Genomic DNA, 72,089 nt, shown 5'->3' on the forward strand with positions numbered 1-72,089 from the left:
CCAGGTATATAGAAAGTTTTATCTTATTATAATCACATCCATGAGAGGATAGTATTATCCTCTCCATATTTTTAACCAAGGAGACTAACTTTTAGGTGAAAAGGTTAAATAACTCAACTGAGATTGCCTATTAATAAATTGTGGAACCAGAAAAAAATCGTCAGCATCTACAGCACTATGATGTTTAACTTCAAAATTGTTACTGAAAATTAACTTAAAAATTGTTATCTAAATTTGTACAAGTAAATGGCCTATGAACACTTTACCAGTAGTAAACACACACACACGTAATACGCACTGATCACTGTAAGAGGAACCTAGTGGTAAGTCTGGCCCCTAGTTAAGAGAAACTAAGACCATGAAAATCTGGATTTGACCCAGCTTCTCTTCCCCTCTGTGTCTCCATTGTCTTATGTATCATGATTTGCCACATGACTTTCTGTGGCCTTGTTGCTTCATTAAAGTAGACACTGGAGCACAATGGTTAGGAACATAGCTCTAGGGTCTCACAGGCCTGCAATTCCTGAGCTGTAGGACTTTGGGCAAGGGACTTGGAATCTTTGAGTTTCATTATTCTTATTTATAAAATAAATAACAGCTATTTCATTAAATTTATTGTGAAGATTAAGTGGGGTATTATTCATATGCTCTTAGAGTTTCTGGCTTACAGGAAGCTCTCAACGTCTATTACTGCTGTACTATTTGTAGTTGTTATTTTTTATTTATAATAGTATAGGAGGCATCATTCTCTTTGGTAGCTGCTCAGAGATGAGTTCTGTTGGCAAATATTTAATCCATTTAACTTCCTGCTGTAACTGTAACTGCTGTTTTACAAACACACAAGCATACTGGAGGTGTGGCTTTTCTCCAGTCTATGTATGCTTTGAGAAGACCTCGTGGAAGATACCCACTGCTGAAGAATTCCTATGGTTGACCAAGAAAAATTCTGCAACTATAGGAAGTTTAAAAGTTATTTTGGTGTAGATCCAGTGGAGAGTATTTTTTGGCTGTGTACTATTCAGATACCTTTGCTGCACGCTGTGCTCCATAAATCTGGACTCTGGTAACTTAGGGTTGAGATTTTCTCTTCTGGACACTCCAGGTTTGGCCACCCCACAGGTGAGTTACCTATTCACAATGATAACAAGTGAAAGAGATGATTTAATCTAAACCACTCATCAATTTAAGACAAAGGAAATGGAACTCCATTTCTGACAATGGTGGAATAGTTTTTTTGTTTTGTTTTGTTTCATTTAAAAGATTTTATTTATTTATTTGACAGAGATCATAAGTAGGCAGAGAGGCAGGCAAAGAGAGAGGGGGGATGCAGGCTCCCCACTGAGCAGAGAGCCCGATGGGGGCTCGATCCCAGGACCCTGGGATCATGACCTGAGCCGAAGGCAGAGGCTTTAACCCACTGAGCCACCCAGGTGCCCCTGGAATAGATAGTTTCAAAACCAAATATTCTAGAGAATAACTAGAAAATGTGGATTGAGTGTAAATAAATTGTTTGAGGGAATTATAGAGATACTAAGATAGCAAGCATATGTTTGGATAATATCTGGAAAAGAAGAGAGAGTGTGCCACTCTTCCTTGAACTGACTACAGATGCTTAAGAGCCAAAAACTAACTAGAACTTTCTATAGATTACAGGATTAGGGGAATATAAATTGAAGTTCAGGACCTACTAAGGAAGAAGGGTACTGTTAAGGGCAATCAAAATACAGATCATTCCCCATAAGGACTGAAACTAAGCTTTGCATCTTAGTAGTTACTGGATTGAGATGATTTTCACTAGCCTAGTTGTGTATCAGAAACAAAACTGAATTCCCCTTATAGAAGATTACATTGTAGAGAGCCTTAACATAGCTCTATAATATTTCGTATATAATGCTGACTTAGTAATCAAGCATACAATTGAATGTCATCCTGGCTCTAAACTGGAAATTTTTTTTTTTAAGATTTTATTCATTTATTTGACAGAGAGAGAGAGACAGTAAGATAGAGGATACAAGCACGGGGAATGGGAGAGGGAGAAGCAGACTTCCCTCAAAGTAGGGAGCCTAATGTGGGGCTCGATCCCAGGACCCTGGGATCCGACCTGAGCTGAAGGCAGATGCTTAATGACTGAGCCACCCAGGAGCCCCTAAACTGGAAAATTTTTAAAAAGACTATAGAAACTGATTCCTACAAAGTCAGATAATGGAGGTATTTCTAGCATCTTTAAGATATTATATGATTAATATACTCAAGTAATTAAATAAGATTGAGAATTAGAATTTCATCACCTAACTGGAAACTCATAAAAAATCAAACAATCACATTGTTTGGCTAAAACTTTTACAATAGTATATATGTCATTTATGTGTCAATAAAGCTGGGAAAAAATAAAATTAAAAATCAAGAACTAAATAATGTAATAACTGAAATAACTAATGGATAGGATTAATATCACATTAGATACTTCTAAAGTGATAATTAGTGGGTCAGAAGATGGGGTAGATATATAAATACCAAAAACATGACTAGAAAAAAAAAAGAATGAATAGTTACCAAAAATAATATTTTGGGATATAGTGAAAATGCCTTGTATATGATGAAAAAGTAAAAGAGAGTAAGTTGAAGCAATACTGATGAGATAGTTACCAACAAATTTCAAACCAGCATGATTGTAAAACAACAACAACCATCCTAAATATAATTACAGTAAAACTGCTGAAATAAAAGAAAATATCTCAAAAGCAGTCAAGGGGAAAAAAGCACATTTTTTTCAAAGAAATAACAATAAGGTTAACGGCTGACTTTTCAACAGAAACATTGGTAGTCAGAGGAAAAACAAAATGATACTTTGAAAGGATGGCAACATAGTAATTGCAAAAGAAAAAAAATTTCTGTATCAGGAAAAATTGTCCTTCTAAAAATGCAGGTTAGAATAAAGACTTTTGTTAGTTCAGAAGGAAAAAGATTTTGTATATGTCCTACCTGTGCTATAGAACAGAGAGAATGTTCTTCAAATAGAATGAAAGCAATCTCAGATGGGAAATGCTTAGACATTTATGAGATAATGAAGAGCAATTAAAATGTTAAGTATGTTAAAGAATATTGATTGTATAAAGGTACCTGGGTAACTCATTTGGTTAAACGTCCGCCTTCATCTCAGGTAATGATCTCAGGATTCTGAGCAACAGGGAGCCTGCTTTTCTGCCTGCCCCTCTGCCTGCTTGTTCTCTCTCTCTTGCTCACTCTCTCGCTCTCTGTCAAATAAATAAATAAATAAATATCTCTTTTTAAAAAAGAATATTGATTGTATAAAGCAGTAATAAACTCTTCGAGACTTATAATAAGACAAAATTACTTGCCAATAGGGACATAGAATTCAGGATGATCATTAATAGAATAAAATTTCCTCAGATAACGTAGAGAATATCAATAGTACTATTTCATTAGAGGCTAATAAATCATAGATATTAGTGGTAATCTCTAGTTACTAAATGAGGTGTGTAACTAATGAGCGAATGGAAGGAAAAAACAATCTAACAAAATCACTTTAAAAAGCGAAGAGGCACACAAAGAACAATATATGAGACAGAAAGGAAATAAATAACATGAAAGTTCTGTATATCACATAGGTAATTGTATTAACAGTAAATGAGCTAGGTACTCCATTTAAATAGTAGAATAATAATGATGAGTATATTTCATGGGGAAAAAACACCAGTGTTTTTTGTATAAGACACATCTTAAATATAAAAACATAGGAATGATGAAAGTAAAATGATACAGCATTAATAATAGAAAAAAAGATTGATAAATTGAACTAACTCCTGGTAGAAGCTTTTGTTCATCAAAGAATATCATTAAACTAATATAAAAGTAAATCATAAAATGAAGAATGTATTCGAAACCCCTGTGACTGACAAAGAGTCTGTGTCTTATTTATAATTTTGGATTAGAAAAGAGAATTCGTACTGGTAGAAAATGGTAGGAAAAAATGGTGAAAAAGTTTTAAGCACTGCTATTTAAAGTGACAGTTGCTACATTTTGGAAAACTTTGTCATTCTACTAAATTTGGAAAGATCAATGGGTAGATAGATAAACAGATACCTTAAGACCCAGCATGTTTACTATTAAGTATATTCCATATATATATATACACATATAAACACGTACTTCACACACTTGTGCACCAAGAGACATATATGAGAATATTCATAACACCATTAACCAAAATAGTAAAAACAAATGCTTTACCAGCTGGAGAATAAAACTAAATTACAGGATATTCATGCATTGGAATAATATGGAACAAAAACAATGAATGTAAAAACATGAATGAATGTTGTTCATTCAACATTCAAACAAACAAAATGTTGGAAAAAAGAAGCCAGGGAAAATGTGTGTAATCATAAGCCCTGTATATAATGATCAAAAGAGGTAAAACTAATTCACAGTGTTAATAGTGAGAGTAACAATTACCTTCAAGAAAGAGCAACTGTATATTGATGGAGGAATTAGTGGGGGCTTCTGCAATTTTTGTCATATTCTAATTCTTTTTTAGAGTGGGGTTTCTTCTGTTATTGCTGTTGTTATTATTTAAATTCAGTTACCCATTGTGTTGTACATCATAGGTTTCAGAGGTAATGTTAAGTAATTTGTCAGTTGCCTATTACACCCAGTTCTCATGACCTCCTTAAGGCCCATCACTCAATTACCCGATTTCCTCTACCTATCTCCCCTCCAGCAACCCTCAGTTTGTTTCCTAGAGTAAAGAGCCTGATGACTTCCCATTTGATATTCTAATTCTTAACCTGGGTGATAGTTACACGAGCTTGTTCTTTTTATGATCATTCGTAGAGCATACAATTATAATTTTCCCTAGATGTATTTTTGCATTTTGCTCCAAACAAGTTTGTTTTAAATATAGCAGACACAGAACACAGATTTTTTTTTATAATAAGTATACTCAATGCTTTCTCAAGCTCTCTTCCTCATCATTTTCTACATTTCTGTTTTTTTTTTTTCCATAGAAAACGAAGCCAATGCTTTTATATAGCAGTTGCCAACTAATGGATAGTGTCTGACCTTGTATGCTTTATAATATGCATGTTGTGTTTAGAATATGAAGTCTGTTAGAATGCTTAATGGATATAAACCTTGTACTTCAACTCAATTATGTATTTTCCTTTTAAAAATGAGCTCTGTTTCAGCAGCTAAGATGTCTTATTTAATGTTTGCATCCTTAACCTTTAGGAAAGTGTCTCACATATCCTAGTATAGTCAACAAATGTTAAGAATTCATTCATCTAGCTCATATATTTTCATCACCTGCTATGTATCGTGCACTCTTCTCCTGTTGTTGATGTTGAAATCGGGGATGAGGATGGAATAGGCTGCTGATCTCATGCAGTGATTGTAGATAGCTATTCTCCCTTAAATCGACTATGGGGAGGCCACTTTTTTTTTTTCTTTCATAGTGGATCACTAAAATTCTGAAGTTCAAAAGAAAAAAAAAATTCCTAAGGAATTCCTAATAAGTAAGTATGTCCCCTCCAAGGATGTCGTGTGATAGACAGCATTACCGAAAGGGTCTATGAAGCACCATTCTCTAATTTAGAAATGTTCCTATGAAAGAAATCTCCACAGTGAATGACAGTTTCTTCCAGGCCAAAGTTATTAAGGATCATGGTCTTAGTCTTGAGCCTCTAAAGGTCCCAGGAAGACAACTGAGCATTTCTATGATATAGAGCCTTTCAAGTCGGTGTTGCTGTGTGTATAAGGAGATGGAACCGTGGCTGAGGCTGCTGGTGGTAGGGTACAGTGCTTCATTTCAGCATTCCATCGATACAGTGGTAAAAGATTGAGAGCTGAGTGGTATCCTGATCAGGAAAGTAAAAATGTTATCTTGCTGTGCAAAACAAAACGCTCAGTCTTTGTCACCTCTTACTGATGAAACAAATTAGCCTTATAGAGAAGATTGAGAGAAGCTGCCTATGAAATTTTTTGTGCTGCCAAAGACTCCTTTATCCCAAAGTAACTGCTACAGCCAAGTGCAATCCACGGGCTCATTTTTTTTGGAGTTCTCTTCTTAAGACCTCTCATAAAATGTAAATACTTTTGGAGGAATTAACACTAATTCAGTAACACTGAAAAGCGAGTGGCCCATAATGATTTTATATTTTTCTAAGAATAACCATGTTGGCTACCTGTGGAGAACAAAGGAGAGTGGTGGAGGGCTCTACAAAATGTAGCACAGAGGAAAAGGTTATAGTTTCTGGTGTCAGGGAGACCTAAGTTTAAATCCTGGCTCTGAAACATTTGGCTAATATGATGCTGTACAAATTACGTGATCACTCTGGACCATACATTATATGGAAAGGAGAGACAAAGTAACAAATGCACATAAAATTATGCGTAGTGTAGTGCTTGGCACCAAAATAATTGCGCAATATAGGTAATTTCCCAACTTGAAGAGAGGAAATTATAAAAAGTGAAATGGAGTGTTTCTGGAGAAAAATGTAACTATTCTAAAATGTAACTTGCTGTTCAATGGTAAATTCTTCCAAAAGATGGAGGAAGTTATATGTCAATAGAATTCCAAGGAGATAATGCCCCAGGAGATGTTGCAAATATCAAAGAAGGCAAAACAACCAAAAAGAATGGAGAAAGGTTAAACAATCTGTTGGTAAATTAATGTTAGATTGCTAGCAAAAGGATAAGCTAACAGACTGGGGAAACATGTGTTGACATGATGGGTGTGAAAAGCCGGGAAAGCAATAATGTTGGAAAAGACTTGAGAGATTGGTTGTCATCCAATTAATTAGCTGCAACACATGCCTGTGTGATTTTACACCACACAAGAGATTTCTCCCACGTGACAATGATGTGAATGCACCTGGCGTATCACATTTAACAGGGCCTCTTCAGTCCCTCAACACTGAAGGAAAATCAGAGCGATCAAGAGCAATGATTAAGGGTCTTAGCAGGCTGTTCTCTAATGAAAAAAATGAAGCAACCAAGTAACCAGACCTTGATGGGGATAGCCAGATGCAAATGAATACAAAACTTGTTATAACACGACTCACTATTACATAGCCAGAAAATCACCAGCCCAGTCACATTCTCCAACACAACTCCCTAAAGTAAATACAGGGAATCAGACTGTTGGCCAGCTTCTGTTGGCAAACCAGGGTCTGCTGGGTTTCCTGATGGGAACCTCTGGACAGGATCCTTTCAGTCTCTTTCCCCTCCTTCCTTTCTGAACCAAATCTGTTCCATCTCAAACTACCACCTCGGGGTGCTTTACTCCGAACACATCAGACTACAGAGTATTGTTTAAACAGGTTCTGGAATTTTCTATTTCTCTGTCTTTATTCATCATATTTCCTTAGCTTAAGGTTTTCTCCTTCACTCCCCACCCATGATGGTCACTCTCTTCCCTTTCCAGACTCACTATTCCTGCTGCCCAGTGAGCTGGGTGGCTAGCCACTTTGTACTTCATCACCTGGACTTCTTGCCCTCTGGCTTCCCATTGGATTGGCCAATGAGAGGTATTGGCAGGAGATCTGAGAGTGGGAAGGGAAAGATAAAGAGTTTTGTCTGTGATCCTTTGTCTAAAACCACAAATTCCCTACTGTAATAATCTTTTGAGTTACAGTTATGGCTCACCTTGACCCTAACAACCTAAGAAAGGTAAGGACATCATGTACTTTTTGGCCCCAGAAGCTCTCATTTGTCCCCCTAACTCTGCCTGTACATTTGCAGTAGTTTGTTCATTAGATTTTTTTTCAATCTCTTTATTTTGAGAGTGCCATCAGTTCCTTCTCATATGTGAAATCTTTCTCGGTTTTTCTATTTGAAACATACTTCTCTTCCTGTGCTCTTGTTGTAATTATAACAGCTCTTACAACAGAGAATACAGCAATTTTTCTATCCCTCATTTTGGTTTTTATTTTGATTTTTGTATTCTAACTTGGTGACAGAAAGTTAATGATCAATTTGCGATCACCCCACTCTCAAAACAGTGTCAGATTTAGAGGGAGTCTCTGTAACCCTGGTAAGGTGCCAAGTAACCTATGCTCCTGGGCATTAGTCTAGTCTATTCAGTTGCACATCTATAGTGAACATGGTGATGCCAGACCCAGTTCCCTGTTTATTGAAGGGCATGTAGCTTTACTTCCTGAGATTACAGAAGACAGCCTTCACATGATGCCATTACTCAAGGTTATGACCTTCATGGAGCTGCACATACTCAGTGGTAGTTTACTGTGGTGTGTGGAAGTTCAGTCATCTCATCCAGTGCATGGCAACTCTGAAAGGCCTTTCCAGTGTCTCTTGGGTTGGCTGATGCCTTCAGCCAACCCCACTTCTCCCTCTGTGCTCATGGATTCTCCTGCCTTCCTTCTATAGGTGTTGTTCCCAAGGGTACTTCCTAGTAAACTTCCTGTCCACTGAACTTCATTTCAGAGCCTCCCAAGGGATCACTGCCTGCAAAAAACCTTACTTCTCAATAACCAGTTACAGCTGATGTGTCTGTCCCTGCTCCCTGTCCTCTGGCTATCTTAGTGCTTCCTCCTTCTATTTGTGGTCTCTATATTATATTGACCACAAATAGAAGTTTGTGGTTACAAACTTAGTGGCTCAAAACAACACGTTTATTATGTCAGGTTTTCCAGAAATCGAGAGTCTTGCCCAGTTTTGTTGGGCTCACCAGTCTCACAAGGTTTCAGCCAGGGCTGCAGTCTGAGCCAAGGCTTGGCTAGAAAAGGAGCCACTTCCTAGCTTACCGGGTTATGGATAGCATTCATGTCCTTGTCACTGTGGGACGGTTTTACTGACTGTCATCTGGAGGCTATCATTAGCAACTTCAACTAGGCCTTTCGACCTGACCCTTCTTCAAAGCCAGCAAGATAAAGGGTCTGTTAGCAAGATGTATTTTAATCTTATGTTATCATGAAAGCGACATTCCATCATCTTCGCTGTATTCATTGGTCAGAAGCAAGTGACACTTCCTGCCCTCACTCAAAAGAAGAGCGTCCAAAGACATAAATAGCAGGAGTGGGGTCACAGCACCTCCCTACATTTTCTTCGCCACGCTCTGGCTCTTCTGAGGTTGACTATGACCTCGTCTATCTGGAAACATCAAGCAGCTATTCTCTCCTAGACATCTCTGGGAATCTTCCTGGAGAGTCGGAATCAGGGCATTTCTCTCTTGGGCCAAGCAAACTCTTATTTATGTTCCCTCCATATCAGAAAAAAATATATGAAGGCTCAAAAAGGAGAGTGGGGAGAATGGAGCCTCTAGTAGTGTTGCGGAAGTGGACGGAGTAGAGTGGTGGTGAACTGTTGCCTCGTCCAGAATCCACTCAAGGGTTTTCTCTCATGTTTGAGGGAAAGAGGGCAAGTAGAGAGAGTGAAGAGGGTTGGGAAGGAAAGAGAAGGGTAGAGGAAACAATGGTGATATTAGGAAGTACATTCTCGATCACAGACACTTAGAGTACTAAGCAATTCCATTTAGCAACAGCTGGCATTTCAACAAATACTATGATTGACAACTGAATCTTGAATTTTCTACATTAGAATCTAAATCACTCAGCTTGCGACTATACCTGCAGAGTAGAACAGCAAATTCTTCAGAGTTGTTTACGGGAGAAAAATTGTGGACGCTCTTACTAGGCTAAGAAGCAGCAACACATCCTCTCACCTTAATGAATTTAAGGAAGCATCTTTCTAACAGAGCCTTAAAAACAGTCCATGTTCTGAAACACAAGACTGCACGTTGGGTAGATAGTTTTGCTCATTGGTATCTGCCCTTTTCACTGATACTCATTGCCAGAGCTGAACGCAAGCATGAATGAATTAGGCCTTCACCACCCAGCTTGGTGGGGGGTTGGGGAGCTGTCACAGAGTTTTTGAGCCTGTAAGTGGCTTCTGCTATTGCTCTGACATGAGCTTACCTTTCACGTCCATAAACTCTCTCTTTAAGCTGTTTAACGTTATGATCTAGCATTAACAATGTGTCAGCAGCCAACTCTAAAATCTTTACATATGTGAAAAGAATTCCAGGCATATTATGCACAAAATAATCTAACTTAGCCCAGTGAGAGTATTGAAGGCATTCTGTGATATTCTTGGATTGCATGACAATGAAGCACACACACTGTAAGCATCATGTTTAAAATGATTGCGTGGGAAGAGAAACTAAACATATATTGAAAACCTTTTACGTTCCAAGAATTGTATTATGTACTTACGTCATTTCATTATGTTTTTATAATCACCTTGCAGGGTATGTATTAAAATTTCCATTTTATAGATGAGAGATCAGGTGCTTAGGTTAATAAACTGTCAATATCACAAAACTGGTGGGGGACTGACCCAGGATTTAAGCCCAAGTCTGTATTCTATAAATTCTGTTTTTCCACCTGCCATGTTGCCTCTTGGAATTCATAAATCATTTGCATAGATCTGTGAGATACACACACACACAGTTTCTGGCACAGAGATCCTATAAAACCCTTGCAATTTCCTAAGTGATAAGAACACTGGGAACATCTCTTGTTTTACTATTTGTCATTGACCCTCTTCCTGACACAGGGCTCATAAAACCCTTGTAAGTTCCTAAGTAATAAAAGAACCAGGAATATCTTTTATTCATATGTGGTGACTCTGGGTGGGCTCCTGAATGGCTCCTGGATGGGGGGTGGTCATCAGAGAGAACAAACCACGATTAGCAGCTGGGGATTTTCATCCTCATTCCCTATCTTCCAGAGAGGGGCTGGAAAGGAGTTAATAATTGATCATGCCTACATAAGGAGGCTTCCATAAATACCCCATAATACAGGGTTCACAGAGCTTCCAAGTTGGTTGACCACAACCACACTGAAAGGCTAATGTACCCCAACTCCAAAGGGACAGAAGCCTCTGAGCTTAGGACCCTCCCAAACCTTGTTCTGTGTTATCTCTTCATCTGGCTGTTCCCTTAATAAACTGGTAAATTTAAGTAAGCATTTCCCTGAGTTCTGTGAGCTGCTCTAGAAAAGTAACTGGAGGAGTCATGGGAATCTCCAGTCAGAAGCATGGATGATAAGCTGGGTGTAGAACTGGCCTCTGAAATTTATGTGTGTAAGGGGTCTAGTCTTGGGGAACTGAGCCCTTACCTGTGGGATCTGACGCTATCTCCAGGTAGAGTGTCCGAACTGAGTTGAGTTCTTAGATATCTCAAGGGTGTCCGAGAATTACTTGGTGTAGAGAAAAACCTCCACACATTGGGTAACCAGAGTATCAGGAGTGATGTATTCCATGTGAGCAGTAAGGGAGACACGTGGGTGAAAGAAAGACACAGTAGGAAAGAACTGGGTTTTCCCCTACACAGGAGAAGAAAACCGAGTTTCTAATTTATAAGCCCAAAGAAACATTTCTTGGGACATCTGAGAGAAGTAAAAACAAAACAAAACAAAACAAAACAAAACCATGTAGGAAACGAGGAAGTTTCTCCTAAACTTTCTCTTCTTTCAGAAGTAGTTTAGAGGAATTGTTCTATTTACCCTCGGAGGACAGTGGTTTTCTGTCTGGAATTTGAGGAACAGTATCCCCCACAAACAGACTTAGCAAAACACATTGCCTCCACCTTTTTTCTTCCCAAATAAAGATTAAAAACCACTTCTGTGACACCAGTTGAAGGGCTCCCTCCAACCCATTACAAACAATAACTGCCCAACAGCCATTCACCCCGTGTATAAATTCTGTTAATCAGAAAACACTCACTGGAGAGTTAAAGAGAAGAGATGTGAGGGTGTGCAGTAAAAAAAAGGAACCACCAGGCATCAACCAAAATCCTTCCCTGGAATAGACTATCTTTGTCACTTGTTCATAAGAGAGAATAATAATACATAGGAAGGGAAAGAAATCCAATTGTGTGAGGATCAGAAGCCAAAGCCTGTAAGGGATGCATTAGTGGAAATTGGGTATAATCACTAACTGACTTTTATGGGAAAAAATAAGAAAATCCCATTGAGGTAAAAATGATTCAATAGTACAAAGCCTATAACATGGAGGCATTTGGTCAGTCATAACGTGATGATTTCTATTATTCTTCCTGAACACTTCTTTATATATGAGAGAGGAATGAGCCAGCCACAGCGAACTGATGCTTCACTGATGAATTCTAGAGAAAACCTCTTATGTACACAATACATAGGGAGGTTTCTGTGGATTTTCCTGTGAGTTAGGTATCAAGGGAAAGAGTTTCTTTTCTTTTCTTTTTTTTTAAGATTTTATTTATTTGACAGAGATCACAAGTAGGCAGAGAGGCAAGCAGAGAGAGAGAGAGAGGAGGAAGCAAGTTCCCTGCCGAGCAGAGAGCCCGATGCGTAATTCGATCCCAGAACCCTGAGATCATGACCTGAGCTGAAGGCAGAGGCTTAACCCACTGAGCCACCCTAGGCGCCCCAAGAGTTTATTTTCTTAAGCCCATTAATTGGAAAGGCATATGGCTTAAACTACAGGGAATAGGATATTTTAAAGTGTATAATCTTGTTTTCAATAGTGCTTCCCCCTCACTAGAAATTTAGGCCAAAGGTCAAAGAGGCGTTCATAGTAGAATCTACAGAAAGGAGGGACATCACCTAGCTCAAGAGACAATTTGATGTGGGCCCTGAGTAGTTTAATAATTTAGTCACGTTTTGTTTGTCTGAAAGTAAGGCCCAGTGCCTGCTATGCAAGTTTGGATGTCTCAAGGAGAAAAGTGGACAGCAAAGCATCCGTAAACTAGAAGACCATGTTGATCAGAGGTCTTGATGTTGGGTGGAATGCCGATGAGGTGTTTTGGAAATGTCTATGTTTATGGGGCCACGAGGCAGATGAGGAGGGTTTTTTTGCATTCTCTTATTCTGTCAGGTCCTTTTTCATCCAATCTCAGTTGCTTTTCTCAGCTAAGCCCCTTCTCTACCTCCCGTTTTCCATTGGTAGAGTTCTTGTTTTGTTGGTTGGCTTTCTTGAACTATGCGTGGTATACAAAATCTTCAGGAAAATGAAAACAATTTGACAGCTCACCTTTCTTTGCAGGGCTTATCCTCAAGTTTGACCAGTCTCTGCTGCCCTTCATTGCTTAATACAGGGTTTCCCATACCTGGCATTTATCGTTTCTTCCCTGGAAAAATTGCATGATATGAACTTTCATTGCAACATGCCAACAACTTTTTTTTTTTTTAAGATTTTATTTATTTGACAGAGATCACAAGTAGGCAGAGAGGCAAGCAGAGAGAGAGAGAAAGAGAGGGAAGCAGGCTCCCCACTGAGCAGAGAGCCCAATGCGGGGGCTTGATCCCAGGACCCTGAGATCACGACCTGAGCTGAAGGCAGAGGCTCAACCCACTGAGCCACCCAGGTGCTCCTCTTGTTCTCTCTCTCTCTCTCTCTTTTTAAAGATTTTATTTATTTATTTGACAGACAGAGATCACAAGTAGGCAGAGGCAGGTAGAGAGAGAGGAGGAAGTAGGCTCCCTGCCGAGCAGAGCCCGACATGGGGCTCAATCCCAGGACCCTGAGATCATGACCTGAGCCAAAGGCAGAGGCTTCAACCCACTGAGCCACCCAGGTGCCCCCATGCCAACAACTTTTATACAACTCTGAAGTATCTTAATACTAATCCATATGTTATCATTGAGCATTCCTATTTACTATTTATCCCATCATATATGTGAAAGTGCTATATTGATTGCATCTACCTTTTGGATTGACTGTTCTTTTAGGTAAATAAACCTAAGAGTTTGCTAAATGACTGATTGCTCCTAGTCTTTCTAGTCAACTCCCCTAACCTAATATTATCGTTGCTAGAGGGCTTTTTGGCAAACATACCTGTGGTACCTGAGTTAAATATGTCACCGTGAGGGTCCAGCATAAAAGGGTGAGGAATGGCATGCTTCATCAACAGCAGCACATGAATTCTCTTTGATGGTGTAGATAATAGCACAGCTGTAGTCTGGTGACAATAGGTAGGCATCGTCACTGTGTGCTGGGTTGGCAAAAATGACAGGAAAATGAGAGTTTTGATCTATTCTGATGGGAAAGCTACAATATGCTTTCTAATTATACAAATTTAATTCCTTCTTTATACATTCCCAAGACTGAAGTCTTTTCTTTTTTGATTCTTTAGGTAATGGACAATTATGAAAGAGCCATGCAAGCAAAAATGCTTTGAAAAACAGAGATTGAGAATAAAGGTCAAAATACACTCTAAATTTTTTTTTAACTTTTATTAACATATGATGTATTATTTGCCCCAGGGGTACAGGTCTGTGAATCGTCAGGCTTACACATTTCACAGCACTCTCCTTAGCACATACCCTCCCCAATGTCCATAACCCCACCACCCTCTCCCTACCCCCTTGCCCCCAAGCAATCCTCAGTTTGTTTTGTGAGATTAAGAGTCTCTTATGGTTTGTCTCCTTCCTGATCCCATCTTGTTTCATTTTTTCTTTCCCTACCCCCCATACTCCCCACCCTGCCTCTCAAAATACTCTTTTAATGTAGAGCTTGTTTTTTCCATGATACTGTGTTCTTCTACAGAATATAATTAGTCAAACTGAAAGTCTTCAATAAAATTCTAATGTAGAAATTCAGTTAAATAATTAATAATAAATATTCAGTGACAAAAACACTTTTAGAAAACTGTGATGTACTAGATAAGGAGACACTCACCTTCTTTGCCTCGTTAGAAAACCCATGAACCAGGCTATAGCCATCAAGTCATTTGGGATTTCTGTTAAATAGCTTTAACACCCAACTCTCAGGGTTCTGATACAATGCAGGAGCTCTTTAAAGAGAGATCACAATATTTCTAGTGTGATTACTGCTATGATAAAGGATAGTGCCCCTAATCCTGTCTGAGGATTTCATTTCCTACAGGGATACACCAGCAGAACATGCACATTTCTCTGCCACTTTGTATTGGCGCCAAGAATCAAATGGGATTAGTACTCAGACCTTGTGTATAAAACTTGATCTTTATATCTGAGGAGCAGCCTGAGGGTAGGATGGGCAACGGACTCCCAAGCTTTCACTTTTCCTGCATTTCGAGAGGAACCGTGTGTTACTCACTTTCCATAACAGAGTTGGAGATCTAATGAGGACACCTGCATTTGAGACTCCAGTGGAATCAGATGTTGAAACATAAGCTGTCCTCTTTGTAGGAAACACCATCTGGCAGTGTCCTGAACACCCCTCCCCTGTCCTTCCCTGTGGGTTTCTTCATTGCCTTTACTTGTCATTTTTGTAAGCTGCTGAACGATAGTCCCCATATCTAGTTTACAGAATAGAAAACTAAATCCAGAGAAGGAAAATGACTTCTTCAAGATCAACAACTAGGACAAAGCCACGCCATTCCTCCCCATCTTAGAATATAACCTAACTTCCTGACAAAATATCAGATTTCCCAAACATTTTTTAATGGAATCAGCAGTTCTAAGTTGTGTATTTGAATACAACAGTTTCAGGGAAGGCCTGTAGTTCCAGTGTCTTAGGTCAAGCTCTGTGCTCTTGGCAGCTAGGTACGTCTCAAACTTTGGAATCAGGTTTTTTTACTCAAAGCCCAGCTCCTGCCAAGAGATATTATGTGATGATACACACCGAAAGTAGGGGGTGGGGTATAGACCTTTTTTCCTTTATTTCTAAGCATTGTAAATAGTAGTCAGGGTGGTGAAGATGGAAACCATTGATCATGCAGGCTCTTTCAAAATGTCATCAGCAGTAGTATTGAGATGGATTTAGAAACCACAGCTAATCAGTGCATCCTTTGGCTAGCTAAAGACTGTATACGTTACAATTCTTTTTTTTTTTTTTTTAAAGATTTTATTTATTTATTTGTCAGAGAGAGAGAGAGTGGGAGCGAGCACAGGCAGACAGAGTGGAAGGCAGAGGCAGAGGGAGAAGCAGGCTCCCTGCGGAGCAGGGAGCCCGATGTGGGACTCGATCCCAGGATGCTGGGATCATGACCTGAGCCGAAGGCAGCTGCTTAACCAACTGAGCCACCCAGGTGTCCCAAATTCTTTTATTAATAAAAAAATACAGTCCCTTTTTTGGTCAAGTTTCTTCCCTTGTAAAAGGTTGTTTATTGCTTTTTCATTTAGTATCCTGTCTTGTTTTTTTTATTCCCTAATTTAATAAATTGTATGCTCCTTGCCTCAAAAATGTTTAGTTCTCTCAGGCATGGCTATCAGTTTCAGGAAAGGCTTTTTAATCTGTCTGGTCAATTAGCTACATTCCTAGGAATAAAAAATTTAATTTCACAAACAGAGAAATATGAAAATTACAGTGGCTTAAAATGAATTTTTTAAAGAAAATCTTACTTTTCACATACTGAATATCCCCTCAATCTCTTGTTGAAACCAAACTAGACTCTAAAAGGAATTAAGAATGGATTTTCTCAGAAGACAATTTAAATTGTCCTTTATTAACAGTAATTTCACTATAGCAATCATTTGGCATTTATAAGGGTGCAGATGTATTCTGATATTTTTTCAGTTCATTCTTTCAATTAGACATTGTAAACAATAAGATATAATTAAACTTACATCATATAATGATTAATCTATAATTAAGTAGAGGTGGGCCAGAAGAGGTAACTGTTCAGTGAAGAGAAATTATTTATTTAGAAATAGTCAGGATTTTGTATAAAATAACTGATAAGCTTGTAAATAACTTACATTTGGGGGCATCTGGGTGGCTCAGTTGGTTAAGCAACTGCCTTCAACTCAGGTCATGATCCTGGATCAAGTCCTGCATAAGGTCCCGCATCAGGCTCCCTGCTCAGTAGGGAGTCTGCTTTTCCCTCTGATGGACCTCTCCCCTCTCACACACTCTCTCTCTCTCTCAAGTAAATAAATAAAATATTTTTAAAAACCCAAGAACTTATTTCGCTAAGCATGATACGCTCTAGTTCCATCCATGTTGTCGCAAATGGCAAGATTTTATTTCTTTTGATGGCTGCATAGTATTCCATTGTGTATATATACCATTGGGGAGGGTATGTGCTTTGGTGAGTGCTGTGAAGTGTGTAAACCTGGTGATTCACAGACCTGTACCCCTGGGGATGAAAATATATGTTTATAAAAAATAAAAAATTTTAAAGAAAAACAAAACAAAACAAAAAAAACCCAAGAACTTACAGTTGGGTTGGGTGAGGGAAAAATGTCAAAGCTATGCACCTCTCTTCTTATATTTTAATAATGTATTCATCATTTCATAGAGCTCGTTTCTACTAAGGTGGACAGAATCATTTAAACATGGTTTAGCAATGTTTTTAGTGCCAAAATTTTGTTTCTGGATAACTTTCAGAGTTCTTTATAAAATACATTTATAGGGGCGCCTGGGTGGCTCATTGGGTTAAGCCTCTGCCTTTGGCTCAGGTCATGGTCTCAGGGTCCTGGGATCGAGCCCCACATTGGGCTCTCTGTTCAGCAGGGAGTCTGCTTCCCTCTCTCTCTTTGCCTGCCTCTCTGCCTACTTGTGATCTCTGTCTGTCAAATAAATAAATAAAATCTTTAAAAAATTAAGTAAAATAAAATACATTTATATATTACATTCATTATGTTTTACATATTATTAATATATATAAAACTTTGTTTTACTCTACCAAAAAACTTAAATAAGAAATGATTAAATACCATCACAATTCCTCAGCTCTTAGTCATAATCTTTTTAAAAGAAAAACTCTCTTCCGAGATTTTTCAATGGAGAGATGTTTTCAAAATTTTAGACTATATCTTAATATACAGGTATCATTACTAATGAAAACTGTTAGTAACAATATAAAACACATTAATCTTGTTTCTATTAGGAAATCTTCCTTTTCTCTATCACAACCTTGACTTACGCTGTCAAGCAGAAAGATGTTTAAGAATTGACAGTTGGTAGTGGCAGAGTTTCATACGTAAGGGTCTGAGACAGGCTCAGTGGAAAAGAATAACCAACATTTTCATCCTCATTGTTGTTGAAATGTGCCATTCATGGAATTGAAAAGTGTTCAACTTATCCAGGAAAAATGCAGTTTTTGTTGTCTTTACCTCAGAAAGCACCTAAGAGCAGGAGACTAATGTGTTACTGTGTTGGTAAAGCATGTTGTAATTTACAAAGTATATCCCTTTTGATCTCTTACCTCTGTGGGGACAAGTACCATTTTTTCTCATTGACCGCTGGAAAAATCAGAACTCAGGAGCGCGTAATGAATGGCCGAGTTCCCACACACAGTCGGGTGTGACCAGGTGTGGTCAAACCTTCTGCTTTGTAATCCACTGTAATTTCTCCTGAGAAGAATGAACTGGGTTAGGGAGAGGCGTATGTTTGGGGTGTTTTGTTGATTTTTTAAAATCCTCAACTCCAGTTTGCCCCCACACTTTGAACATGCCTATGGACTGTGGTGTAGGCTCAGTATAAGTATCAACACGTTTAGTTCTTCACCTGTTACATGGCCCTCAATAAGGTGTGCAACTGTTTTACTTGTGACCCCCACAGTGATTTTTACAGGAGTGGAATAGGAGCAGGGGGTGTAAGATACTTCCTGAGGTCCCTTCTAGCTCTCTCCCACATTCTGGGATTCTCTTGGCCTGAGGGCAGAATGAATGCTCAGAAAATGCATGTCGAATGAATTAATCCACTTCATACAAAAGTGAGTTACAGAGCTGCCATCTTTGAGGGAGAGTAGCGCTGACAGCATCGTACGTCGACAGCACTCCTCACAGTAATTTTTAGCTTGATGTAATGCTGGCAAAACAAAACATTTGCAATTTGTTTTTCTCTATGAATAATTTTAGATTCTGCGTTTTGCAGACTTTACGAAGAATAACCATGATGTGCTTTTCCGCTGTCCATCAGCTCAGACGCCCTTTCAACTTCCTTCTCCTGCCACCCAGAAGCAATTTCCTTGCCTTCCACAGAGGATGCCTCTTTCAAGGTGAGAACTAACCCATGACATTTATACTTCAAGGGCCCTTTCAAAGTCCACACTTTTTACAAGTTAGAGGAACAGGGGTTAATTTGATCTGAAGGTTTAAGGAAGGGTTTTAAGAAGAGGCAGGGTCGTGGGTTATGAAAGAGGAGGTGAAGACATTCCAGAAGGGGTCGGGAGAATGTGGCAGAAGAGATGGTGAGGAAGCAGTAGCCTGTTGGCAGAGGTGTGCGGAAGAAGCCCTGTGGAGATCAAGGAGAACTGGCCCGAAGGGGAAAAAAAAAAAAAAGGCATGAACCTTAGGAAGAGGTCAGTAAGGGAGAGATCTTCAAATGCTAGGTTGAATTAATTAATTTCTTCTTTCTTTCTTTCTTTCTTTCTTTCTTTCTTTCTTTCTTTCTTTCTTTCTTTCTTCTTTTAACCTGCAGGCTCTGGGTAGGGAAAAAAGTGCATTTTCAGCACTTCCCTGAATAGAAGGAAACTTTTAGGAAGGGAAGTTCAGATTGTTTATCTTCCACTTAAACGTCTCTTCTCACTTTTGACCTATAAAGAGACTAGCGGGGACTAGGTGGCTCTCCTGGAGTTTAGGCCCACGTGTATCCAGGTGTGCTGTGGCTATGGCAGGCCTCTTTAAAGGATGTCTGGGGAACACGGGCATTCAGGCATCTGCTGACCCTTGTCGTTAACGTCTAGCCTGAGCTAAGTGATACTGGGTAGGGAGATCTAGAGCCTTTTACGTGCTGGCCTTGAGCCCGTAAGCCTGGGAAGATGTCTTTCGGCTCCGTCCTGTTAATTGTTTGTGTGACTGGAATGGCGAACCGGAGGAACATAATCACCAAGGCTTGAAGGAGATGTGCCTTCTTTGGTCCAAGTAAAATACAGTTTATTAAAATACGTTTAATGAACTTACTCAAAATTCTACCTCACATTATTTGGCTTATATATCCTTTCACCATCCTATAGTGACTAAAGTAAAATAATCTACTACATTAGTGGCTACTCACTGGAAAACAAAGATTCATGTTCACTAATACTTTCACCCTGGTCGACATCATTATGTTCCATGGCTACTGATCATCGAGGGAATGCTTTATCTGCACAGAAGTTGAAGACTATAAAAAGTTTATACAAATATAAGCTTTTCTAGCTAAATCCTATAACTTAATATTTTTTAATGTATCACATCATTTTATCAGTTTCATATGAGTCCACAACGGTAATGATTTCTATAGTGCCTTAAAATATTGATTTGCTGGAGCCACAACCAAGGTGTGAGTTCGGAGCTATAGGTGTTAAGCTTATGGACTGATAGATAAACAATTACTCTTGGCCTAAAGCAGTAGAAATAAATGTTTGGGCCAGAATTTTGCAGTAGGATCCCATAGTTGATTTTATGACCGTCTTCCTGGATAGAAACAAATAGATCTATTTCTGTAACAGATAGAAGTTCAGATTGACACGTCTGTAAGAACAAAGTGATCGCTTCACTGGGTTTCCCTTCCTCCCTCCCTTCTTTCCTTTTATTCCTTCCTTCTCCATGAGGAATGTTTCCTTTCAGTCACATCAGCATGGTCAGCTGAGCAACTGCTTCCAAAATTACTTTGCTCCAGCCTCTGTTAATGTATGCCCTGCTGCTTCTAATAGGGGGGAAAAAAAAGGCGAGAATGTCTTGGGTGAATATCAGAACACTCCTTGACTTTCAATAGGAAGGTTGTACACCAGGAATAGTGACACATTTTCAATTGTCTCATGGCATTTAGGACAGGTGGCAATCTTGCAGGACATTCTTCTTCCTAAAGTCTTATCCAACTTTTAGGCAAGTGCTCAGCTTCTACCTAAATGCAATTCCCTGATAAGGCTTTTCAAATAGCCCTCCAGTGCTGTTTTTCTTAGTCCATTCTGTAACTGACACGATCTTTCTGTATTCCATTTGTTTCCTTATGTCTTACACCAGCCTTTTCTTTTATCTTTGCCTTCTTGTTTTCTCCTTAATTAATATCTAGCTTCTCTTTATGCATCATTTCAAAAAGGTAAACAAACATTAGTCTGAACTTCTATCTCCAGAAGAGTGGATTATCATCTTGGCTCAGTAACATTTTTTATTGAAACTCAGGCACCCAGAAGGAGTGTAGGCATATTAGCTTTGGAGTCAGACAAACCTTAGTATGAATCCTACCTCACTAACTTGGTGGCCTTGAAAATCTGAAAAACTTCTTTATAAATTCCTTTCTCCCCTAAAATGGGAATACATCATATTGACTTCTTTGGGTTTCTGGGAATGTTAAAAGATACACATAAAGCCATTAGCACTGCCTACGGCATGTAATAAAAGCTCAGTAAACATTACCATACTTTCCTCAATATCTTACTGTGTTTTGGGGTATCTTTTTGTGTGTTGAAGCTAATGATTTAGTAGAAAGAATCTGAGCTTTGAAGGCCCAGACATACATGTTTATGTTCTGCCTCGACCACTGTATAGATGAGCAATCTTGGATAATATATTAATCTTGGAGTCTCATTGTGATCATCTATGAAGTTACAACTACCTGCCTAACTCCATAGTGAAGACAAAATGTCACAGTGAAGGTATGTAACAAATATAATGACTGACCTATAATAATTACTTGGCAAATGACAGACATGACCACTTCCCATCTTTATTATTGTCTTTTGAAAAACCCGGGGACAGCCTTCTCTATGTCATACCACTAACTTCAGCACCAACCCACTAATTCCCCTTTTCTCTGTGACCCATCATTATTTCAGGTAACTTCAAAATTACCCTGACATTCATAGACATCAGAGGGAACCAGGATTGGAAATTTATTATCATTGAGAATTATTTTAAGATCTTAAAATTTGAAATTATTCTTTCTGACTACCATGATCAGTTTCACACACCATCAGTTCCCTTATCCTCACCATGACTTCTCTACCCTCTATCCCTCCATATTGAGTCCGTTTGTTCTCCTCTAACTCCACAACCAACCGTTCTACTTAATCATTTCTAGTGCTATATTTCCATCCATATTGTTCAGCTTAGCCATTTCTAGTGCTTTATTTTTCTCAGTCTGCTGTTGCCTTGTGAATCACTCAAACCAACCATCAATGTGGACCTCATTGCTTCATTTTCTGTTTTTTGCAAGAGGTTCCATGGGATTGCTTTTAATTATTACCTTAAATTTTGAATTAGACTTACCAGTGAACCTTTTTGGGACTGAAATTTTCTTTATAAGAAGGTTTTAAAAATCTCAATTTTAATTTCTTGAGTATAAGGTTATTCATGTTTTCTATTTCTATTTTTTTACTACTGAATTTAAAATTCAGTAAATTCTATCCACTTACAAAATTTACATCAATCACCATTTTCCCTGGGAAAACTTTTTTGATTTATTGATTTGACATAATGTCTCATTCTTTGGAATTACCTAACACTTAATTGGACTTCACTTAAGACATTTACTTGATATCATTTGAATTATACCCATGTTGGCAAGCTTCAGAGGGAAGCAAATCTGATTTAATCATCTCTGTACTACTCATCACGTCAAGTACATGAACAAAATCAATAAGTACACTTTGAATGCAGGTAGCATTGTTATAGAAGATAGATTGTAACATTTTTAAACTTCAGAGCTAGATTCTTTTCCTTAGTCTTTGGTATAGCTCCCACCCTCCCCAATAAATTGCTAATTATTCTTAAATAACTAAACCCAGAAGCAGTTTCCTAGATACTCTTTTCTGAAGGGATGCTAGTTCAATTGTCTAAGAAGTACTAGTGAGAAAAAGTTATACTAAATAAACAAAACCTGGTTACAGTTAGTATATTTTCTCTCACCCCATTCTGCCTTCTTTCACACCCTTATAGGACGCCTTACTCCAGCATTCTCTCTCCTTAATCATTTCTGGTCCTTTATTTCCATCAATATTATTTGGTTTAACCATTTCTAGTGCAAAAGGTAGAAAATTGGCCACAGTTTCTTAATAGTAATTCAAGAATAACCTACCATGCTTTAGCAGTGGGACAAGACCAGAAGTTTTGTAAAAGGCTATGTGTTAGCATGTTGCCTGGATAATTTAAAGCATATTGGAGTTGTTTTTGTTTTTGTTTTCGTTTTTCATTTTGGCATGGTATTCAGCAAGAGCAGCAGTTTTAGCCTCTGAGCTTACTAAAACTTTATTTTTTTTTTACTAAAACTTCTTTGTTTTCTTCATTTATTTTACTAAAACTTCTTTAAACTGCCACATATTTGACATCATTAATGCATTGCCTTTCTAAAAGACAGGATATTGCCCTACGGCTCCATACCAGGTCGATGATTTAAGCCCAATTCTGTGAGAAAAGTCATATGTGTCAGACAATGAGTCATTAGTACCCATTTCGAGAATTCATGTCTTTCTTGAGGCTGTTCTTCTGTCTTGGTCTAGCTGTGTTTGATGTGCAGCTCATGACAGAACAACAGTTAAGTGGGTGGGAATATTTGTCCAGAATGTTCTATTTCTCTTTCCTTCTCCTCTTGCCCAATCTCAGAAGTGGACAAAAATACTGTTTTTTCTTAGTTCTCCCATATTATGAGAAGAAAGGCAGCCTTGCAACACTTCTTATTATAAATTCAATTTCTTGAAACAGGCTGCAGGGGGAGGCTTATGAATAACAAAGAGAGAGGAAAAGGGAAATTTGTGAGAAAAAAAGTTTGTGAGTGTTTTCCTGGGATTGAAAGATAATTCAGAATGCCACAAATCTATATCTACTATATCTGTGAGAAGAAGAACTGCTGGAAAGAATATGTATTGTGTATGTGTGGTTTTGTTACCAAAAATGCACACAGTGAAACCAAGAGTAGAAAATGAGAGGTTTTTGAATTTCACACAAACTACAAGAAACATCTGTCCCATGCATTCCAGGACTGAATGCTGATGTAGAGTGTCGGTGACAGAGTGTTTTACACCATGTTTTGTGACCTCTGACCTCTGAGTTTATTTAGGTGTACCTCTGCCTCCCCTCCCCTCACCCCAAGCCACATTTAAAACTTGTGTTTAATGTTACACTGGTCTCTGGTGCATGTAATAACATTGTACTATTCCTTAGTAAAATAGTTTATAGCTCCCAGGAATCATCACTTTAACTCTCTATTCTGCTCCTCCTCATGCCCAGAAAAATAAAAGCCATATGCTTCAAACCCATATGAAATTGGGGGAGTAATAAAACATGATCTTTCATTTTATTATTTATAAACTAGAATTCTGTTAGGGAAACAAAAAAAGCTCTTCTCTTTCATGCCTAGAGTTTGTGTGACTAAGAGGAAAAAAGCTAATGATGCATGTGATACAGTTGTGGACAGTAATTGACCTTTGATTTTGTCCACCTGTATTCTGAGAGCAGTCAGTTCCTTGGCCTAAGGAAAGCAGCATGAATGTGATCCCAGAGGCATCTCAGTTTAGTCCCCCTACCCCTCTGGGAGAAGTAGATAAACAGCTCTCTTTGGACGTAAAATGGAGTGGGTTTTCCCACAGGATGCTGTCCCTGTCCAACTCAGCGGACAGCTGCTGCAGGCAGAGGTGGGAATACCTGACTACCATTGACCCACAGAGTTGGCAGAGTGTCAGCAACCACGAGGACACCTGAGTCTTCTGTGTCTGATGCCATCTCCCCACAAAGATGTTTTAGACAAAGTGCCATGCCATAAATGTGACTGGCTCTCATCATGCATAGGAAATGATGGCCTGGTCCTCAGCAGGGATGCTGAAATGACCATATCTGGGCATCTCACAAAGGTGCCCTGATGACTTCTATCAAAACTTCTCTGTTGACTTGATGCTTGTCTCAGCGTATTTGAGACTTGGCTCTAGGGACCTGACTCCCATACTCAGTTTGGGCCCGCACTCTACCACTGGACCCTTGTACCTGGGTGGTGTGAATGATACCACAGGGCATCCTTTGGTATCTTAATGAAAGAACATTGGCTGATACGAGAGCTGAGAATAGGCCTCACTAGGATTTATACTGGACAGGAGGCATCCTACCAACCAGTTCTTGAGCGTGCCCTCTTCCCAGTCGGTCTTGTTCATCATGACACCATTTCTTTTAGAAATGTGGAAGTGAGGGTCAAATAAAAATCTGTTATCAGGTAGTAATGCAATTTTAGGTAAAGCAAGCATTATTTGATATTTGAAAACAATATTGAAATACAAATCCTGAGAATGTTACTGCTAAGAGATTTATTTGGAATTTGGTGGGGGGGGATGGGGTTGGGGGTAGGGAGCAGGTCTTCATTACACTGCTGTGTTTTACATTTTCCCTTGACTAGCGAGGCTATCTGTTTCTCCTTTCACCCCTGGCCATTTATCTTCCCTGCCCCCATTTTTAAATGTTACTATGTTAAGAGCCCCAGTAAAATAATTAATACTATAGAGTGTTGCTTTTTATTCTGAGGTCAAACCTACTAGAATATACTTCTGGCATCTTAAGAAGTCCAGTGAAAATGTCTATTTCCATGCAATGTTTTATTTTACAATTCTTTGCTTCCATGCTGGTTGCCTTCCTGTTTTCACATTTAGTCAGTTTTCTGTCCCTTGTTCCCTGCCTGTTGAATTTTTATGAACTCTATTCTGTGGGTGTTATCTATTCCGTTTTCTTTATTTTCCAGGTTTACTGATAAATAATTCCTAGTTTGGGATATGGCTAGAAAAGTTGTTAGACATGAAATTAAAAGCACATAGAAAGGTGTGCCATCTCTTTCCCTGGAAAGTTTTCAGTGTACAGGACAGGTGTAGGCAGGTCTGCACCATGTCATGTTCCCAGGAATGGATCAGCATTCTTAGGAGCGCTAAGCCCATCTTGTTTTTCTAATAATTTTCTGTTTGGTGGTTCAGTATGTATTTTATAAGTACTTAAAAAAATTTTATTTATTCATTTGTCAGAGCGAGTGAGCAAGAGAGCACAAGCAGGGGGAGCAGCAGGGGCAGAGGGAGAAATAGGCTCCCCGCTGAGCAAGTAACCTGACTCGGAATTCGATCCCAGGACCCTGGGATCATTACCTGAGTTGAAGGTAGATATTTAACCGACTGAGCCACCCAGGTGTCGCTATTTTATGGATACTTTAAAAAATTATTTATTTATTTATTTGACAGAGAGATCACAAGTAGGCAGAGAAGAAGGCAGAGGAGGGGGGAAGCAGGCGCCCCGCTGAGCAGAAAGCCCGATGTGGGGCTTGATCCCAGGATCCTGGGAGCATGACCCAAGCCGAAGGCAGAGGCTTAACCCACTGAGCCACCCAGGCGCCCCGTTTTGTAGGTATTTTCATACACATCTATTTCCATTATTATACTTCCCAGGGATTAATTAAATTTGGCAAGTATTTACTGATTATTTTTTACTGTCTATCAGGCATCATGGTAAGTACTATAGTTCCATAGGAACAACATGGTGACACCATCTAGAGAGAATTTGTCATAACAGCACTTGTGGTATTTCACGATTAACCAAACACTTTCACTTTTATCATCTCATTTGATCCTCATAGCACTCTGGGAATAACAAGGATGGGTATTAACATTCCCATTTCACAGAGAAGGAAAATGACTTAAGGACGTAAAGTGAGTTTCACAAGGTCACAGCTATAAGGGGCAGACTTAGGGCAGTAAGCAGGAGGAATTTTCATTTAAAGTTGATCTATGAAAGAGAGTAGTTCCTAAATTCCAATAACTACTTGTGTTACTTGCTTTATCAGAGCTCAAGATTAGTATTAGTAGGTTTCTGATTATGGCCTTCTCCATGGTCCATCTTACAGAAATAAATAAATAACAGCAAAAAGAATTGTTGTAAGGGCAAGCTATGTGGTGACACTATCCATAAAATATTATTGTTGTTTCTCAGTCTTATCCCAGAGGGATAGTTAAATCTAAGAAACACTAATTTATATGTCAGACCAATAGCATATTCCAACAGGAGATCAATTTAAATGGACATTTATTTGTTGATTTTTATTTTTAAAGAGACACCAGTAGAATAAAAACCATTTCATAAAATAAACAGTAATATTTTTCTTTGCTCCTTCTGGTTCATGCTACAATTCCGTCTGGCTCTCTCATGCTTAGTACAAAGGCAGAGGAAGGTCGAAATACCTCTTCATCTTTAGTATTACCTTGTTTGTTTTAAAAACTTGATACCTAATTATTTTAACTTTATTCACATTTAATTCATAGCCTTTTTTCTCCTCTGGTCTTGGAGGAGATCGATAAATATATGAAAGGAGGGGCTAGAGCTTTCCATAGTATTTTTTTAACTGGTGGGCAGCATTTGACACTCTTGACTACTTCCTGTCTCTTCAGGTTCTCTCCCCTCAAATTCTTAACCCTGCCTTGTCTAATTATCTCCCTTTCTCGGGTTGTCTACTTTTCCCTCATGCTTTTAAATGTGTCATCAATACCTTGAAGTTCTGTCCCTACCCCTATTCTGAAAGATCTCATCTTCTTCTTCTTCTTCTTTTTTTTTTTTTTTAAGATTTTATTTATTTATTTGACAGACAGAGATCACAAGTAGGCAGAGAGACAGGCAGAGAGAGAGGAGGAAGCAGGCTCCCTGCTGGGCAGAGAGCCCAATGCGGGGCTCGATCTCAGGATCCTGGGATCATGACCTGAGCTGAAGGCGGAGGCAACTGAGCAACCCAGATGCCCCAGATCTCATCTTCTGATAGTATATCTATTTTCATGATTTTTATCAGTCAGCCAATAGGAGTGACTTCCTAAGTCACACATTTAGTTTGGAATTCTCTTAAACCCAGTTCACCAAAATAGCTGCAAGATAAAATTATCTTGCATCCTATAACTGATATTTTGCTGTTTATAAGGAAACAAAACTGAATATCTCATTTCATTCTTCAATGTATTTCACTCAGTTGGACGGCCTCCCTTCATTTCTCTTGGCAATAACTTTGATCTCCCAGTCATAAAACTCCAGTTTCAACCCATATTGATCTCCCTTCCCTTTTGAAAACACATTTAATCAGTTTCTAAATCCTGCCAATTTTATCTTTAAATTACAATTACTTTTTTCTGCCTGTTTTTATTTACAATGCTACCATCAGGTACTCTTTTTTTTTTTTTTTCACTGCTGTCAGATTTATTTTCTATAATCTGGGTATTATCGGTTGTAGCCATGATCAAAATCTGTCAATATCTTCTGGTGCATCAAAAGTCTGACAGGCAGGTCTGCCTACAGTGTCCTTTTCTCACACTTACTTACTTCAACTTATATCACAGTTCAAGTGTTTTATATTTTCTTCTAGCTAGACATTTTTCCCATTTTATGGCTTTATCCATGTTTTCCCAATGGATGAGTTCTCATCTCCTTCCTACCATACAATAGGAACTCCATGAATCCTTTAGTTCATTTCATTTTCCATATTCTGTGTAAGTCAACACTGACCATCTGGAATGTGAAAATCTAGCTTGCCTCTCTTTTCCCATAGTAGGTCATCTGGCCTCTTGTGCTATATGAATGATATGCCTTAATATCCTAGATGTCCTTTATACTCACGTATGTCTATTTCCCATCTTCCCAATTAGGTAATAAACTATGTATTATTAGGGATCATGTCTTATCTCTTCTTGCAGCTGCCACAATAACTAATTTGGAGCATGTTGGGTAAACAGTTGACTGGTTGCAGATAAACAAGGTAAATTCTTACTGTGAATTATTTGTATTGATAAGCTATATATACTTCTTTTAAAGATTATTAATGAGATTATGGATGGTGATAATTCTTCATCAATGGTTTATAACTATTTTAGGCACTCAATAAACGAAAAACAAATAAAAATCTGTTAATTACCTTCAATTATTCTGGCGGTTGATCAAAGCCGGAAACTGATGACAAACAGACATGAACAACATTGTTACAGTGTCTGGTCTTTTAATCCCAGGCACAGCCTTCTCTGAACTACATCCATCCCCTTCCTTTCTTCTAAATGGGAAAATTATTAAGGTTTTCCTAACTTATTATGCCCAGGGAAGGTAAACTTCAGAAAGAGACAAAAAAAGGACAAAAGTAGAAAGCCCACCTTATGTGAGATTTGAACAGCAGTGGCCTGATTGGGGTGGGGGGTCAGGGAGTGTTGGCATTACATGAAGTATATACTCTATTCAGTATCTTTTAATCAGATTCTTGTAGGTATAAACAACGTTCTACACTGTATGTTAATGAATGTCTTTCTCCATTAGTCTGTAAACTGTGGACACCAGGAGATATGCATTATTCATTTCTGAATCCTCAATGCCTAGTAGTTTGCGTATGTAATTTGGGTCCAATATTCATTCATTCATTCATTCATTCATTCATTCATTTTCTCAGTGCACAAGAGGATAATACCTTGCGTTCTCCTTATCCACATATTTAGTCAATCGTTTATGTTCCAAGTCACACAGCTGGCATTAGGTAACATTCAGGACTTAACAAACTGATAAGAATAGACAAGGAAGAGGGGAGAGAACCCCCCCTACACAGCTACGTACACTTTCTGCCCTTCCTCCCACACATTAACTTATTAAAAAGAAAGTAGCAAAAGACTAGAAGAAGTAGTTCTTCAGGCTGCTAGAATTGTATCCCTGCTCATGACCTAGATTATGCCTTTTCCACACCTCGTGAAATATAAAGGAGAAAAGCAGAGTCTCAGACCCATTTCTCAGGAGTGGTGGTTCTCAAGCAGGAGTGATTTTTGCCCCAGGGGGAACACTGGGCAATATCTAGAGACATTTTTGGTTGTCACAACAGTGTGTATGTGTGTATGGGGGGCATCTAGTGAGTGGAGGCAGGGGTTGTTGCTAAATATCCCATGTAACACAGGATAGCCCCACAAAGAACTTTGTAGCCCCCAATATAAATAGGGCCAAGACTGAGAAACCCTCCTTTGGACTCAGTAGATAGACTGGGACCTTGGATTTTGCTTTTTATTCTTTTAATTTTTAAATTAAAAATTTTTTAAAATTTAAATTCAATTTAGTTAACATATCGTGTATTAGTAGTTTCAGGGATAGAATTCAGTGATTCATCAGTTGTATGTATCACTGGGTTATATATATCCCTATTATTCCATCCCCCCCACGAACCTCCCCCACAGCAACCTCAGTTTGTTTCCTATGCTTAAGAGTCTCTTCTGATTTGTCTCTGATTTCATCTTATTTTTTCCTCCTTTCCCCTATGATCCTGTTTGTTGATTAACTTCTACATATTAGCGAGATCACACGATAATTGTCTTTCTCTGGTTGATTCTGGTTCACTTAGAATAACTCCCTCTAGTTCCAGGGGAGAGGTTGATTCTCAGTTGGACTTGCCCTAGTGGAAATGCGCCTCCAGTATGCAGGGGTCGGTATAAGCGGCTCTGGACGCCTCTAGGTGGCGCTGTTTTGTTTCCTGCAGGCTTCCCGCACTTTTGGGCAGGATGAATATAGCCATGCCCCACTCTCTAGCCCCAGAGCTGAAAATTTTGCATCCCTCACTCTGCAGTGAAGCTCCACAGAAAAGCAGTCAATCACTCCTGTTTCCCCAATTTCCATCAGAACTCTGGGTTCACGTCGCATGTGATCTAGCATTTTTTTTAAATTTTTTTTATAAACATATAATATATTTTTATCCCCAGGGGTACAGATCTGTGAATCGCCATGTTTACACACTTCACAGCACTCACCATAGCACATACCCTCCCCAATGTTCATAACCCCACCCCCCTTCTCCCAACCCCCCTTTCCCCAGCAACCCTCAGTTTGTTTTGTGAGATTAAGTGTCACTTATGTTTTGTCTCCTTCCCAATCCCATCTTGTTTCATTTATTCTTCTTCTACCCACTTAAGCCCCCATGTTGCATCACCGCTTGATCTAGCATTTTTATCTCAGGCACGCCACCGAGTTTCAAAACTCCAAATTTCAGGGACCCACACTGTTCTTCCCAGCTTGTCTCGCCATGCTTCTACATTTTTTTGGACCCCTCCCAGGATGGCAGTCCCAGGAAGGTGCAGTGGTTCAGTTTGTGGCAATACACAGCCAGAGCAGGCACGTAGACTCTGGTTTGACAGCTGGATTCCCCACTCCTGTGCCTGCGAACGATGAAACACTAAGGTTCCACCTATTCTTCTTGCGACCCTGGGGGTTCTGAGACCACACGGTCACACCTGGGATTCTGCCCAGCTCTACCACCAGAGCACCTTTAAGCTGGGCATGTCCCTCACTGTCGCCAACTTCTAAACGTTCCAATTCTGCACCCCACTGCTTATAAAAACTTTGCAGTAGCTCTCTTAGACAGGTTCTCTTGCCTCTGCCTTATCCTCAGCTATATCATACTGGAATCAAGTATCTACAACTCCTACCTACCAAATAGTGGTTACTATTCTACTTGTAGATTTGGAACATTTGTTTTCTCAGATCTTCGATTGATTTCTTGAGCATTCAGAATGAGTTGATAACTAGCAGGTTGACTTGAGGGATGAGACAAAACTTAGGGTCCGCCTACTCCTCCACCACCTTAACTCTTGGGTTTTGCATTTTAATGCACACAGTGATCTGATGGAGATGATCCATGACTCTCAAAAAAGCAAACTTCTCTTTTGAGTAATTATTTCTCTGTGATTCAGGTGCAGGAAAAAATTGTGCAATTATTATGCAAAATTAAAATGATTTTGCACCAGTATGCATGATTCTTGTTGATATGAAATGCTTAAAATGAGCTTCACAGAGCCCCAGCATGGCATATTATTACTGGCAGGAAGCAAGCCAAGGTTAACACCCTCACCATCTAGTCAAGTCTGACAGGCTTGTTGGCTCCATTGTCAAGGCGTATGCCTACACAATTACAGCATGTGGTCTGCTTTAATGTCCCACAAAAAGAAAAGTATTGTAGCAGATAACTGCTCCTGGGATCCCTGCTGTCAGAGAAAGTAAGCAAGTTATAACTTCTCCATGGTCCTAGAGAGCATTTTCTATGGTATCTATTGCTGCTTCACTCGGATGCTACATGTTTCCCTCGGATGCTACATGTTTCCCTCTGATATGTGGTCCAGCTGACTTTTGACCCCATCTTAGGTCATGCCATATTGATTCCTGCATGAAGTTACTGTTGGGAAACAAGACTTTTTCTCCCTGCTGCAAAACTTACTACTACTCTTGATATGCTAACAGCTTCTAAATTACTGTTTGGAGGAGAATACCATTTCTTTTTGTGCAATACAGCGTGTCAGCCACTAACGAAGGGCTCTTCATTAAGGTACTGAGCAGGCTCTTCTTAGTCTCCTTTCTCCCCTAATGCCACCGTCTCAACCATACCCCTTTGCACCCATTACATTGTCAACTATTTACAACCACAGCCATCTTCATTGACCCGAGCAAGAACCTCTATCCTTCCTTCATCTTTCTGACATCCTATTACCTGAGAAAGTGACTTTTACCTCCATTGTATTGCCCATACCCCCCTTCCTACGTGCTATCTCTTCTTCAGTTTAACCCTTGAAAACTCACTTCTAAAATTTTTAGAATTTTTAAAAAATTTTTAAAAATTTTTTAAAAATTTAAAATTTTTAGAATTTTAAAATTTAACATTTTAGAAGGTTTGCTTCTAAAACCCTAATTTGGATTGCTTTCCATTTAGTTTCCCCACAAGTATTGTCTTTTGCTTCTCCTCTAATTTACCTTTTGTACTACTTTGGGTTTTCTTTTGCCAGGAACTCCCGTTATGTCATTCTGTATATGTAATTCACAAATGAGTCCCTATTCCCCGTGGAGAAAAATCCAAACTCCTCAGAAGAGTCCGGCCCTGCTTCCCCCTACTTTGCCCTGCACTACCTCCTTAGTTTTCTAATAGACAGCACAACTTACCTGAATGAAGTGTGTTCTTGTGTTTCCCTATTTGGTCTTGCATTATTCCTTTGGCAGGAGCTACACTCTTTTTTCTTCTCAATTAGACAAATTCTTGTTGACACTAAGGTGTAATGCTCAAATTGTCTCATGTTTCTTCTCCGACCTGCCTGGACTAGATATTATCAGGTCTGCTTCCCTAGGGAGTACTCCAAGAGATCTGTATGCCGGAAGTGTGTTGAGAGCGTATTCTTAGTAGCAATTATCTGTGGGAGTAAAAAGGTGAGGAGGAAGCAGGATTGTCCAGAGAGGGAAGCCAAAGGTGCTGCAGTCACAACAAAGGCCTCTGGCGATGTTATGGGGAACTCCTAGCTGGCATAACGCTTCAGAGTTGCCCTGAATGAAGGCAAGGGGACTGGACTTTCATGCCTCAGTGTTGGCATGTCACTGTATGTGCATTGTCCCAGAAGTGGTGTGACATGAGGCAAAGCCTGGGAATGTCCTAGAGAGGGACTTTGCTGAGAGCTGTGGATAACTCATTCTTCAACAGCTGACAGAATGAGTATATCAGTCTTTAAAGAAGGTCTGAGGAAGTAGGCATGTAGGAACCCAGGGCATCCACTAGGATAGAAATATTCATACCTTCTACTCAGACCTTAATTATAGAACTTAGCATTTTGCACAGTGACTATTTATTTACATCTTCTTCTCACTGAACCAAGCTAATGTTTTTGAAGGGAGTGCATTTGGGGGTCAGGCTCATGGATCAGGGGAATATGGGATAGGCACCCTAGTGTAGTAATAAAAGTATATTGTATTAGGCTTTTCTCCATTCAATATAAAAATGTAGCTACCTTGATGTAACTGATGGATAGCATTGATTTGTCTATTAAGATCTTAGTTCTAAATGAGACTGACTCTGTTTCTCAATTAAAACTAACAAAGTTTTTGGGTGCCTGGGTGGCTCAGTGGGTTAAGCCACTGCCTTCAGCTCAGGTCATGATCTCAGGGTCCTGGGATCAAGTCCCGTATCGGGTTCTCTGCTCAGCAGGGAGCCTGCTTCTCTCTCTCTCTCTCTCTCTCTCTGCCTGCCTCTCCATCTGCGTGTGATATCTCTCTGTCAAATAAATAAATAAAATCTTAAAAAAAAAACTAACAAAGTTTTCAATAGGCAATATTTATTTTTCTCATTAATAAAGAACTTAGATTTTTTTATAACATCAATAGCATATCATTGTACACTCATAAGAAAGAAAACCCTTGTCATATGAAAGTCCAGAGAAAATGAGTGGAAAATAATATTACATTAAAATTATTTACAAAAAGCTTAGCAATGCTCAGCTGCAAAGAGAACAAGTTTAATAATCCCTTAGTGTCTGGTGCATACTCAGATTCCTTCTTACTTGTAGAAGAAAATATTATTCTAAGATCAAAGATATATATTGAAACAAGAAAGCTGTGGCCTTTGAATATAGTTCATTTAGTTCTCATCATTAGATGATAAAATATAATGAGTTCATTGTTATAAATGAAACTATTCAGGAAATATAATAGAGTTTCATAACAATATATTTAGTATAGCATGCAATTACTCATTTATTGTTTATACTTTTCATCATGAGTCAGTTGATGGCAATATTAAAATTTCATCTTGAACACTGCCTGGCTTCTCTTTGTTTAACTTGTTAGATTCTAGATGTTTTATTCCTAATTATTACTTGTTTTGTTCTTTTGAATGCAAGAGCATAATAGAAAAAAATAAACTTTTTCTCACTTGCCATTAAAGATACATTGAATTTTCATAGACATCGGGTACTACTGTTGATATAATTTACTTGAATTTCGGCAAAATGATGATGTAACTATGAGTTACTATTTCTGAGCCTGAAGCTCAGAAATGATTTTACAAACCAGGTAAAACCTGGGGCCACGAGAAACTGCAAAGAACAGGAAGTATTCTCTTCTCGAGCCTTCGGGGGTATTTGGCCATAATGACACCATGACACCTTGATTTTGGATTTCTGAGCTTTAGAACCATGAGAGGATATATATCCTAGAAAATGAATATGGATTTTGATGCTCTCTTGAATTATTATTTTTTAAAAAATATCGTTTATATGACCTCTCCATCTATATTTTAAGTATTTAAAGCTTAGAAACTTAAATCAGCTCAGTGTTGACAAAACTTGGGGCTGCTAGATCTGAGAGCCAGCATGCACTTGTGCTCATTCTAGCTCCCGGAGAACTGGAACAGGTCAGACAGGTTAAATGCATGGATGCACCGAAGCAACTAACACACCCACAAACTGTGATATTCCTCACTGCCCCGCCTTTTAACTCAGGAGGAAGGGTTCCATAGCTCAGAGGAGAACTCTTAGCTCATATTATTTTAGAGATGAGGACATTGCACCTCTAAGCTAAGACTTATCCCCAGTGACACATGAGTTAATTCTGGACCCAGATGCTCTGGTTCTTATGTTCTTCAGTTGGCTAGGAGGATAAATGGACCCTGACACAGAAACGTAACCATTAGTAACTCAGTCGAATGTAACTTTGCATCAGGAAGAGTATTTTTTTTTAATTAAAGATTTTTATTTATTTGACAGAGATCATAAGTAGGTAGAGAGGCAGGCAGAGAGAGAGAGATGGGGAAGTAGGCTCCCTGGCGAGCAGAGAGCCCGATGTGGGGCTCGATCCCAGGTCCCTGGGATCACGACCTAGGCAGAAAGCAGAGGCTTTAACCCACTGAGCCGCCAGGGCGCCCCAGGAAGAGAGTATTTGTGAAAGTATATTTGCATTTGTCTTAAAATATTTCCTCCTTCCATCCCTTATCATGTTAATTGTATATGACATTAGTTAGATTAGCCAAATATTTGTAGATCACTCTCTATGCACTCTACATTTTCATCTCTATTATCATCTTACATCATCATCATGATTTCAGATAGATTATGCCATTTGTCCAAGATAAGTGGCACTTGTTTTTTAGTTCCCAGTCCATTTTCTCAGTAGAATAGCAGCAAAACAGGGTAACCATGTAATTAATTGATAAATCTGGGCTATTTAAAGAGAGAAATGAGGCACTATTCATAGATATACTGAACAATAAGCATAAACCAAGACTGTTCTGGCACAATAGGACATAAAGTGCAAGGTAAGAAGAGTCTGGGAGTTTCCCGCCACGTTTCTCTGAATTGAATTTTGAACACAACAGCTAAAAGTACTCTTCCCAGTATATAATGTAGTTGTGCTTTAAGAAAGAAGTATCTCTCTAAGAAGTACATTGTTAAATTCAAAGCTGGGATACAGTGTATTCCAAGATAGAGCTGGTGCAAAGATTGTTAAGAATACTTTGAGTGTTTCTGAGAAATCAAACTTAGTGACAGTGTCACCTATAAATTTTGTTTAGTTCACCCAAGACGTGTTCCCCTCTTGTAACTCTTCATTTGGAGAAGTGCTCCCCTTCATGCACAGTTGGCCTCATTGTCTTATGTGCTTTTAAAATCCTTTAATCATACCTCCTTTCGGACACTTAATTTGTTACACTGTAAATTTTCACAGCTGTGTGTGTCCTTCTCCTTCAGTAGAAACACGTGTATCTCCTCAGTTTGTGCATCTTTGGTACAGTGACAGTTGCTCAGCACAGGTAAAACAGGATGAGGGAAAATTCTTGTGGACAGCAGATGAGCATAAAGAATGGACGCTTATCTTTCTTGAAACAAATACCCATCAGAACCTAGAGCAGAGGGGGAGAGTGTGCCATGTTAGTAGTTTGAAAAGGCTTATAGAAACTCTGACATACTCTATTTTAATATTAGTGATATCAACAAACATAAAAACAACAAATGTAAAGTATTTATTATGTATCAGGTACTCTTTTTAAGATAACTTCACATCACTTGGACACTAAAAACTGTGACAATGTTATCATGACTTTACTGTTCCGTAATCTTCAGTAGCATTATTTTCCTATTACAGAAGACTCTTGCCCAGGAAGATAAAATTTGCAAATAACTGCATTGGTCATTACAGGAATTCCCAAGACCCATTACCTGTTCAGTAGAAAGCATTAAGACTCCTTGACCTTCACCTCAAATAATCTCCTTACTGTTTCTACCAATCCCAAATTACTAGGATCTTAACCCAATCCTCATTAAGATGTGCACTGAAAAACCTGCTTTCAACCAGACTAAAATCTCAATAAACTGAACACTAGCACACTATCCCACAGTGTAGAGGTTTTGTTCTCTCAGCTTTGCCTTATCAAGATCTTATGAATAGGTTTGCTTTTCTGGGGACCTCTCAGCAAGCCCATTACATATAACTGATGCAGTCTTCACTGCAACTTTGTGATGTTTAGTGTATTCTTATTCCAATTTTGCAGAGGAGAAACTAAGCCCAAGGTTATACAGCGGGTTGATGGCTGAGTTGAGACCTAGGCTCTCTGACCCTACAGTCAGTCTATTTGCACTGTATTCCTGTGAGTCATTTAAAACCACTTTAATTGGCCTCATTTGGAAGAAATTTTAAAGCATCAGAATAAACAAAACTCTTATATTAAAAAATAAAGACAAATTTAGTAAAGGAACATTTCAAACATCATATCATTTATGTAAGTTAATCATTCTTTTATTCATATGCTCGTATAGCTTTTCTCCATTTTAAGGGGCAGTGATAAGCATTCTGGTATTTTCAATGGTCATGATGCAGGAAAAGTGTCTTAACATCTGAAAATATTCTTGCCATTGAGAAAATAACCATTGTATTTATCACTCCTGAATGGCCAATATGTTTTTACATGAGTTTCAACTTGCATCTACTGTTCTAGGGAAAGGGAATTATCTGCTACTAATTTATTGATGGTATTTCTTTGGAATTAAAAGACAGTGGATAGGGGCGCCTGGGTGGCTCAGTGGGTTAAGCCGCTGCCTTCGGCTCAGGTCATGATCTCAGGGTCCTGGGATCGAGGCCCGCATCGGGCTCTCTGCTCAGCAGGGAGCCTGCTTCCCTCTCTCTCTCTCTGCCTGACTCTCCATCTACTTGTGATTTCTCTCTGTCAAATAAATAAATAAAATATTAAAAAAAAAGACAGTGGATAAATGAATAATATTTACCAAAAAAAAAAAAATCCTCTAAATGGGTGTCAATGGGAACTTTATCATAGGAAGGAGGAAATGGGAAAATAGATTTGGAAAGTGAATACCCAAGGCTAGACTTCTCCCCCCAAAATTGTTATAACTGAATTGAATAAAAAAGTTTATCTTCATGAAATGGAACAAACTTGAATGGTTTGCTAATATCATATATGATGGAACTAAGGTCCTATATAATGTTAGTATGATAGAAGAATGTGGCAAAAATTTATACAGATAAATAAAAACTCTGGTGTTCAGGTCTGAAAAACAAGTGTTAAATGCTTTCTAACAATTAAACCTAACTCAGAGTGATTTAGTCAGCCTTGTAATGTAGGAACACACCAACCCATCAGGTATTTAAACAGAACATAGATGACCCTGTTTTGGGAATATTCTGTATGACAGTTAAATCAAATGATGTCTACATCCATGCTGCTGAGAGAACAAGAAGATGGTTTGAAAGATCCAAGGCTTCCATTCAAGTTTTAGTCATGTGGGATGTTGCCATTCCTCATCTGATGTATCTATTAGTACATGTTTTTAGATACTGTCAGGAGTGTTTGGCAAAGCCCTTTTACCTGCTTATATGCACATGCACATAATTTTGGTCATGGCCAGATGTCCAAAAGAGAAGGGAAGATGGAAAGCATTTATCATAGAGCTTGTTCTCTGCATCAAGGCTGGAAGAGGAAAGGAACATTTGTTTTAATTCTTGAATGTCGTTGGGAATCGATTCTGTCCCTCCTAAACTTCACAGTAGAATTGGATCATCTAAGTGAGACCAGGAGTTCAACCACTGGGCGTATGGCTACTTTATTGTGTACCCTGAGGTACAGCTTTCTGAGGACAGGAGATTCTATGTTTGACCTTCAGGAACAGTTTGTTCTGAGCAGTTACTGTAATAATAGTATCAAGGTTGCCAGTGACCAAAAGGGTGACACATCCAGGGGATGCTGACAGTGACGTGGACCTGGACATGCTAGGATTCCAGCATTCTGCATCTCAGCTCTGCATTCAGCAATGACAATATTGTCAAAGTAAGCCATGCTTACAGGACTTAGAGGGCATTAAGGAATGATGGCCAGAGCAAGGGCTATTTCCACTACAGAGCAACACTACTTTGGGGCCAAAGCTTCTTCATCCCTTGGCCACCAGAATGCTGGGCATCTGCCATGAAGCACTGAAAGGGCCTTTTTCTTCTTTTCTTAACTTGAAACTTAAAAAAAAAAAATTGGTAATCATTTTAAGAAACCAATTGCTGAACATAAGAGGCTGAAACAATTTCTTGGCTCTTTAAGAAGGAAGCATACATTGGCACTATATTTCTGTTTCTAAGTTCTTTATTATTATCATTAATATTCTTATTATTTTTATTGGTATACAGTACTGTGATTTTAAGATCTGCAGAGACTCTGTTACATTGTTACTACAATTAGGATGCTGAACAGTTCTGTCTTTCCCAAAGACCTTCAAGTTGCCCTTTGTGGTCAAATTCTTCCCCCATCCCTAACCTGTGCTGTTCCCTATCTCTATAATACTGCTTTTCCAGAAAGCTGGATAAATGGAGTCAGTCCTTTTTTCACTCAGCCTAATGCTTTTGAGATGCATCCCTGTTATTGTGTGTTGATATTCCCTTTCTTTTTATTGCTGGGTGGTATTTCCATTGTATGAATATACCATATTTTGTTTATCCACTTGCCCATTAAAGGTCATTTGGGTTATTCTTGTTTGGGACTACTGTGAATTGCTGCAGTTAACATTTGTATAGAGGTTTTCTGTAAACATAAGTTTCCATTTTCCAGGGGAAATATTTAGCAATAAAATTGTTGGGACATGTAGTGTCTTAACTTTGCACAAAATTTATGTATTTAGAAATTAATATATATTATTACATATTTAAAAATCTATACATCAATTATATATATTATGTCATTTGCATATATAGCTTTATATTATACATAATTTATAAAATTCTTATAAAATTTATCTATTAAGATACACAGTTGACCCTTGAGCAGTGTGGGGATTAGGAGCACTGACACACACCCCCTCCACAGTCAGATATCTGTATATACTTTTGCCTCTCCCAAAACATAATTGCTACTTGCTTCCCAATGACCTGAAGCCTACCAATAGCATGAACAGTTGATCAGGACCAGCTGAGCAGGCAGCCTGATGCGGGAGGAACTCTATCCCAGAACCCTGGGATCATGACCTGCGCTAAAGGCAGATCCTTAACCAACTGAGCCACCCAGACACTCTATCGACTTTTTCTTTGTAGATCATGTTGTTTTATGTCACATGTAAGAGCTTTTTGCCAAAGCTTAGGTCAGATTTTATCCTATGACTTCTTTCTACAGCTTTACTTTTTTGCATGTAGAGCTATGATCTATTTTGAATTAACTTTTCTATGTAGTGTGAAATTTGGATTCAGATTTATTTATTTATTTGTCATCTAGATGACCAATTATTCCATTTGTTGGAGGAAAAACAACACCCTCCCTGTACTGAATTACTTTTGAACCTTGTCAAAGAGCAATCAATCATATTTGTGTGGGTCTGTTTGTGGACTCTTTATTCTTTTCCATTGGTCTATGTGTTTCTCTCTTCAGTACCAGTGTCTTGACTTCTAAAGCTTTATATTAAAACCAGGTAGTATAAATCTTCCAATTTTATTGTTTTCAAAATTATTTTAATATTTTACTTTCATCAATTTTCCATAAAGACTTAGAATCAGATTGACTAAATGTGCAGAAAAATACTCCAGTGATTTTGCTTAGAATAACATTAAGGCTATAGATCAATTTGGGGAGAATTAACATGTTAACTGTGTGTGTCTTCTGGGGTACCTGAGTGGCTCAGTCAGTTGTGTCTGCCTTTGGCTTGAATTATGATCCCAGGGTCCTGGGACCCAGTCCTGTGTGGAGCTCCCTGCTCAGTAGAGAACCTGCTTCTTCTTTTCCCTCTGCTACTCCCCCTGCCTGTGTGCTCTCTTTCTCTCTCTCTCTCTCTGTCAAATAAATAAATAAAATCTTAAAGAAACAAAAACAAAAACAAAAATGTGTGTCTTCCAATTCAGGGAATTGGAAGTATGTCTTTCCCCTTATTTAGGTTCCCATTTATTAGAGTTTTTAGCAAATAGATCTTCTATATATTTTGTTAGACTTACACATGTTTCATTATTTTTGGTGCAAATATATACTAATGTATTGATATATCCTAAAAAGAGGGTGAACTCACTTACTAGTTCTAGGATATTTTGTCAAGATTCCCGGGATTTGTCACACAGATAATCATGTCTGTGAATATGAACAGTGTTGTTTCATGCTTTCCAATCTGCATGTCTTTTGTTTTTCTTTTCTTATTGCACTGGCTAGTACTTCCAGCACAATATTGAATTGATGTGGTGAGAATGAATATCCTTCTTGGATATTCTCAACTTCCAAAGAAAACACATATTCAGTCTTTTAAAATTAACTATGTGGGTAAAAGTGTAGTTTCTTCTCTAACAGATTATCAGATAAAGGAATTTCCTTCTAATCCTAGTTTCTCAAAAAAAAAAAAAAAGGGCATTCTAGGCTTCTTCTTGCACTGATTAATTTTACCCAGGATTATTTACTCAGGAAGGAGGGCATACTGAGAATATAGGGAAGTAGTTGTGATTATTGTTAAATTGTGTAGGATAAGGTCAGAATGTGATCATTAAGGTGCCAATATTGGGTGACATTGTTTTTATTCAAGACTGGTAGAACCAGATATTGCAACTACTCTGTGAAATGTACTTGGATAATGTCTGCAGACTGGACGGACATTGGACATAATGTTCTGTAAAAAGACTTTATATCATAAACTTGCTTAGTTAGAGCTCTATCCTCCCTTATATGAGGACTGGATAATCAGATAAATGGGATACAAAAACATTGTATAACTAGTTCATTTATACTACATGTCCTACATTCTTCCAAAAGCACTTAATTTGCTAGAAAGAAAATGTGTGTACATATTATAGCCTGAAATGTTGATTCATTAAATAATTGTACTTTATTCAATTAATGCTTCACTAATAATTTTTTTAAAAATAACAGTTGTCTAAGAGTTTGAACCTGATACACACCTCAGTTATCTCATTGCACTTCCCTCATACTTCTGTGGAAGAGTTATTCATTGATTTTCTGTTCTTCATGTCTGATAAAAGATTTGTATGAATTATTGTATCACATAAAACATAGCAAGGCAGATTGCATTGGCTGCTACCTTGTTCCTGAACATAATTTAAAGTACTGACATTGCTTTAAAACCTCTAAGTGTCTGCAGTTCTCATTATATTAGAAATCATTTCTTCCATTTGCAGCTTCAAAATAAGGGAGATTAGCCAACAATATATCCATAGTGATATTGCCCAAAAAATACCTTTGGGGAGTCAGGGCTTAGACATTTATTTCTGTGACCTCATGTAAGGAAGATCTCTGCCTGGAAAACCAATATTTGATCTCCCAGTAGCTGGTGTGAGGCCTACAGTTTTCAGGTTTTCTGGTGGCATCTTCAAATTTTATAGCTGACTTTGTAAAACATGCAATATAAATTGCAATGTCATGAGGAATCTCTTTTTAATGCCTTTATTAGCTATTTCTCCCTGAAGCAATTCTTGGAAGAGCACATTTTAAAAATTAAACAAATCTGAAGAGGGTTTAAGAAAATGTATGGGTTGGCATAATTACAAATCTGGAGCAAAGACTATTCATATACTCATTTTCTTGTGTGTGAAATTTATTCATTGGGTTTAACAGTGATATTTCGTATTCTGGGACTGCACATCTCTAGCCAAATCTTTGCATTCAGTTTACTTCTCTTCTTTCCATCTGTAATGGTAGATTACTATACTGAGATTTTAGTCATACAAATTCAGAATAAAGTCATTCATTGTATGTGATTAAAATTTTTAATCCAACTCACTTGTTTTGGGAGAGTTATAGTAAAATATCAATTAATAGTGCTTCAACATCTTTGTACTTCTGTCTTTTCATATGTCAGAAGAATAAATAATTAACTACCTTTCTTATCTGTAGTGTTTTTTATGTGGGGAGAATTCACACAAGCATACATACACAAGTATAAAGATGTCTAAGTTCTATAATTTTCTGTGTGAAAACTGACAGTCTGACAGTGTAAAGAAGACAAGCTTTGAATTCTAATGGATCTATGTTTAAAAACTAGTTTTTAAGTAGTTATGCAACCTGGAAAAATTTAACTTTTTTGTCCTTTGGCCCTCTTAGTGTAAAATAATAACATCTCCCTTTCAGAAATATTGTATTAAACTTGATGAGTTATAGAAAATTGTGAAAATGATTAGACACAAGATGCTCAATAAATGGTAGCTGCTGTCACTACTGTTACTGTTGTTAATTTTACTGGCATTCTTCAGTGAATGGTGACTTGATTTTCTCTCTATCATTGAGCCTATTAAGACTCCAGTGCTAAGTTTCAGCCTTTAAGACCCATATTATCATTTTGCAGCATTTACAACAAGCTAAGGAATACAAGGATACAAATGAATCCTTATCAGCCCATCTGCTTACAGGTTGCTCCAGATAAGGTCTCCCCTCTGGTTGCAGTTACATTTCCTCCTTCCATGTGACCCTGTAGCAATCTTTGGTTATTCCAAATAGCAACAGATATAACTGAGTAACAGAGCTAACTTTAGAGTAAGCTTATCTTTAGAGCCGGAAGAAAGGAAAAGATGATAAGGAAGAAAAAACATGGTTTGAAAATGGGATAGGTATGATCATAAAGCCTTAACACTAAGGTTTTTTTTTTTTTTTTTTTTTTTTTTTTTTTTTTTTGTGATTATGGATGGTTGTCTCCTGCTGTGATCACCATCTCCTACTTCTGCAACTTGCTGGTCAGCTACTCTGGTAACTCTTCTAGTTCATCATGACCACTGATTAACTCCACCTTCTTTCTTTATATTTCCCTCTTATCTTCACTGTGCTTACCTTGCAGTTTTGAATCTATGGCTCAACACTTTTATATCTCTCTTAAAGGTCTAAATTCCCCCGTTACTCAGTATTTTTAACACTTCCATCTTATAATATACCAAGTACATCACTTTTCTTTGCCTCCATCACTGCAGCAGATGAATGGTGCTGAAGAAATGTACTATGAAGGGGAGCAGAATATACCACCCCAAAATATGCTTCTGGAATGAGGACGATTTTAGGCTGAGTATTTTTAAGGAAAGGCAGACCTAGGAAAACTGAAAATCAGTATGTTACCCTTTTGTAAGAAAATTTACATTTATAAGGAAAATCTCCATTTGTAAAGGTGTTACCCTCTCTGTTCTAGGAGGAAAAAGAGGACTCTAAATCTCCAGAAACTTCTGTCAATGGAGATGGCAACAGTTTAAATCTATATAACAATAATACCTTTGTTTATGTGCTTTCCTGGTAACCTCCTATAACTGGCCTTCTCATTGTTCCCAAACATCTTTTGTCCTTACCTGGATATGTTATTTAAAGTGGTAGCTTGGGGGCGCCTGGGTGGCTCAGTGGGTTAAAGCCTCTGCCTTCAGCTCAGGTCATGATCTCAGGGTCCTGGGGCTCTCTGCTCAGCGGGGAGCCTACTTCCTCGTCTCTCTCTGCCTGCCTCTCTGCTTACTTGTGATTTCTGTCTGTCAGATAAATAAATAATATCTTTAAAAAAATAAATAAAGTGGTAGCTTGGACCATTTTGGGGAGTTACTCAGTTTTCTTGGGTAAATTCCTAGAAGGTATTCATGTTTTTAAATTTCCATTTACTTTCCTTTTGTTAATCTTTTATTACAGGGTTGTCTCAGCCAAGCACCCAGAACGTAGAAAAGCAAATTATTTTTCCTCCTCCACAACTATCAGGAAAACCAGCACTATGAATTAAAAATGACTGCACTCTGTGGGACCTCAACATTGCATAAAATTCTTCCTATGTTTTCCCATGATAACTATTTGAATTCTATTTGATTCTACTCAAATTTCTGACCTATCACTTCATCCAATTCTGGATATGGGATGTTACCTTTCTTTGACCAAATTAGATAGAAGTCTTGAAACAATGAATTACTGAAATTCCTGAAGCCAAACCAGGTACATGTTTTCATCTGCTTTGATTCTCTTAATTCCTGCTTGTTTCTTTCCATTTCAGGAACCCACGCTGTTACGTATCTTCAATCTCTACCTCTCTATTGGATCTTTCTCATTATCATTTATATATGCTGAAGGGTCTTCTATCTTTAATATTATAAAAACAATTTCTTTGAGCTAGCTTCTTTATCTCTCTTCCTTCACAACCAGAGTAATCAATACTGTATAAACTGAGCTCATTTCTCATTTCTTCAATCTATTCCTTCTGATTTCTGACCCAGAAACTTCATAGAAATAGAAATGGGTAGGATCAATTATGATTTCCATATTGTTAAACTTGTTTGGGTATTTTTCAGGCTCCCATCTAATAGAACTCCTAGAAGAAATAAACAATATTGAAACCATTTCTGTTATTGAACACTATTTTTCATTTCCATGACACCAAATTCTCTTTGCTACTTTTTTCTCCCTTGACTATTCCTTTTCATTGTCTTTTACTAGATTATTGTGCCTATCCAGACCACCCTAACTTTCTTCAGGTCTTTGGCTGTTCCATGCTTTTTCCCATTTCAGGGCTTTGAATAAACTGATCTGTCTGGAAAGGCCTCTTCCTCCTTTACCTGGGTAACTCTTACTTATGCTTCAGATCTCAACTCAACTGATTTCCCCAGAACGGTCTCCATCAACACCACCCCAAATCATATATTCCTATAACAATTCCCAAACTAAATTTGTCTAATACTTTGATACAAGCTTATCTTTTTCCTTTAAAGTGTAGGGAGGCAAAAAAAACAACAACAAAACTTTCCCTATACCCTTCATGGTTCTTTGATCCAATAATCAAATTAACATAAAAATATTTGACCCATATGACAAGCTGGGAGATTGAAGCTTATACGCCATTTTAAGCTAAGGAATGAGATGGTCCTGGGACTTCAGAGGTCAGTTGGGCAATTCACAGAATGATAAGAAGAGCAGATGTTTGGTAGTTAGATATTTTTCCTGCCATACAGATTTTTTTAAAATTATTATCTCTTTTGGGGTCAGGCCATCTTCTAAATTCTTTTAGGTAGTTTAAGAGGGGAGTAGATAAAAGCTTTTCTTGAATGCATTGGGTCTTGATTGCCTTCAGTTCAAAACACTGCATATGCAGGGGCACCTGGGTGGCTCAGTTGGTTAAGTAACTGACTCCTGGTTTCGGCTCAGGTCATGATCTCATGCGTCATGAGATTGAGTCCTGCATCGTGCTCCATGCTCAGTGGATCATGTTTCTGTCCCTCCAACCCCCACCCCTCAACATGTGCTATCACTGTCTCGCTCTCAAATAATAAATCAGTCCTTAAAAAAAGTAGTCCACATGCCAAAGTGTTACATTTTGGGGAGGTTTTTTTCCTGAGCCAATTCAGTAGCATTAATACAGAATTTTCTGTTTTCACCATTGTTTGGAAAATGTCCGTCTTCCACTAAATCATAAGCTGTAAGAATGCAGCAACTATATCTTCTTTGCTGACCATTTGTTTTTGCCGAGCATTAGTAGATAATAGGTGATCAATCAAATGTGGCATTGTGTCTTTAATCATCTACCTTCTAGCTACAGGAGACGACCCAGAGGAAACTGCCTCACTTTCCCATCTTTACATTTTTTTCAAGTTTTTCAAGTTTTCAAGATTTAAAAGATTTTTTGCTTTTATTTCAGTCTTCTCAGTAGCTCTGTAATGTAGGTATTCTTACCCCAATTTATCACATGAGGAAATTGCAAAGGAGAGAGGATGTGACTTACAGTCACACACTAGTAACTGGTGAAAATGAGATTTAATTTTAACCTCTTCTTTAACCCTCTACTAAGGTGTAATTTACAGACCATGAAGTTCTTCCACTAAAGTGTATAATTAGTTTTTAGTGTATTTACAGAATTGTGCAACCATACTATATTCTAATTTTAGAACATTTTACCGAATGCAAAAAAGAAACCTTGTACCTTTTAATAATTATTATCCATCTCTTCCTCTGTTTCCTTAATTTGCAGTCACAGGCCAACAATAATTTAATTTCTGTCTCTATGGATTTACCTAATTCTGGTCATCTCATAGAGGTAATATCATACAATAGGTGATTTTTGAGGCTGGTTTCTTTTACTGCTTTCATTACCAGCATAGTGATTTTCAAGCTTATTCACACAGTGTCACATATTAGCACTTGATTCTTTCTTATAGCATAGTTATATTCCATTGTATAGATATATTCCATTTATCCATTTATCAGTTGATCAGCATTTTAATTTTTTCTACTTTTTAGCTATTATAAATAATACTTTTATGAACATTCATGTGCAGCTTTTGGGTGGACTTGTGTTTTCCCTTCTGTTGGCTACCTACCTAGGAGTGGAACTGCTGGATCATATGTAATTCTGTATTTAACCTTTTGGGGAATGAATTGTTTTCCAAAATGGCTATACCATCTTACATTCCCACCAGCAATATATAAGGATTCTAATTTCACTACAAGTTTAGTGGTACTTATTACTACTTTTTATTATAAATTTCAGCCATTTTTACAAATGTGAAGTGGTATCATGTATGGTCTTCAGTTACATTTCCCAAATAGCTAATAACATGGAGTATATTTTAATGTGCTTATTAGCCATTTATATATATTTGGGGAAATGTCCATATAAGCCCTTTGGTCATTTTAAAATTGTGTTCTTTATCCTTTTGTTGTTGAGGTTGTTTTTTTTTTTAATTTTTTTTTTTAAAGATTTTATTTATTCACTTGACAGAGATCACAAGTAGGCAGAGAGGCAGACAGAGATAGAAAGAGGAGGAAGCAGACTTCCTGCTAAGCAGAGAGCCCGATGCAGGGCTCAATCCCAGGACCCTAAGATCGTGACCCAAGCCGAAGGCAGAGGCTTAAATCACTAAAGACACCCAGGCGCCCCTTGTTGTTGAGTTTTATGAATTCTTTATAAATTCTAAATTTAAGTTCTTTTCTCCAAGTCTGTGGGTTGTCTTTTCACTTTCTTGATGGTTTCCTTTGAAATACAAATCGTTTTTAATTTTGGTGAAATACGATATATCAATCTTCTCCTTAATTGCTTGTGCTAAGAAATCATTGCCTGACTCAACCCAAGGTCATAAAAGATTTACTCTTGTGTTTTTGTTTGTTTGTTTGTGTTTTTTTTTTGTTTGACTTTTGGTAAGAATTTTATAGGTTTAGCTCTTACATTTAACTGTGATATATCTTAAGTTAATTCCTATGCATGGCTCAAGGAAAGGGGCAACATCTTCTTCTTGGTCTGTTTTTCTTTCTGTATATGAATACTCAGTTGTCCCAGAACCATTTATTGAAAAGACTATTCTTTACTCAATGAATTATTTTGTCTCCTCTCAACGTTATTCTGAGCCTGTGTCTATTCTTATGTTGCTAATACACTGTGCTGATTATTGTGCCTTGTAGTAGGTTTTCAAAACAGGAAATCTGAGTGTATTTACTTTGTTGTATTTTGGCTATTCTCAGTCCTTTGGATTTCTTTATGCATTTTAGGATTAGCTTGTCAGTATCTGCAAAAACTGAAAAAAAAAAAAGCTGGCTGATGTTTGACACAAATTGTGTTTGATCTGTAGAATGATATGGAGAATATTAACAGCTTAACAAGTCAATATCATTATTACAACACCTGTGATCACAAGTTTTCTTTCTGCTTACCTTTTACAATTTCTTTCAATGATGTTTTATAATTTTCAATGTGTAATTCCTATACTTTAAAAAAATCTATTCCTAAATATTTTATTCTCTTTGATGCTAATGTAAATAGATTTTTATTGCCAGTGTACAGAAATACAATTTGTTTTTGTATATTGATCTTGTATCATGCAACCATACTGAACTTGTTTATTCTAATAACCGTAAGTTCTAATGCTTTTTGGGAAGATATTTTAGAATTTTCTAGGTACTATATCATGTCATTCGCAAACAGACTTCTTCCTTTCCAACCTAGGTGTCTCTTCTTTCATTTTTTTACAAATCATCCTAGCTAGAATCTCAAGTACAATATGGTATATAAGCAGCAGAAGTAGATCTTTCATCAGATGGAGGAGGTTTCCTTTTCTCCCCTTTTGGAGTAAAGAATTTTTATCATGAAGAATTTTAAATTTTTTCAAATACTTTTTCTGCATCATGGAAATGATAATTTGATTTTTGTTCTTATAATAGTGCATGATATGAATGGATTTCTACATTTGGATACAATTTTTATTGCCCTCATTTCCTACTGGAATATTCCTTACTCTAGTTCCGGCTACTTCATTCACTTCATCAAATGAAATTTTACCCACCTTCCAGCCACGTCTTTAATTCACACTCTTTCAAGAATCTCTACCACAGAATAGTTTGTATTATCCATGTGACTGATGATTTCTATTTCATCTTACTCATTTGGGTATCACTTTTATACACTTCAGATTACATAATTACATGCATATGTGCTATAAAATAATTGTTCTTAGAGGCAGAAAACACACCTGTTTATGTATTACACCATAGTTTCCAGTGAAATGGTATATACAGAATATAACAGAAAAAATTGTTCAATAAATGCTTGTTGAATTACCAGGAGTTTCCAGTTTTATTGAGGCCAGTCTTCTAATAACTGTGGCATTGAAAAAATTGATGTAATCATCTTATACTCAAAACATGCTAAATTCAAATTAACAAGCAGATTTCCATTTTCATTGTCTTGTCATTTACTTGAGCTTTTTGTCTTCTTGATGTAAAGTTATGGCAGATATTTCAATATGTGGATGAACATTTCTAGAGCATCTGAACAGAAAATCCATTTAGAAAAATGTATCCAAGTGGAAAGAGGCATTTTCAGTTTTAACTCAAAAAGTTCTAAGTGTTGAACAATGTTCACATGACATATACTCAATCTTCAGCTTTCAAATGTTAAAGACAGTTTTACAACACTAAATTTAGCAGCTAAAAAAAAAAGTCAAACAAAACCTATCTGTCAAGCTCATGTACTTTTTGTATATGCTCAAAATCTAGTCCCCTTCTAACTTATTTTTTGAGTTCCTACAATCCCCAAATTGCTTAGATCAGTAAATCAGTTTCCCATCAACTGTGTTCTATTTTTCAGGTTTAAGTGCAAATTATTTTATATTCATTCCGTGGTGGGGGTTTATGGTTAAGTCCTGCGTAGAGACTATAATGCAGTGGCCAGAGGAAATACAGCCCTGGCTTGGCTGTGGCCCCAGTGATAAGCTCTCAGCACATGGCTTCTGTTTTTTGCAGCACATTAGGCAAGGAGAAGACAAAAGATTCAGGGTGCAAGTCTTGTTATGGGTAGAATCATTTTATAAAGAACTACTTTATTCATTTTGTAGTCTCTGAATTCAGATGTTCACAGCCATTAATTAAGAAACATTTCAGGAGAAGCCATTGCATTGGATAGTATTAACCATATCCCATTCATTTTTCCTCTGTAGGTTTATTAAAGACCAATTTAAAAATTCAAAACAGATACAGTATTGTTTTCTTAGAAGAGTTGTTTTGATTTTCTCTTATGTAAGGCACGGATAGACTGGATGAAGGAAAGTTTTCCACCAAGTGACTGTCAGACTCTGGAAAAGTCCTTTTTCCACTTCTGTTAAATTTACTCATTGGTAGAATGAGAGTTTGACTATATGATTTCTAAGGTGACTGCTATCTCTCAAATTCTATAATTCTACCTGTGCTTTTCATTCCTTCTCCTGCCAATGTATCAGGGCTTGTCAGTACTTATTCAAAGTGTGCTTGTTGTAGTGTTTCTGAACACACCAGGTTACTTGGAACCTGGAAAAGTAAACAGGAACTTAGGAGAACTTTCACTGTTTTCTTTCTGGAAAGCACATTTAAAGTAAATTATCTGGACACAAAACTATTCAGTTATGTGACTGAAAATTAGCAAATGCCCTTTTCCACTAGTTTAGACAGCATAAACTTGTGGTATTGATAGGCTTTGACTCATGTGTTAGTTAAGTGTTATATTTCCCAAAACATGTTCCAAAGAATACTACTGTTCCTCAGAATGTTTCTAAATATTTTCTTTGGGGTACAAGAAAATTCCATGGCCAAATAACCACTGGAAACTCTTTATACTATATATAAACTCTTTAAACTATCCCAGTATTTGGATATTTACAAGTGGATATTAACTAACTAAAGGTTCTGAGAAGTGCTACAGTTAAGAAACCACACATTCTCAAATTACAAGACCACAATAACTTTTTTCCATGGAGCACTTGGAGGTTTTAGGAATGTAGATTCACAAATGCTAATTTTAAGAATTTTTCTTTTCACTTGTTAAATTCTCCAGAGACCTCAAGGGTTAAAATAGTTAAACTACCTTTCCAGCTACTATTGTTCTTGCATTTTTTTTTTCTTATTATATGTCATCTCATTATTTGAGGCTCAATTGTTGTGAATATATTTTTCTGGTAATTTTTTTCTACAAATTTTGGGTATGTTATCAAGTGACCAGTGAAAACTCAAGAGTGACAAACTTTTTCTTAGAATGGGAAATGATTTCTATTTCTATTTCTATATCTATCTATCTATCTATCTATCTATCTATATATTTATCTTTGAGCAAGAGAAGGGGGCAGGGGGGGAAAGGGGAAGGCACAAGTGCAGGTACACTTACTGCGAATGGAAAAGCTTGAGGAGAGGATCAAGGAAACTAAAATAAGATTGGATATGCGCTCTGGATTCTATGCAGTCAAAACTCCAAATATTAGGAAGTAAATTTTGGTAAATCTAAATGATTTTTTATCTGACAGTTCCCTTCAAACTCCTATATTGGCTACAGCTTGCCTCTCTGTGCTCGGATGCTTTTATTGACTTTTCTATTCGGTGCCTTGTGATGCAGTACCAAAGTGATTGGATCAGTATATTTTCCCTTTGGGATTATTGTTGGAATCTTGGAAATCTTACAGATGCATTTATTACATTTCCAAAATTTTACTGCTTACTTAACCAACCAGGGTTTTGTTGCTTTATGTAGTGCAGTTTGGGGGAAGGAAATAATTTACTGGAGCTAATACAGATAGTTTGAAAGTTATATCATAGTTTCTGTTAATGGAGCTTATAACCCTAGAGAAAAACGTACTATTAAAACAGTTTGGGCGAGCTTGCAAGACTGCAATAATGAGTTCTGAGGCTATGGTGGTGGTAGTTATTTTTCTTCTCTCTAAATCATATAATTCTTCATCTTTCCTTGCTTTCTTTAAGTTAATGTTGCTAATTCACACTGCCACCACACAAAACCTTTTATTCTTTAAAAAACAAACAAAAATCATTCTGTTATTTTTTTATGTGTAATTTGTGAGTTGACTCATTTAATAACTGACAGACAAGAAGTCATGTCTAACACATTTAAAAACCATACAATCATTATTTTTAGGAACAATGTGAAATTTCATTTTTACGTTAATATGAAATTAAACGGTGCTTTCGGAGATCACATAGCTTTTACTTCTATCCTTTTCTCCCTTTCCTCATCTTAGTCTAATCCCAAGACTTTACTTATGCTTTTTCTATACCCTGACCAATTCTTTAACAAATCATTGAACATATAGCAACTGCTATCCATTATGAAGGATCCTGTGTACAGGGGAATATTTAATAAGAAGCAGGTAAAATATGAGATTTAATACTTTTATCTGAATGAAATTCAAACTCAGTCAAAACTATTGTACAACCATGTTTAATTTTCACTAAACTCTTTATTAAAAAACTTTATTGATGTATGAGTGACATACAAATAGCTATACATATTTAATATATGCAACTTGGAGATAAGTATGTATCCATGAAACTGTCACCACAATCTTTGCCATAAATGTATTCATCACTCCAAATAAGTTGCTTCTTGTCCTGCTTAGTATTATTTGAGTGCCTATGGATGAGAGAAAGAACATTTTATGTAAGACTTAATCTCTTAGCAAGTTTTTCTGAGGTATAATTAACATAAATGTTAGTTTCAGGTGTACAAAATATTGACTTGGAAATTCTATACTAAATCCTTACTACAGTAAGTGCAGCACCATCTACAATTGACAATGTTCCTTATGCTTTACTTTTTTGACTTATTTTTAACCGAAAGCTTGTACCTCTTAATTACCTTTATTTTGCCTTTCCCTACCATGCGCCCCTCTCTGGTGGCAACCACCTGTTTGTTCTCGGTATTTAAGAGTCTGGTTGTGCTTACTTGTATTGTTTTTTGGATTCCACATGTAAATGAAATCGTATGGTCATGCTTTTCAGTGGCTGAGTTATAACCCATTGTGCATATATCCCACATCTTCTTTATCTACTCTTCTGTCAATGGATACTCGGGTTGCTTCCATATTGTAGATAGTGTAAATGATGCTATAATAAAAGTAGGCATACATACATACATCTTTTTGAGATAGTATTTCCCTTTTTGTTGGATAAATGCACATTAGTGGAATTACTGGATTATATGGTATTTCTGTTTTTAGTTTTTTGAGGGCCCTCTACACTGTTTTTAATAGTTGTTGTACCTATTTACATTCCCACCAAGAGTCCACTAGCATTTACTTTTCTTCAGATTGTCAACAACACTTGTTGTTTCTAAATTTTTTTTTTAATTTATTTAACAAACAGAGATCACAAATAGGCAGAGAGGCAGGCAGAGAGAGCGGGGGAAGCAGGCTCCCTGCTCATCAGAGAGCCCGATGCGGGACTTGATCTCAGGACCCTGGGACCATGACCTGAGCCGAAGGCAGAGGCTTAACCCACTGAGCCACCCAGGCGCCCCACACTTGTTGTTTCTTGTGCTTTCTGAGAGGTATAGGTGTTAGGTTGATAGCTCATTATAGTTTTGATTTACATTTCCTTGATGACTAGTGATGTTGAGAAAAGATACGTCTGCTCTCCATCTGCATGTCTTCTTTGAAAAATGTCTATTCAGGTGCTCTTCCCATTTTTAAGTCAGATTGCTTTTTGACTTTGTGTTGAGTTCTTTATATATTTTGGCTATTAACCCCTTATCAGATGGATCACTTTGCAAATACCTTCTCCCATTCAGTAGGTTGTCCTTTTGTTTTGTTGATGGTTTCCTTTGCAGTGCAAAGGCTTTTTTATTTTCATATAGTCCTGATAGTTTAATTTTGCTTTAGTTTTCCTTGCCAGAGGAGATATATTTGGAAAAATGTTACTATAGCTGATGTCCAAGAGGCTGTTGTATATTACTCCTTCTAGAAATTTTGTGGTTTCAAGTCTCACATGTAGGTCTTTCATGTATTTTGAGTTTATTTTTGTGCATGGTATGAGAAAGAGGTCCAGTTTCATTCTTTTGCATGTAGCTTCTGCCTATAGCTCTTTTGTTCTTTTGCAAGTAGATTTATTATTTCCTTCCATCTACTAGCTTTGGGTTTTGTTTATTCTTCTTTTTCTAGCTCCTTTAGGTGTAAGATTATGTTGTTTATTTGAGATTATTCTTCTTTCTTTTTTTTTTTTTTACAAGATTTTATTTATTTATCTGACAGAGAGAGAGATCACAAGTAGGCAGAGAGGCAGGCAAAGAGGGAGAGAGGAGGAAGCAGGCTCCCTGCTGAGCAGAGAGCCTGATGCGGGGTTCAATCCCAGAACCCTGAGATCATGACCTGAGCTGAAGGCAGAGGCTTAACCCACTGAGCCACCCAAGCGCCCCAAGAGGATTATTATTTCTTGAGGTGGGCCTGTATAGCTATAAATTTTCCTCCTAGAACTACTTTTGCTATGTTTGTAATATTTGGGGCCATTGTGTTTTTCATTTATTTCCATGTATTTTTAAAATTTCCTATTTGATTTCCTGGTTAGCCCATTCACTGTTGAGTAGCATGTTGTGTAGCTTCCATATATTTGTTTTTTCCAGAGGTTTTCTTATAATTGACTTTTGGTTTCAAAAATTGCTAAGAGATTAAGTGATCAGAAAAGATACTTGATATAATTTCAATTTTCTTAAATTTATCGAGGCTTGTTTGTAGCCTAACCTGATGTATTCCAGAGGATCTTCTATGTGCCCTTGAAAAGAGTATGAATTCTGTTGTGTCTTGGTGGCATGTTCTGTATATTCACGTCAGGTCAATCTAGTATAATGTGTTGCTGAAAGCTACTAATTCCTTGTTGATTTTCCATCTAGATGATCTTTCAGTTGATGTAAGTAGTGTGTTAAAAGTCTCATACCATTATAGTATTACTGTCAATTTTTCCTTTTATGTCTGTTAATACTTGATTTCTGTATTTAGGTGCTCCTGTTTTGGGTGTGTAGATCTTTACAATCACTATACCATCTTGCTGGTTTGATTCCTTTATTATTATGTAGTGCCATCTTTGGATCTTGCTACGGTTTTTAAAAATATTGCTACCCTGGCTTTTTTTTTTTTTTTTTCTCTCACTTGCATTTGCATGGTGTATGTTTTTCCATACCTTCACTTTGTCTGTATGTGTCTTAGTTCTGAAGTAAGTCTCTTGCAGGCAGAATATAGACGGGTCTTTTTTTTTTTTTTTTTTTTAAACCCATTCACTCACCCTATGTCTTTGGATGGGAGTATTTAGTCCATTTAAAGTAATTACTGATAGGTATGTTCTTATTGCCATTTTGTTTCTTTCTTTCTGTTTCTGGGTTTTTTTTTTTTTTTTTTTAAGAATTTATTTGTTCATTTGACACACAGAGATCACAAGGAAGCAGAGAGGCAGGCAGAGAGAGGAGGAAGCAGGCTCCCTGCTGAACAGGGAGCCCAATGTGGGGCTCGATCCCAGGACTCCAGGGTCATGATCCAAGCTGAAGGCAGAGGATTTAACCCACGGAGGAGCCACCCAGGTGCTCCTCTTTCTGGTTATTTTGTAGTTCCTTTCTCTTCCTTTCTTTGTTTGCTGTCATCCCTTTAGTTTGATAGCTTTCTTAACTTTATACTGGACTTCTTTATTTTCTGTGTATCTATTATAGGTTTTTGATTTGTAGTTACCATTGGGTTCATATGTAACATTTTAAATTAAAAAAATATTTTACTTATTTATTTGGGAGCGAGAGAGAGAACAGACAGAGGGAGGAGCAGAGGGAGAGGGAGAAGCTGGCTCTCTGCTGTGCAAGGAGCCCAATGTGGGGCTTGATCCCAGAACTCTGCAATCATGACCTAAGCTGAAGGCAGATGCTTAAATGACAGAGCCACACAGGCGCCCCTTCACATGTAACAACTTATGTATATAGCAGTCCATATTAAGTTAATGGTTCCTTAAGCTTGAATACATTTTAAAAGCACTAAAGTTTTACATCCACACCACCATTTTATATGTATAATGTCATATTTTACAGCTTTTTAAATTTTGTACATTCTTTGACTAGTTTTTGTAGATATAATTACTATAATACTATATAAATATAGTCAATTTTTCCTTTTATGTCTGTTAATACTTGATTTCTGTATTTACAATATATATAGTACTATATATAATATATAAAAAATACTATAATATATAAATACTATAATAATTTTACTACTTTTGTATTAATCCCCATACCAGCATTATCAGTGATTAATCTACTACTTTTCCTAAGTGTTGTGCTTTTACCTGTGAAATTTTTTCCTTTTATAATTTTTTTTTCTAGTTGTGGCCCTTAACACTCAAAGAATTCCCTTTAACATTTCTTATAAGCCTGTTTTAGCATTGTTGAATTCCTTTAACTTTTGCTTGTCTGGGAAACTATCTTCCCTTCAATTCAGAATGATAACCTTGCTGGCTAGAGTATTTTTGGCCATAGGTGTTTTCCTTTTAGTACTTTGAATATATAATGCCACTCCCTCTGGTGTCCATAGTTTCTTCTGGGAAAATCAGCTGATAGTCTTATGAAATTTTCATTATATGTAACTATTTTCATTTCTCTTGCTACTTCAAAAATTCTGTATCATAACTTTTGCCATTTTAATTATGTGTCTTAATGTAGACCTCCTTGGGTTAATCTTGTGAGGGGTCCTCTGTGATTTTTGGACCTAGATATCTGTTTCTCTGATTAGGGAAATTTTCAGCTATTATTTTTCAAAAACTTTTCCACTTCCTTTTCTCTCTCTTCTCCTTTTGGGATCCTTATAATGCTATTACACTTGATGATGTTGCCAAGTTCCCTTAACCTATTCTCATTTTATTACTCTTTTTGCTTTTTGCTTCGCAGCTTAGTTGCTTTCCATTTCTCTCTCTTCCAGATCACCGATCCATTCTTTTGCTGTTGATTCCCTCTGGTGTATTTTTTATTTCAGTTATTGAATTCTTCATCTCTCACTGGTTCTTTTTTATCTTTCTAGGTTCATCTACTCTTTTCTCATGTGCAGCTCATAACTTTATGACTATTACTTTGAAGTATTTATCAGGCATATTGCTTATGACCATTTCATTTAGGTTTTTTACAGTGATTTTTGTCTTGTTCTTTCATTTGGGACATATGCCTCTGTCTTCTTATTCTGCCAACTCTCTGTTTTCATGTATTAGGGAGGTCAGCTTTTTCTCCTAGCCTTGAAAGTAAAAGCCTTGGGTAGAAGAGCTCCTGCAGTGCTCTATAGCACAATCCCTCCATGGTCATAAGATCCAGGTACTCCAGGGGTGTCTCCTCTGTGGGCCAAGTGTACCCCACTCCTGTGGCTGAGCTCCCTTTGCTTTCAGCCTAGCCAGCTGTAGGGATTCACTTTGCTTCCTGTGGGCACGCTCAGCAGAACAACACTCAGCATTGTTCTCTGTACTGTTGAGAGGCCTGTATGAGGCCACTGGGAGCTCCTGAGGGAGTAGAGCCTGGAGTCAGGCTAGTTGTATGCATTTAGCCTCTCCTATTGTTGTGGGCTCACAAAAGGGCAAGGCTTGCTCCCTATTTGGTCAGCTAAATGGCTGGGCTTGCTATACCTTTGGGCATGCTGGTGAGTGGGTTTATCTTCCTCCTTCCCCAGGGCAGGAATCACTTTGTAATGGTGCTGGTTCCTAGAATGGTTCTGTAGAATGGGACAGGACCAGATCTATTTGGGAGGAACACTTGTTTAGGCGGGTGGGTCTACAGGGGTACCCTGGTATATGTTAGCACTAGCTCCCAGAAGCATCCAGCTGTCTTGGCCTGGGGAAGGAAAGAATATCTGCTAGTACTTTTATTCTTGGAAAAATCTTCATGTATATCTCAGGCACTTTTTAAACTGCTGCTTTTCAGGGCACCTGGGTGGCTCAGTGGGTTAAAGCCTCTGCCTTTGGCTCAGGTCATGATCCCAGGGTCCTGGGATCAAGCCCTTCATCAGGTTCTCTATTCAGCAGGGAGTCTGCTTCCCTTCCTCTCTCTCTGCCTACTTGTGCTCTCTGTCAAATAAAGAAATAATATCTTAAAAACAACAACAACAAAAAACCTGTTGCTTTTCTCCTGACTTATTTATTACGCTGGCTCTTTACGGTTAGGGTCTCAGTTTCTTAACACACTCTGGCTCTCCTGGAGTGAAGGCCCACGGATTTTCAAATGATATGTCCAGATGTTTACGGGAATTTGTCTTCCTAGTGCAGGTCCCCGGTGCTGGGCATGCCCAGGATGGGGTCTGATCCTTTTGCTTCTCCTTGCTTGAGGTGTCCCTTCCTTTGGTGGTTAGTCTTACCGGGAGTGTGGTTCCCAACTGTATCACCATCCATTCTACCATTTTAAATATGGCTTCTTGTCTATAACTAATTGTTGAAGGTCTGTTCTGCCAGTCTTCAGGTCCTTTTCAGAGTTATAATATGAATAGCTGCTATCTCAGTGTGTCCATGGGATGAGGGGAGCTCAGGATCTGAACTGCAGATAATTTTAAGTATATAATACATTGTCAGCTCTCAATACCATGCTGTATGGTAGGTCTCTAGAACTTACTCATCTTGCATGCATGAGTAAAACTTTGTATCCTTAAAGCAGCCCTATGAGATATGTTTCAGTACCCTTAAATCCTAGATTTATGACTGAAGAAATAGTTATTAAATCCTTATGAGTCTGTACCTCAAGTTCACAGGAGCCATTAAGTAACTTGAATTAGTTGGGATAAATTAGGTTCTGCCACAGGAACAGAGACAATCCCTGAAACTTCACAGGCTTAAAACAGTAAATCTGTCTCTCACTCTTTCCAACTTGGACTGTCTTCCTCCATCTAATAGCTACCCTAGCCACTATCCGGAACATGGAGCCTAGAAGGACACCATGGCAAAAGAAGAGGAAGATGGTGGAGGACAGAAAACTGATATATTTCATAGGGCTTTGCTTAGGCAGCCAGAACTACTTCCACACTCCAAACTAAGTTTGGAGGGGTTAGGCCTATGGGAACTCCAATAAGCACTAAATGTTTCTGCCATGTAATGGAATAGTTGAAATCAGATTATTAAAATTCCAAAGCTCTTTCCATAACATACTATGGTTTCTTAATGCAGTTATTTTTTAGGATTCCTGTAGCAAATGAAAACATCTATCTCATGAAAATAAATACGTTTGTCTATTTATGTTTACTTATAAAAAATGGCAGTAATTATATACAAGGGATTATATGCAGTTTTTATTTTATTAACCTGACATTTTGCAATGAATCATGTTCTATATCTTATTCTCTAAAAATATTTGAATGAATATAGCATATTTATTTAATTTTCAAAAGTAGAGAAATATTTTAAGTTGGCTCAATATTTTGATTATTACAAAGAACACCATTATTGTGTTGTATGTATAGTTCCTTACTTCAGATTCAGTTGTTGAGTGGGAATTGCTGAGGCTAAGGATGTTAACAACTTTAAGGCTATTTACAAATATTACTAATTTTTTTCCCCAGGAATACTATGTCAGTTTGTACTTTATTAGATATTCATGAGAGCATGTCATGACTTTTTTTTTTTAAATTTTATATATATGTGTGAACTATTTGAAGGTAGCTCTCAATTGTTCTCTCATAGCTGAATCATTCATGGTTTTATCTTTCTGTAAAGAAAGGTTTTTGCTTCCTTTATCATTGTTTTTTCAAAATTATATTCTTTCCTTGTTCATATAATTTCCATGTATGCATTAAGGACTGTCATCTTGGAACTCTTATCTGCTTCCTCAATTCCTTCCTTTATATCACTCATTCAGCAAATGCTTATTTTCCATCTCCTTTTGCTAATGAAATTCCAGATGGTAGGATGTACTGAGATGGAGAGATCCCAATAGTGAAAAAAAAGTATAGGTGGGACCCTGCTGTAAAGATAATCACTAGGTTTAATGTTAGGATGCATGTGCACTGAGAACCTCCCAAATGAATTCCATACAAACTAGAATTAGATAATGGAGTAAAACACCCATGACTGGACTATCAATTTGTTTCTTCTATGTATCAGGTTAAATAGGACTTCAGAAAAATTTAATAGTTCAACCATTTAGATCATGTTTATAAGACACCAATACTGGAAATATCTCTCAGGAATGTCAACTTCATAAAGATGGTTCCTATCTCAGGAAACTGACCTCTGCCTTATTCTAGGAGCTGTATTACCAGTCTCCTTCTTTCTGTTTTTCCATTTGTTTCATGTAATCAACATAAATGCAGCTTACCATACCTATTCTATTGATTTCTGTAGCAGATTTCAGTGGTAGCCACAGACAGAAGCAAAGACAGTTCCCTCTTATGCTCTGATTGATGTGGTCTTTTACCACACATGACAAAGTGATAGATGTACTTAGTTAACTTTCTCCAAAATCATTAATGCCACACTCACTGGTTGGCTACTCAGGAATTGGTTAAGTACCTGTCATGCATTTGCTACCTGAAACACTGCAATACTGAATAAGGAGCCCATTAATTTTCTTTCAAGATCGACTCGAAAGGATAAGTATGAAATGCATAGTTAGAAAAGAAGTAGAAGAATATATACCATGGGCTTTAGAGAGATATTAGGTACCGCAAAATTACAACCTAAGCCTGAGATTAAAAAAAAAGAGAAAGTAAATTGATTTTTCTCTGAATTTACACTTGGGAAAATTGTTTAAAATGCTAATAAGTTTTCTTGCAAGCTATAATTTAGATGTTGGGTTCTCAGGTGTATGTCGCATCTAAATTTTAATCTTGAATTCACAAATAAACTCAAGCACTAGATGGCAAATTTTTGCTTCAGAAAAACTTTCTAAAATGAGAGAGGAATAGAAAATATAGAAAAGTACAGATTGAGCTAAAAGGTAGTAATTTCATAGTGACCAAAGGAACCTAATGAATAAATAATTAATGCTCCAGAAAAATGGGACAAAATGTTACTGACCTAGAAGAAATCTATTACTAATATTTTAGTGAAGCAATTTAATAGTTCTCTCCCAGACTTTGTATTAATATTACTCACATAGACTCTCTAAGCTAATAATTAGATTTTTTCCTTATGGTATAAAATCTATGGTTTATCTTTTTCTTTGAACTCAAGATAATTTCTCTCTTATAGTTAATGAGTCAGTAACTAAAGTAAAAGAACCAGTTAGTCAATTGAGTATCATGCATCTCAGCTTCACCATGCTGACTTGTTTTTTCTTTTTTCTCCTGGTCTCTATGCTCCATGGAAGAGAAAATACTGGTTTCTGTTTTGGGGATGTGCAGGGAGATAACTTTCACATGGTAACTGTTCCTGGAACAGCAGGTAGGAAAGAAAAATAATAACAGCATCTTACATCTGTCTTATTACGCCAACAGAAAAATGTGGCCAACCAACAGCCAAGCAAATGAAACAAACAATGAACACTTCTAAATAGCAAGTCTCTTCCTCCACCACGTATTAATGTTTATTAAGGATTCAAAAATAGAAAAATCTAAAGGGATGAATCAGACTGTGTACAGTTTCTGTAGGGAGAATAGGCAAGAGAAGGGAGCATGATCTTAGTTCTGCCATCAAGAAATTAGCCATCTCAAGGGGAAAAGATGACAAGACATATATACTAGAAAAATCAGTTATTAGAAGATACTCATCTATTCATTTAACAAACATGTATTAACAAACATGTATTTTGTACCCACTCATGAGAAATAAAGTGTTTAGTGTCTGGGGAAGACAATACTGAATAAGACAGAAAATAAAGACAGAAACAGTCAGAGAGGGGACAGTTAGGACACGAAGGCAGTGGGCTTGACAATGGCATGAGGAGGCAAAGCACAACTTTCTTTAGATACAGTGGTTTGGCAAGCCCTTTCCTAGGAAATGCTTTTGAGCAGAGACCTGAATGATGAGAAAGAACCAGTCACTGACAGATCTGGCTGAAGAATATTTCAGGGAGAACAAACAGCAAGGTTAAAGGCCCTGAGGTGAGAAGGAATTTCAGGAATTGCAGGAAGTGTAGCTGGAGCTCACAGCTATGTGGATGTGGGTGGGGAGTTATGAGATCTGCACACTCAGAAATGGCTGAGATTATTTTGGTCACCCTAGTTTCCTAGTCAGTTCAGCTAATATGTCATGTCACACTTAAATGCCTCAGCTTTATGATCTGAGATATTAGAATAATAACATTGTATATCTCTTATAAAACCATTCCCTTTCTATTGATTTTTGTCCACAGAGATCATCATAGTGTTATTATGATTTCCATTTAGTACTTACTCGTCCTTACTGGTTTGTTGTACAATCGATACTCTGTCTAGAAAGCAGAAGCCATCTTTATTTCTCTTATCCCTTTTTGGTAAGCATGAGGGGAGGGATCTCTCTTGTATTGGGAAACAAACAAATTGCTGTGGAAGTACAAGTAATAACATCATGTTTCTTTGGTACATATTAGCAAACTACATTGTTCATTTGGAAAGATCACTTCTGCTTTCAGCCAAAGCTTTGTAACATCCAGGCATTTCAAACTGGCTGCCTTCTTTAAGGAAAAGCTGAGTCCTGAGGCCATCCTCTTTTGAAGAAAACAGCTGCCCCCCACCTTTTTTAATTTGTTTTTTATTTATTTTCAGAAAAACAGTATTCATTATTTTTGCACCACACCCAGTGCTCCATGCAATCCGTTCCCTCTATAATACCCACCACCTGGTACCCCGACCTCCCACCCCCCGCCACTTCAAACCCCTCAGATTGTTTTTCAGAGTCCATAGTCTCTCATGATTCACCTCCCCTTCCAATTTACCCCAACTCCCTTCTCCTCTCTATCTCCCCATGTCCTCCATGCTATTTGTTATGCTCCACAAATAAGTGAAACCATATGATAATTGACTCTCTCTGCTTGGCTTATTTCACTCAGCATAATCTCTTCCAGTCCCGTCCATGTTGCTACAAAAGTTGGGTATTCGTCCTTTCTGATGGAGGCATAATACTCCATAGTGTGCCCTTTAAATCTCTAGTGAACTAATCATTGAATTACCTATTTCTGATGAGATTTTGCTCAAAAATGCCCATTTTAAAAACAAAATCACTTACCCAAATATCCTTCCACTTTCATAACACATTATCATTGTCAACATGCATTATATAACTAGTATAGATTTACCGTGTGATTAAAATGATGATTTTACCTCATGCTTTTAACTATCTTATGTTGTTTTTCAGTTCCAAGTGCTCATAAGTGTTTTTCTGTATATTTTTGCCCATTTATCTGTCTATACTGGGTACCGAATAACACAGTAAATATGCTTCCTCTTTCCCCAGTTTTTTAAAACATAGACCTTTATAAGTTACTAAAGTATGACTATAGTTTAAAATCTATATTCACAGCGAGAACTTAGAAAAGACAGGCACATGATATAATATTGAGAGATGACATAAAATAAGGACTACTCTAGCCCAGTTGAGTTCTATCTCCATTATACTGGAGAAGCATCCATTTGTCCTTTTAACCTATATTCACTAAGTATCATTATATGCCCAGAGAGAGTTCAAGCACTGCAATGAAATTGCTACAGTAGAGTGATGTAAAAACTCCTAGATGAAAATATAATAAAGGCAGCCTAAATGTGATGGTAGAAGTCAAAAAGATGACTTTGTCAAAAGTGGTAGTCTGTAAGAAGCTACTTGAAGCAGGAGTTATTCTTTTGCAATCCAGAACAGTGTATTCCAGGGAGAGGGAACAGCATACATAAAGGTATAGTGTCATTACTGAGCAAGATATATATGGGATGGAAAAAAATAGTTTCCTTTTTTGTGTGTGTCAAGAGAAGTAAAAGATAAGTTAAGGCTCTGCAAGAGTCAAATGTAAAGATTATCATGTGCCCAAGAAAGGAGGAATTCTGGACAATTTTTGCATAACATGAGAAAAATTACTAAAACACTTGTGATGAGAAAGCACTGAACCTGTCCAAAAGTGGAAGGTCTTGTTGAGAAATGAGACCTTTGGTGGAGATACGGAGAGCCTGAAGTAAGAATGTTTAGCTCAAAAGAGTCAACAGAAATTCCATATTGTTCAAATTAATCTCCTATATTCATGATTCTGAGGCTCAGGAGAGATATCTGGGCTGAGAACATAAATTATGGACTCTAGTCTTAAGAGAAAGCTTTCTCTTAAGAGAGTTAGTGTAGGGGTAAGATTATAGGCTTGAAATGCAACTTTGGAATCACTGTTAATATAGAGAAAGGAAAAATATGACAGAAGGCCATCTGAAAGATCTGATCCTTCACTTTGGCACAGGATGATATAGAGACTTCTATTCTTAGAGCTGTTCTGGCTGACCAGATAGTGGCCACCTGGATGGACCAAGGGTAGACAAAGACTGTAAAGATCAAGTTAGGCTCAGTTGAAAAAGTGCTATGACTGAACAATGATATCTATCATGTGAGAAAGGAGACAATGATGGCCTTTTGCTTGAGCAACACTCACCAGTTCACGCCCAAAGGAATGGGAAAGTGTCTAGGTTTTCTGCCAAAAGATGAGACAAATGGACAGAAAGATCAGGATGTTGATGGTGTTGACAAGTGGTCGATGGAGGTGATGGTAGTAGAGTCTGGGCTAGCTAAATGAGGATAAACCATTTGGAGGACAATTACACACTTAAGAGAGGAGGTGAAATTGAAGCCCTGGAGAATGGAGTCTCAGAGGATGTTTGATGAGAACAAGAGGGTGAAAGACTCAAAAATAAGAGGCTGGGTTAGAGAATGAAACAGAGCTAAAGAGTGTGAGAAAGCAAGAATTGGGACAAAAGTATAACTTTGGAAATGGTCAGATAGCAATATTCGAGGCTGAAATCACGTAAGTTAAGGTGCTAAGGAACAGTTATTATTAATAGTTAGCTATTCCCACAATAAGGGCTGGATGTGGAGTACGGACAGAGATTGTGACATACTAAAGTCCTTCCCAGATATAGATAAAGTAATTGGGACATCAGTAGAAAATGACATGGGTTTTGACAAAGGAGGGGATTTTGCCTAGGATGTAAATGAAGTAGGCTAAAAATGGCAAATGGCATCTAGATAAATGCTTCCTTTGCCCCCTTGTATATATACACGGATCCTAGAACACTATTTTCAAATGTTGACAACTATGATCTACAGTAGAAAGTTACCTAAAAAAGAATATTCAACTTCATTAAAGTAGCACATACTTCACACTTCATACATACATGAAGGCACATGCACATACAGTATAGCCTAAATGATTCCCCACATTGACTAATTATGACATGCGGTGATAGTTTCTATTGTAATCTGTCCTCTTGTGTTCTATTTAAATGCTGGAGGAAACACACTACTGGGGTGGTTTCAACATGCATGAATGGGTTTATGACCTGCATCTTAGCAAACTGAGCTGGATGGAGGAAAGCATGTCAGATGTGTTCCTATTTCATGCAGTTTTCAGGACAGACACGGGCCCCCCAAAAGAAAAAAATGTCTTTGAGTGTAAAAAGATGAGAGCACATAGAAGCACAGAAACATAGCATCAAGGGAGGTAGAACATTGAGGTATGACTCCAGAGTATGAACTGTACTGTAGTGTGTAGGGATTCTTTAGAATCTCAGAATATCATGGATAGTGAAAAAATGGCTCACTCTAATCCCAATGAAAGAAAGTAAAAGAAAGAAAACAAAGGATACTTACACGTTGTAAGATTTTGAGAATTCCAGGAATGGGATTCAAGAAAATTGGTGAATGTGGTTAGAAATCCCTGAGCTTCTCAAAAACTAGAGATTTCTAGACCTATATGAAATGAAAATTTAAAAAATCTAGTGTATGAGTGTGGGATTGAAAAAATGTAACTGTGAATTAGATTTTAGAAATTGAAGGGCATCACGGTCAGCAGCAACCCACTGAAAAAAGTAACAGTTTATGGAGTAATTCATTTTTTCAGATACTGACTATACATTTTACATATAATGTGTCACTTATTCTGCATAGCAACTTTATTATCATAAACACTTACAGATAAAGGGACTGTGTGACATGCCAAGGTTACATAGGTAGTATAATTATGATGGCAGTTAGACAGGCTTGATTGTTAAAGAAGACTCATAGTATCCAAAATAACAAGAGTTACAAAGTTATGGTTTGTAATAGGAAAAAGATAGAGTATAGCAACAATATTAAAGCAACGATATGTACCCAATTTTGATGAAGACCTGGAACAACTGTAATATGCACACACTATTCTCAGGAATGTAAATTGGCACAGCCATGTTGGAAAACTGGTAGTATTCCTTAATGCTGCCCTGTGCAACACAGAAGTTAATAGCCACATTTGGTTACTGAATTCTTGAAATGCGGCTAGTCTAAAATGCTGTGAATGTAAAACACACATTGAAGATATAATATGTGAAAAAGAATATAACATATCTGATCAATAATTTTCACATTGATGACATACTGAAATAATATTTTGGATATATTGGGTTAGTAAATGACTTGATTAATTTCACTTTTTTAAATATTTCTTTTAAATGTGGCTACTAGAAAATTTTATACTACACATGTGACTTGACTTGGATTAAATTCCTCTTGGACAGTACTAACCTAAAGCTAAGAGTCATTATTTCATTCCTGGGGATATTCCCAACAGAAAGGTGTATGTATGTGCAGCTAAAGTTAAGAATGTTTATGGCAGCACTATTATGCACAATAGCTAAAACTAGAAATAAGCCAAGTCCTTCAACCATGGAATGGATAAGTAAATGGTGGTGTGGTTATACTATGAAATATTTAGCTCCAAGAATGAATAGACTACAACTACAAGCAACAACTCCAACAACATCAAAAGGTAAGGATAGGACAAAGGCAGCCTCCAGCACCCTGTGTAGAGTTGGCAAAGAGAGACTTCAGTTACCTTCCTTCTACAGACTTTACTGGAAGGAACCTTTTATTTGGGTCAGAAATGTGTGCACAGGAACAATTTGGAACCGGGAACATAAAAATAGAGTTTTAGCTGTGGTCTCTTAGACCTATATGAACATCAGGGTATATTTCTTGCTATAGAACCAATCCCCAAGGGCAGAACCTTTCAGGGGTCTCACTTAGATCAGGTATTAAGTCATCAATCCCACTGTCACCAATAAACAATGCTGACAAGCTGATACAAACCACCCTGAAACTTCTTAGACCCATCATTACCAAACAACACTATTGGTCTGATTTAAGTCTTGATCAAGAGTCAATGCTATGAAGCCACATTTCCTATTTCAGTGAAATAGCTCAGGTCACTTCCAGGCCTACTCTGAAATTAACCTTCACAGGATATCCAATAATCTATAAAGCCTGCACCAGATTTCACGTTTTCTCTTATAAACAGCTAAATTAATATGATGCTGCATTACTAAATTTATAGTAAATTTGCTTAGATAGTGTCAGTTCTACTGAGTTAGTTACAACTGCGTTGAACAGTATACTTCTAGAGTGCTGATTTGTGTTCAACACAGCATGATTTGTTTATACCTAGAAACCAAATCTTATCAGGAAAGTCAGAGGACAGAAAAATTCATCTTTATAATCTCTTCAAGAAACAGAATTATTTCAAAAGGTATCTACCACACATAATCCCAGGAAATTCCAAACCTCTGATTGAAATGGCATAATTGTGTAAAACCACAGTTCCATTAACTGTACTTAAAAACTAAAATTAGATAAGACTTTCAGATTTTACATTTCATAGCAACTTATAAACTTTTTTTTATTCTGGAGCAGTGCTGACAGAACTTTCCACAACAATGGAAATCTTCTGTAACTGCATTGTCCTATATAGTAGCGACTAATCACTTTTGGTTATTGAGCGTACACTTGAAATATGACAAATTTGAGTAAGTAAATTTTTATATTTATTTAATATTAATTATTTAAAGTTAAAATAATCATATGTGACTAGTGGTTACCTATTGGGTAGGGCAGCATATTACTTTGCCATTAAAGCAAGTCAGTTTGACCAGTTCCAAACCTGTTACCAAATAGTTGTGCTGTGTGTTTGTGTTCTCACAAAAACACCGTCGCTGATTACTGTTGAACTGTCCGGGGCTGAGTTGGGATGGTTAATCAGAACAACAAGCAAAACTAAATATGTGTTTGTTTGTTTTTTTTTTAAAGACTTTTTATTTATTTATTTATTTGACTGACAGAGATCACAAGTAGCCAGAGAGGCAGGCAGAGAGAGAGGAAGGGAAGCAGGCTCTCTGCGGGGCTTGATCCCAGTCCCTGGGATCATGATCTGAGCCTAAGGCAGAGGCTTTAACCTACTGAGCCACCCAGGCACCCCAAGCAAAACTAAATGTAACAGTCAAGTCTTTGGTTACTTACTACACCAGTACAGAGAAGAGGCAAAAGAGAAAGGCACTGGTTCTTCAGTATTCTGTTTATTTCCCCAAAGAATGGCACCAGACAGGGGTCATATGATATATAGCACAGATTGGGGGAATCATCTCACTGGAGAGGAGTCCTGAATAAAGGCTCCTGCCTTTTTCCTGGCCAGGGAACTGGGGGAACAAGAGACGGAAGGGCTGGGAGTCAAAGAGAAGTGAGTCAATAGTGGGAAAAAGTGCCTCAGCCAAGGCACCCCAATAACATCATCTGGTAGAGATACTGGAGAGTATTTCAACTGAGGCCCCAGTAAGGAAGCCTTTGAATGGAGCTGCCTGAGTTAAGAATGCAGTTATATGAATGAACACAGCTAGTCCAAAGAGAACCTGACTCCTTGACTGCAATGCCCCAGGAAAATTGTAATGCCTTGGCTGTGCAGGGAGTCTAATGTGGGGAGGGCAATTTTCCCCATGAGGCCTGCCAGGCAAAACCTTGTAATTGCCTGTGGTCAGAAATGAACAATCACATACATGACCTGTGCCTTGGCTGGAACTCCTCAAATAAATATGTATTTTTTTTTCTTCTAGGAACTACTCGTGTCCTAAATATGAGCAAAGAGAGATTCCCCAAACGCAAATCTATGAAATGTTTTGGGGAATTGGGAAATTCAAAATTAACTTGTTATTATTGTTATTTCATTTTTAGGTCCTTGGCTATTTTGGATTTATTTTAGTATTACCAATTTTCAAGTCCATTTCTCTGTCCCATCTCTTTCCTAAAGAAGATGTTTCTTCTTGATTCAAGGTAGAGCCTGTATCATAGTAAAGCACCATCCAAATGCAAAATATCAGCAATGTTGCTTTGTCTAAGAAATAGCTAGAGGGTGTCATGTTTAAAACTTCATCGGGCTGGTAGTCCCCAAGGCAGTTTCTTTTAATGCTCTATTAAACTACATGTAAAACCATCTCCATACTCCCCAAAGCAATCCAAAGATTTAACAGCAACAGTTTTTTCACAGAACTACAATAATCTTAAAATTTCTGTGGAACCACAGAAGACCATGAATAGCCAAAGCAATCTTGAAAAACAAAAGAGGTATCACAATCTCAGATTTCATGTTATACTACAAAGCTGTAGCAATCAAACAGTATGGTACTGACACAAAAATAAACCCATGGATCAGTGCCACAGAGTAAGAGCCTAGAAATAAATCCACACATTAATGGTTGCTCAACCCACAGAGGAGGCAAGAATATACAACTGGAAAAAAAGACCGTCTCTTCAACAACAAATGGTGTTGGAAAAACTGGACCAATTTCTTACACTCTCCATAAAAATAATCTCAGGATGAATTAAAGATCTAAATGTTAAAACCCGAGACCATAAAACTCTGAGAAGAAAATATAGGCAGGAATCTCCTGGACATCAGCTGTCGAAACATTTTTCTAGATATGTCTCCTTTGGCAAGGGAAATGAAGGCAAAATTAAACTATTGGGACCAAAATAAAAACACCAAAATAATAAAGCTTCTGTACAGTGAAGGAAACAATTAAAATTAAAAAAAAAAGTTAGCCCACTGAATGGGAGTAGATATTTGCAAATGATATATCTGATAAGGGGTTAATATTTAAAATATATGAAGAATTGATACAACTCAACATCAAAAAGAAATCAATTAAAAAATGGGCAGAGGACCTGAATAGACATTTTTTCAAAGACGACAGACTAATGACTAACATGCAAAGATGCTCAACACCACTATAGGGAAATGCAAATCAAAATGACAATGAGATATCACACCTGTCAGAATGGCTAAAATCAAAAACACAAGAAATAAATTGTTGGTCATGATGTGGAAAAAAAAAAAGAACTTTCAATGCACTGTTGGTGGGAATGTCAATTGGTAGAGCCACTGTGGAAAATGGTATGGAGGTTTCTTAAAAATTTAAAAACAGAGGGGTACCTGGGTGGCTCAGTGGGTTAAACCTTTGCCTTGGGCTCAGGTCATGATCTCAGGGTCCTGGGATTGAGCCCTGCATTGGGCTCCCTGCACAGTGCAGAGCCTGCTTCCCCCCTCACCCCCCTCACCCCCCTCCTGCCTCTCTGCCTGCTTGTGTGCTCTCTGTCAAATAAATAAAATCTTTTTAAAAAATTCAAAAACAGAAATACCATATGATCCAGTAATTCCACTACTAGTATTTATCCAAAGAAAATGAATTCACTAATTCAAAAAGATATATGCACCCCTAATTTTACTGTAGCTTTATAACAGCCAAGATATAAAAGCAGTCCAGGTATCCACTGATAGATGGATAGGTGGATCAAGAGGATGCAAAATATATATAGGTATATATTATAGAATATTAGCCATAAAAATAAGATCTTGCTATTTTTGCAACGACATGCAAGAACCCACAGTGTATAATGCTAAGTGAAGTAAGTCAGAGAAAGACAAATACCATGTGATATCACTCATATGAGGACTTTAAGAAATAAAACAAATGGACAAAGAAAAAAAGGTAAAAATAAGACTGTTAAATACAGAGAACAAACTGGTGGTTGCCAGAGGGGAGGAGGGTAGAAGGCTAGGTCACAAAAAAAATTAAAAAAAAAAGTGAGAACAAAGAAAATATCTGAACTCACAACACTGAAAATTAGGACAAAGAGGCAACCTATTTCTAAAATTAGGAGGATTTTCCCCCTAACTACAGGACTGAGGGAAGAATTGGGTTGACGTGTATTACCGATGGCCCACATTTGATTGCGTCACGTGACATTTCTAAGATAGGTTTTATTTCTTGCATGCAAGAAATATGACCAGTCATCATACTAGTAGTGAATGCTACCCTTTACGATAGCCAGAGTACAAGTTTCTAACTTTGTATACATTTTAGTATACATAATCAAATGAGTGGGCAGACAGTGGAGAAAGGGGGTAGGGTCAGGGATACTGTGCGTGTTGGGAAGAGGAATCCTTACCATCAGGTACTGAAGATGACAGTGGAAAGAGAAAGAGCTGTGGAAATAAATCCACAGCTAGAAATAAATAAGAAAGCGGAAAGAGAATTCTTCCATCAGTTCAGAGCTCAGCCCATCTATACTAGAGAAAGCGTGTGAGCGAGAACTGGGCAAGGAGATACATGTTAATCTGCTCTCCAACTGATAAACTCAAAGACAGCAAAGCATTAACTAAATCTCTCCCTAATTTCAGAATGAGTCAACAATCATATACATCATGAGGATTACAAAAGTATTATAAAAGAAACTAAGATTATTCCAAAGATTTGAAACAATGTACCTTTGGTAGTCAGATGAAAAATAAAGTAATTTGGGTTAAACAGGGATAGAAA

The sequence above is a fragment of the Mustela putorius genome, unplaced genomic scaffold (genome assembly GCF_011764305.1).
Source record: "Mustela putorius furo isolate JIRA1106 unplaced genomic scaffold, ASM1176430v1.1 tig00000281_pilon_pilon_pilon, whole genome shotgun sequence".
Classification (NCBI taxonomy): Eukaryota; Metazoa; Chordata; class Mammalia; order Carnivora; family Mustelidae; genus Mustela; species Mustela putorius.